This window comes from Mesocricetus auratus, unplaced genomic scaffold, assembly GCF_017639785.1.
Source record: "Mesocricetus auratus isolate SY011 unplaced genomic scaffold, BCM_Maur_2.0 Super-Scaffold_100004, whole genome shotgun sequence".
In the NCBI taxonomy this organism is placed as follows: Eukaryota; Metazoa; Chordata; class Mammalia; order Rodentia; family Cricetidae; genus Mesocricetus; species Mesocricetus auratus.
The window spans coordinates 110,517,882-110,589,718 of record NW_024429189.1 but is presented as its reverse complement, the minus strand read 5'-3'; the positions used below and the strand labels follow the sequence as shown (position 1 = coordinate 110,589,718).

Below are 71,837 nucleotides of genomic sequence, written 5' to 3'. Positions count from 1 at the left end.
AACCCTGTCTCGAAAAACCAAAAAAAGAAAAAAGAAAAAAAAGAAATGTAAATCCTGTTTTTTGTTTTGTTTTGTTCTGGAACTCATTCTGTAAACCAGGCTGGCCTCAAACTCAGAGATCTGCCTACTTCTGCCTCCAAGTGCTGGGCCTTTTGCTATGTTTTGGTTTTGTTTTGTTTTGGTTTTGGTTTTACGAGACAGAGTTTCTCTGTATTGTTTTGGAGGCTGTCGGTCCAGCCTAGCCTCGAACTCACAGAGGCCATAGGCCAGACACATTGTGGCCTATGGGCTGAAGATGGATGCTCCAACGTTACAGTGGAACTTCGGGTAACTGTCCAGGCAGTAAGATGTCTCTGTCAATCCTAGTGTTTATATATTATCCTTCTGTGGTCTTTGATGGAGTTGAAGATAGATAGTTATAATTATAGTTTTCCTTAGTTATGATAAAAGATAAGCTACATATAGAACTTTGGACTCACAAGGATGGGATAGATGATATTTTCTTTAAATCTTGCTGAATGTTGATAGACAAAATGTTGTAACTCTGTTCTTACTTGATAACTGTTCTGTTATATATAATTTGACTATGCTAAAGTTAAGAACTTTCTTTTTGTTTAAACAGAAAAGAGGAGATGTTGGGGAAGTCCTGTTATTTGTCAATAAAGCACTGTCTGGCCAATAGGGAATCTAGATAGGAGGGACTAGGAGTCCAGAAGGACTCTGGGTAGGAGAAACACAGGAGAGTCAACATGTAACGCCATGGGGTAGGAAGCCCAGAACTATTCTCTGGTAAGAAACATACTTAGATTAACAATTATGGGGTAATTACTTAAGTCAGAGCTAGCCAGTAAGAAACAAGCAAGGCCAACAGCTTCATAATTAATATAGCCTCCAGTGTGTTTATTTGGGACTGATGCGGCTCTAGAACCAGGCTGGCGGGAAGGCTCTTCTCAAGGAAAAAGTTTCTCTTTACAGACTTTCTTTTTTTCTTTCTTTTTTTTTTCTGAGACAGGGTTTCTCTGTGGCTTTGGAGACTGTCCTGGAACTAGCTCTTGTAGACCAGGCTGGCCTCGAACTCACAGAGATCCGCCTGCCTCTGCCTCCTGAGTGCTGGGATTAAAGGCGTGCACCACCAATGCCCAGCATCATCATTGGTTTTCTATTTGGAGTAACTAGATGTTTGCCATGCCTTCAAGGAATAGTGTCAAACGACAACCATAAACTTTTGATCCTTCTTAGTCTTGAGATTATATAGTTCATAGCTGTGTGCTCCCTGTTCCAATCTTATAATCTTTTTTTCCATCTTCCTTTTTTTAAATTTAAGTTAGAAACAAGCTTGTTTCACCTGTCAATCCCAGCTCACTTTCCCTCCCCTCCTCCCCTGCCCTCCCCACCAGACCCCCAGTCTCCCACCCAATCTCCACTCTGATCCCCAGGGAGGGTGAGGCCCTCCGTGGTGGATCTCCAGAGTCTGTCATTTCATCCAGGGCAGGGCCTAGGCCTTCCCACAAGAGATTGTGGGATGGGCACTCAAAGTCTATTTGTACGCCAGGGATAAATACTACCCAAGGCCCCAGAGATTGCTGAGGCCTCCTCACTGACACCTCATTCAGGGGGGTCTGGATCAGTCCCATGCTGGCCTCTCAGCCATCAGTCTGGGGTCCAAGAGCTCCCCCTTGTCAGGTCTGCTGTCTCTGTGGGTTTCACCAGCACGGTCTTGACCCCTTGGCTCATCACTCCATCCTCTCTCTCACTGGGTTCCAGGAGTTCATTTCATGTTTTGCTGTGGGTGTTTCCCTCTGCTTCGAAAAGCCACTGGATGAAGGTTCTAGGATGGCACAAAAGGTAGTCCTCAGTCTCGTTAACAGGGAGGGGCAATTAGCTATTGCTTAGTTTGCCAGCTGGTGTCATCCTTGTAGATGTCCGGAAATCCCACTAGTGTTAGCTCTCTCCTCAAACCTATAATGACTCCCTCTACTATAGTATCTCTCATGCTGGTCTCCTCTATTCTTCCCCCGACTCAACCTTACTGCTCCCCCATATCTTCCTTTCCTCTCTTCTTCTCTCCCTCTCTTTTTCCCAGCTCCCTCTCCCCTTCCCTCATGTTCCCAATCTGCTCATGAGATCTTGGTTCATTCCCCTTCTCTGGAGTATCTTGCATATCTCTCTTGGGAAGCTCCCTGTTTCCCAGACTCACTGGCAATGGGAATGCAGGGTGGCACTCCCCTGATCCATGTCTAGAATCCATATATGAGTGAGTACATATCATGTTTGTCTTTTTGTGACTGGGTTACCTCACTCAGGATGGTTTCTTCTAGTGCCATCCATTTGCCTGCAAATTTCCAGATTCCATTGTTTTTTTTTTTCGTTGAATAGTACTCCATTGTGTAAATGTACCACATTTTCTCTATCCACTCTTCAGTTGAGGGTCATCTAGGTTGCTTTCAGGTTCTGGCTACTACAAATAATGCTGCTATGAACATAGCAGAACAGACATCCTTGTTGTATAAATGTGCATCTTTTGGGAATATGCCTAAGACTGGAATTGCTGGGTCTTGTGGTAGATCAGTCCATTTTCCTGAGGAATCTCCATACTGATTTCCAAAGTGGCTGTACGAGTAGGTACTCTGACCAACAGTGGAGGAGCGTTCCCCTTTCTCCATATCCTCTCTAGCATAAGATGTCATTGGTGTTTTTGATTATAGTCATTCTGACAGGAGTAAGATGATATCTTAGAGTTGTTTTTATTTGCATTTCCCTAATGGCTAAGGATGTTGAGCACTTTCTTAAGTGTCTTTCAGTCATTTTAGACACCTCTATTGAGAATTCTCTCTTTAGTTCTGTACCCCACTTTTTAATTGGATCCTTTGGTGTTTTGGAGACTTGCTTCTTGAGTTCTTTGTAAATTTTGGAGATCAGCCTATGTCAGATATAGGGTTAGTGAATATCTTTTCCCATTCTGTGGACTGCCTTTGTCTTGTTAACTGTGTCCTTTGCCTTACAGAAGATTCTCAGTTTCAGGAGGTCCCATTTACTAATTGTCGATCTCATTGTCTGTGCTACTGGTGTTATTATGTACAGGAAGCAGTCTCTTGTACCAATTCGTTTAAGGGTACCTCCCACTTTCTCTTCTAACAGCTTCAGTGTGGCTGGATTTATGTTGAGGGCTTTGATCTGTTTGGACTTAGGTTTTGTGCATGGTGATAGACATGGATCTATCTGTAGTCTTCTACATGCCAATATCCAGTTATATCAGCACCATTTGTTGATGATACTTTTTTCCATTGTATGATTTTAGCTTCTTTGTCAAAAATCAGGTGTTCATAGGTGTGTGGGTTAATGTCAGGGTGTTCAATTTGATTCCATTGGTCTATCTGTCTATTTTTGTGCCAATACCAAGCTGTTTTTCAGGACTATAGTTCTATAATAGAGGTTGAAGTCAGGGATGGTGATGCCTCCGGACGTTGCTTTGCTGTACAGGGTTGTCTTGGCTATCCTGGGTCTTTTGTTTTTCCATATAAAGTTGAGAATTGTTCTTTCAATGTCTGTGAAGAATTGTGCTGGAATTTTGATGGGGATTGTATTGAGTCTGTAGATTGCTTTTGGCAGGATTGTCATTTTTACTACATTGATCCTACCTATCCAAGTGCATGGGAGATCTTTCCATTTTCTGGTGTTTTCTTTAATTTCTTTCTTTAATGACTCAAAGTTCTTGCTATACAGGTCTTTCACTTGTCTGGTTAGTGTTACCCCCAAGGTATTTTATGCTGTTTGTGGCTATTGTAAAAGGCAATATTTCTCTGCTTTCTTTCTCAGCAATTTATCGTCTCTATATAGTAGGGCTACTGATTTTCTTCAGTTGATCTTATATACAGCCACTTTGCTGAAGGTGTTTATCAGCTGTAAGAGTTCCCTAGTAGAGTTTTTTGGGTCACTTATGTAAACTATCATATCGTCTACAAATAGTGAAAGTTTGATCTCTTCCTTTCCAATTTATATACCCTTGATCTCCTTTTGTTGTCTTATTGCTCTAACTAGAACTTCGAGTACAATATTGAAGAGGTATGGGGAGAGGGGACAGCCTTGTCTTGTTCCTAATTTTAGAGGAATCATGTTGGGTTTCTGTCCATTTAGTTTGATGTTGGCTGTTGGTTTGCTGTATAAAGCTTTTATTATGTTAAGGTAACTTCCTGTTATCCCGGATCTCTCCAAGACCTTTATCATGAAGGGGTGTTGGATTTCGCCAAAGCCTTTTTCAGCATCTAGTGAGATGATCATGTGATTTTTGTTTCTCAGCTTGTTTATATGGTGGATTACTTTGATGGAATTTTGTATGTTGAACCATCCCTGCATTCCTGGAATGAAGCCTACTTGATCATAGGGGATGAGTTTTCTGATGTGTTCTTGGATCCAATTTGCCAGTATTTTATTGAGTATTTTTGCATCAATGTTCATGAGGAATACTGGTCTGAAGTTCTCTTTCTTAGGTGTGTCTTTGTGTGGCTTGGGTATCAAGATTATTGAAGTATCAAAGAAAGAGTTTGGCAATGACCCTTCTGTTTCTACTGCATGGAAAACTTTGAGGAGAACTGGTATAAGCTGTTCTTTGAATTTCTGGTAGAATTCTGCACTGAGGCCATCTGACCCTGGGCTTTTTTTGGTTGGGAGACTTTTGGTGACTGATTCTATTTCCTTAGGGGTTACGGGTCTATTTAAATTGCTTATCTGTTCTTGATTTAATTTTGGCAAGTGATAGCTATCCAGAAAATTGTTAATTCCAGTTGGGTCATAACTTCTATTAGTTCCTTTGCTTCTTTGTTAAGTTTCTGTCTATTGGTGAGTGGGGTGTTGAAGTCTCCTACCATAAGTGTGTGGGGCTTTATATATGATTTGAGTTTTAGAATGTGTCTTTTATGAATGTGGATGCCTTTGTATGTGGGGCACAGATGTTCAGAATTGAAACTTCATCTTGGTGGATTTCTCTTGTGATGAGTATGAAGTGCCCTCCTTCATCTCTTTTGGTTGATTTTATTTTAAAATCTAATTTGTGAGACATTAGGATTGCTACCCCCACTTGTTTCTTGGGTCCATTTGATTGGAAAATTTTTTTCCCAACCCTTAACTCTGAGGTAATGTGTATCTTTGAGGCTGAGGTATATTTCTTGTATGCAGCAGAAGGATGGGCTCTGTCTTCAAATCCATTCTGTTAACCTATGTCTTTTTATGGGTGAATTAAGACCATTAATATTGAGGGATATTAATTACCATTGATTGCTCATTCTTGTTTGTTTTGGAATAGTTGATGGTGGTGGAATTATATGTAGATTTCCACGTCTTTTTTCTTTTGGCAGTTGGTAAGGTAGTATTATCTATTGCCTATGTTTTTCTGGTTGTAGTTAACTTCCTTGGGTTGGACTTTTCCTTCCAGAACTTTCTGTAGGGCGGGGTTACTGGATACGTATTGTTTAAATCCGGTTTTGTCATGGAATACCTTGTTTTCTCCATCTATAGTGATTGAAAGCTTTGCTGGGTAGAGCAGTCTGGGCTGGCATATGTGATCTCTTGGTGTTGGTAGAATATCTATGCAGGACCTTCTTTCTGGCTTTCAGAGTTTCCATGGAGAAGTCAGGTGTGATTCTGATAGATTTGCCTTTGTATGTTACTTGGCCTTTTTCCTTTGCTGCTGTTAATATTCTTTCTTTATTCTGTATGTTCAGGGTTTTTACTATTATGTGGCGAGGGGACTTCCTTTTATGGTCCACTCTATTTGGTGTTATATAGACTTCTTGTACTTTCATTGGCATGTCTTTCTTTAGGTTGGGAGAGTTTTCTTCTATGATTTTGTTGAATATGTTTTCTGCCCCTTTGAGGTGGTTTTCTTCACATTCTTTTATATCTATTATTCTTAGGTTTGGTCTTTTCATGGTATCCCATATTTCCTGGATATTTTGTGTTAGGGATTTGTTGGAGTTAACATTTTCTGTGGTTGCCGGGCATTGGTGGCGCACGCCTTTAATCCCAGCACTCGGGAGGCAGAGGCAGGCGGATCTCTGTGAGTTCGAGACCAGCCTGGACTACCAAGCGAGTTCCAGGACAGCCTCCAAAGCCACAGAGAAACCCTGTCTTGAAAAACCAAAAAAAAAAAAAAAAAAAAAAGATTTTCTGTGGTTGATGAATCTATTTCCCCTAGTGTATCTTCAACGCCTGAGATTCTCTCTTCCATCTCTTGTATTCTGTTGGTTATGCTTGCACCTGTAGTACCTGGCTGTTTGCCCACCTTTTCTATTTCCAGCATTCCTTCAGACTGTGTTTTTTTTAATTGTCTCTATTTTAGCATTCAACCCTCTCACTGTTTGAATTGTTTCTTGCAATTTTTGCTGTGTCTTTTCCTCTCTTTCTTGCATTTGTTGGATTTTTTTAGTTTGTCTTTTCTTCCATTTCTTGCATTTTTTTCGGTTTTTCGAGACAGGGTTTCTCTGTGACTTTGGAGGCTGTCCTGGAACTCGCTTGGTAGTCCAGGCTGGTCTCGAACTTACAGAGATCCACCTGCCTCTGCCTCCCCAGTGCTGGGATTAAAGGCATGCTCCACCAACGCCCGGCCATTTCTTGCATTTTTTGGCTTGTTTTTTTCTTCCATTTCTTTAAGGGATCTTCTCATATCCTCTTTGAGGGCCTCTATCATTTTCATGAGGTTGTTTTTAAGGTCTTTCTCATCTGCTTCATCTGCAATGAGCTGTTTAGGTCTTGCGGGTCTAGAGTCTCTAGCCCCTGGTGGTGCCATATTGTTTTTTCTGTTGCTGGGTGTGCTTTTATATTGTCTCTTTCTCATCATTTCTTCCTATGGGTGCAGAAAGACTCTCTTCTTCTCCTGGTGGGTATATAACCACGGTTCCTTTCCAGTGGGTGGGAGCAGATCCAATACCCTGGTGGCTTTCCTCTTGCATGGATGGAGGCTGTCCTAGTATCAGGGCCTTAGCAATCTCTGGGTAGGCTGGACCCTTGCCTGTCCTGTGGGTGGAGAATGAGACTTGGTAGCTGGCAGTCTCTGAATGGGCTGAATCCCGTCAGGCTGGGATCTGCCATGCACAGTCCTCAGGTCTCCCCAATCTTGTAATCTTATAATGCCCCCTTTAACACTTACTTATTCATTCATTTATGTAGGGAGAGAGCAGTCTGCAAGAAGTCAGTTCTCTCCTTCTACCATATTAGGTCATTGTGCTTAGCATAAGGTGGCTTTACTTTCTAAGCCAGAATAACTTTTTAAGTTGTTGCTATGTGGAGATGCTTCTGATAAATCCATATAAGGGTGCTGAAGAGATGGCTCAATAGTTGAGTACACAGTAATTGCTCTTGGAGAGGACCCAGGTTCAATTTCCAGCACTTGGTGGTCTATAGATATGCATAGCCCCAGTTCAGTTCTAGGGGATCTAACAGGTATGCACATACATGCAGGCAAAGCATCCATCCACATAAAGTATAAATAAATAAATGAACAAATAAATAAATAGATTTTTTTAAAAATCCATATAAAAGAGAAACTACACATGCAAGAGATTAAACCTCATGGTGATTGAGTAATCATGGGAAAGATGACAAGTTAAAATGGAGGCAATTAACATTTATTGGTTCCTGGCTATGTTCCCAGAAAATTCTAGCTGAGTGAGTATAAACTCAGGAGAGATGCAGCCCTCACAAGGAGATCAAGCTGGTAGGAAAATGCACCTGCAGGCTCTGTAAGTATCACCATTGTGGAGAACAATATGGATGTCCCATGAAAGCCTAACTAGCTCAATCCCATGATCCAGTTGTCCCACTTCAGGCACATGGCCAAAGGACATGCCATCAGCACATTGCAGAGACACCTGCAGCCCCATGTGCCCTGCAGCACTATTCATAGTAGCCAAGATAAAGAATCAGTATAGCCACTGACGCATGAATGGTTAAAGAAAATATGTGCACAAAAGAATGGCACCCATGCATAAAAAGAATGACATCACATCATTGTAGCAGAATGGATGGAATTGAAGGCCAATGCGCTATAAAATAATCCAGACACAGATAGAGAAATACTATGTTCTCTCTCACATGAAAAAATTATTTTTTATTTTTAAATTTTCAAATGTTCAAAACTAGTGTTGACTAAAAGTTGCGGATGGGGGCAGCTTAGATGGATATTGGGTAATGGGTACCCAAACAGCAAGGTAGAGTAAGAGGGAAAGAAGAAGTTCAAGTGACTATGGCTTATGGTATGTATTATATGTATTATGTTGTATATTTGATGGGAAACTAGAAGGGACTGCTGTGCAACAGTCTTTGTACTGTAAATATGTATTACTCTTATTGGTTAATAAAGAGCTGACTGGCTTATAGCTGGACAGGAAGAAATTGGGTGGGGAGCCAGACTAGGAGGCCACTGGGAAGAAAGAGGGCGGAGTCTAAGGAGGAGTCGCAAGGAGATGTCAGGACTCACGGGGAAGCAGCACGGGTAGTACAGAGTAAAGGAAATAAAGCAACATGGCAGCATGTAAATTAATAGAAATGGGTTAATTTAAGTTGTAAGAGCTGGTTAGTCACAAGTCTAAGCCATCAACTGAGCATTTATAATTAATAAGTCTCTGTGTGGTTATTTGGGAGCTGGCTGGTAGGACAGAAAAGTCAGACTGCAAGGGAGTTTTTCAGAGGCTACAAGTGAAAAGAATTGAGCTAGAGATGCTAATTATCCTCCTGTGATCAACTTTCCTTGCTGTCTAAATTTTTAAGATTGTTTTAAAGAAAGAGTTGAGCCTTAAGGGCTTTTTAAGAGAATCATGGGATGATCCCTAAAGGGTTTTTGTTTGGACACATTGGCAAGGAGGCGATCAGCTGGCGTCATTAATGACCCCACACTAGAAACTTCCATACCAGGTCCCAATGTAATTTCTAAGAGAACAGAATCTGACATACCACAGACAGAAAGAAGGGTGAGCATATCCCCATGAATATGCCATCATGAATATTCATAAAAACTTTGAACTCCACCCATAGAATTTTATTGGCAGCTACTCACCCCCTTTAGAGCAGCCTGCTTTACCTTTGTCTGCAGTTTAGAAGGGTCAGTTCTAGAAACTCCTACACCTATGTTCTCAGGTGAGTCTTACTTTCTTTCTGATGTCCTCTATATTAACTATTACTTTTTAATCTGTTAAACTTGTCTCTCAGGGTTTCAGCAAGATGGCTCAGTGGGTAAGACCCACATAGTGGAAGAGGAAAAGCAACTCCTGAGAGTTATCCTCTGCCATCTACACTTGTGCCATCACAGATCTCTCTCTCTCTCTCTCTCTCTCACACACACACACACACACACACACACACACACACACACACAAACACAATTTTTTTTAGAGATTTTTTTTTGGTTTTTTGAGACAGGGTTTCTCTGTGTTGTTTTGGAGGCTGTCCTGGAACTCACTCTGTAGACCAGGCTGGCCTCGAACTCACAGAGATCTGCCTGCCTCTGCCTCCCAAGTGCTGGGATTAAAGGCATGCGCCACCAATGCCCAGCCCTTTTTTAGAGATTTTAAGATTTCTTTACTATATATACAGTGTTTTGCCTGCCTGCATATATACCTGTGTGCCAGAGAAGGCACCAGATCTCATTAAGATGGTTGTGAGCCACCATGTGGTTGTTGGGAATTGTACTCAGGACCTTTGGAAGAGCAGCCAGTGCTCTTAACCACTGAGCCATCTCTCCAACCCCACAAATGTAATTTTTTAAAAAGTCTTTTCACCGGGCATTGGTGGCACACACCTTTAATCCCAGCACTCAGGAGGTAGAGGCAGGCGGATCACTGTGAGTTCGAGACCAGCCTGGTCTACCGAGTGAGTTCCAGGATAGCCTCCAAAGCCACAGGGAAACCCTGTCTAGAAAAACAAAAAAAAATGCAAGAAATGGAAGAAAACAAACCAAAAAATGCAAGAAATGGAAGAAAAGACAAACTAAAAAAATCTTTTCACTGGTTGTGCCTGTATTTAATCCTCTGGAGGCAGAGGCAGGAGGATCTCTGTGAGTTCAAGGCCAGCCTGGTCTATATATTGAATTCCAGGCCAGCCAAGGCTACATTGATGTTGTTGAATAAACTTGGGAAGTGGAGGAAATGGCTTCTTCAGTAAAGGGCTTGCTATGCCAGGCAGCAACTGCAAGAGCTGGGCAGTGTCAGGCCCTCCTGGAGCCTTTAGGAGTACAGCAGTCCTGGGCCATGCTTGATTTCTGTTTAGTGAGTTCTGTTCCAGACTTCGGGCCTCCAGGCCTTAGCACCAGGAGTCTGTACTGTGTGCACTGTGTAAGCTGTAGTAAGGAGGTTCACATATCTACATTAAAAAGTAAAGCCAAGGTTTCTCCTTATGCAGCCACTCAGCCTTGTTATTACCATTATCATATAAGACACTCGACCTGCCAAATACCCAGAAATGCTCTTGCTCCAGTTGTATTAGGGAGCTCTGAGCGATGTTCATTTGTTTGAGACAGTCTCTCTGTGTACATCTGGCTAGCCCAGAACTCAAAGAGATTTACAATCTTGAGGTGGTGCCTGTGAGATAGCTCAGTGGGTACTAGCATTAAAGTCTGACAACCCAAGTTCAGTTCCCCCAACCTGGGACCCTTGTGAAGGTTGAAGGAGAGAACCGACTCCCAAAGTTGTCCTCTGATTGTCACAGGTGTGCTTGTGCACACATCATCCACACACAATAAAATGAAAGAAAAGAGAGAACACTGTCTGCAGCCTCACTCCTCTGCCATGGACCAGCAGTGGTGGCCTCCTGAGACTCGCAGGATGAAGAGAACATCGGCCCTGTACCAGACCTGTGCACCAGAATGACTGCTAACAAGATGACTATTAATGTCTGGCAAACACGAATCAAGTTCAAGTTGACCACAGACTCTCTGCTCTGCCCCCCACCCTTTGCTTCCAATATACATTCTAGGGCAGTGGCTCTCAACCTGCGGTTTGCAACCCCAGAGGGTCCAACAACCCTTTCATGGGTGTTGCCTGAGACCACCAGAAAACACAGACATTCACATTACAATTCATAACAGTAGCAAAATGTCACCTATGAAGTGGCAATGGAAATAATTTTATGGCTGGGGTCACCACAACATGAGAACTGTATTAAAGGGTGGCAGCAATAGGAAGGCTGAGAACCACTGTCCTAGGGACTCACCTGATCCTCCCTGACCTGACTTTCTGTAAGGATATGTATTACTTGCCACAAGGTAAGTGGCTGAGGGCACCCATGAAGATGCTTCATCCACTTTGACGTGGCACGGGGTGAAATGTAGTTTCTCAACAGAACCCCTGTGTCTCACACTGGAAATGCCACAGCTGAAGGTGGGCACTCAAGGAACTTTGTCGTCAGCCTTTCCCGGGCAGGTTTTGTATGGCAATCACTGCCTTCCACGATGCATTTACAGAGTCTCGGTGAATGAACACCCAGGCCAGACTCTCAGAACAGCATATCATGGTGGGTTAAGGAACACCTCCCTTAGGATACTGTGACTTTCCTGAGAACAAATCTCCATAGCAGATCCTTGGGAGTTGACTTGAGACCAAGTAGGCAAGGAGTTAGTTTGGAGGTACCCAGGGAACCTACAGCTACATCTTGGTAGCTGTGCCTCCTCATGGTGAGGATACCATTAAATATTCTTGAAGCTGCATTAGGTCCTCCCACTCCATCAGAAGCTAAGGCCCAGGGCACCATCCCAGTTGCAAACATGCACACTAAAGGAGGGCCTACAACCTCAAGACATTGGCTTTGTCATAAGGTGATTTTCATTGTGGTTTTTACCTCCACCACCCCTTGAAGGCCTTTTTAAAAAAAGGAGAGTTGGAGTTTATTGGTGTGTGTGTGTGTGTGTGTGTGTGTGTGTGTGTGTGTATGCAGGTATGCTAGCCAGTATAAATACATGTGGAGGTCAGAGGTAAACCATATATGTATGTATGTATATGTATATGTGTTTGTATTATACATATATATGCTCTCTCTACATATGTTCTAAAATGTTTCTTCTATACTCTCCACAACATATATGTATATATAATATATATGTTCTCTCTATATGTTCTGAAATATGCTTCTTCTCTGCTTTCCACCACATATCACATGTATATATTTGAGGGTATGTTTGAGACAGGGTCTTATGAAGCCTGGGCTATCCTGGAACTTGTATGTTGTGGACTATTAGTTTAAGATGTGTCACATTCATTTATGCTGTGGAATATGTGTTTAATGATACAAAGATGTGCTGCATTCTTTTATGCTATATTTGTTTAACTCTGTGAAGCTGTTACTTTGCCTGTCTAAAACACTTGATTGGTCTAATAAAGAGCTGAACCACAATAGCTAGGCAGGAGAAAGGATAGGCAGGACTACCAGGCAGAAAAAATAAATAGGAATCGAAATCTAGGCTTAAGAGAAGAAGAAAGGGGAGGGGTTAGAAAGCAGGAGAGAAGGACACCAGAGGTCAGCCACACAGCCAGCCATGGATTAAAAAGAAAAGAAAGATACATAGAATAAAAAAGGTAAAAAGCCCAGAGGCAAAAACATAGTTAAAGAGAAATGGGATAATCTAAGCTAGAAAAACTGGCTAGAAAGGAGTCAAACTAAAGCCAGGCATTCATAAGTAAGAATAAGTCCTCATGTATTTATTTGGGAGATGGGTAGCAGGCTGTCAAAGAATTTTTTTTAAATTACAATCATACAGCTGAAGATGACTCTGACTTTCTGATCTTTCTATCTCTCAAGTGATGAATTATAGGCATGTGCCACCACACCCGGCTTTAAACCTTGTTTTTTGAGACAGACTCTCTCACATTGTGAATCTGGTGCTTGCTGTTTAGGCTAAACTGGGGCAAGGAAGCCTAGACTACCCCACCCCACCCCACTCCCACCCCACCCCACCCCTATGCTGGGTTACAGACATGAGCCACTCTGCCCATCTTTTACATGGGTACTGAGGATCTCTACTCAATAAGTCATCCTCCAGCCATCCCACCTTCAATATAAGTAGTAACAAACTATTCTGAATTCTACCCTTTTAGTTCAGTACATCTTGTAGGTGGTTCCAAATAAGCACATTAAGAATTGGGCCTTTTGGGGGCTGGAGAGATGGCTCAGAGGTTAAGAGCACTGGCTGCTCTCCCAGAGGTCCTGAGTTCAATTCCCAGCAACCATATGGTGGCTCACAACCATCTGTAATGAGATCTAGTGCCCTCTTCTGGCATACATATTAATAAATAAATAAATAAAATCTTAAAAAAAAAAAGAATTGGGCCTTTTGGGACTGGGGAGATAATCCATGAAAAAGAGCCAGGTTGGTGCTGTGCCTTTATAATCCCAGCACCGGAGAGGCAGAAGACAAGCACATCCCTGGGGCTCAATGGCCTAATTGGCAAGCTCCAGGACCATAAGAGACTGTTTCTAAATGTGAGCACACACACACACACACACACACACACACACACACACACACACACACACACACACGAAAGAAGGGAAAGAGAAAAAGTTGGAGTTCCCCTTTCCTCCTTTGTTTTTCCTTACACCAAACTCAGTGATTTCCAGTTCTTTGGTCTAGTCTCAAGAATGACAATAACAAGGTGCTGAGCAAAAAGCCCAGTAAAGTCAAAGCTGTGAAGACCAGGCTTAGGTTTACATAATAACTGGATCTTATTTTCTTGTCTCTGGCATCTTCTAGAGTGATCTCCAACAGCAGCCATGGTAGAAAGTACTAGATGAGATGGCAGGCTCACCAGAGTTTGGCCCTGAGGACAGCGCTTATTCACGTCAAACAAGGCTATTTGTGCCTTGCCTCGCAGAGGGAGGCAGCCAGCCTCTCTGTGTGTGGCCTTAGATTCCCACAGGGCCTGTCTGCTCTCCTCTCACTTGTTCCCATCCGAGAGATCACAAGTTCAAGCTCACCCCACCTCCCCCAACAAGAGCCAAAAAAGGCTGGGCCCACAAGTGTCTCTCAGAGCCATGAGGGAAGCCAGGGATGCCCTCGGGATTCAAGGGAAGAGGCAGACATTTGAACATGACCCAATCACAGAGGCAATTTTCCCCCTGGTAAGGCCAGGTTACGTTAAAGGTACAACATATCTTTTCTAGGGGATTATTTGGAGAACTCAGGGCAGGAACCAGCTGGCTTATTCTGAAGGGACCTGTAGCAAACATTTTAGCCCCTGTGAACCATATGATCTGTGTGGTAACAGCCCAGCCTGTGTCACAAAAGATCAGGCAGTGCATACACCAATAAAATACCATTCACAAAAAGGATTGCCATTTTGACAGATGTCCGAAGACCTCTACTCTGGGCACAGTGGCTAAAAAGGAAGCTAGGCCTACTCTCAGCTACTGAGGTGTAAAATAACCCGTATCTTCATTTGATAAACATCTCCATGGTACTGAGGCAGGAGAAAACTGGAGATGGATGCCTCAGAGATGAACTAGGAAATGGGACAGCCACAGCCTGCAGGCCTTAGTCTACCTGAGTTTCATTTAGCCATGGGAGCACGCTCAGAAAAGGCCAAGTTATAGGAACTTGGGAGGGGTGGGTACTATATTAATAACCCATTAAAGGTCACTGCAAACCCTCCTTCCTTCTTCTGTCCCTTCTTGCCTGGCCACAGGTGAGGAACACACCTTTTACACTCCTTTGTGTCTCTCCCTTAATAAATATCTCCTTTCCGGTAATTCATTGCAAAGAGGCACAGGAACTGGGAAATCTGGCGACTGCCCTCTAGACTCAGATCTGCACCTATCCAACTGTAGTCCAGCTGTTCATAAGAGCCTTGTCTCAACGACCCTAGAAGCCTGCACAATTATGTTCTGTGACCGTAACTGTAAAAAAGTGGTTGGGGACCCTGACTAGGGTCCCACAGTGGTAAATGCAAGCTGGATCTGAAGGTGGGTGACAGATGCTCTTTCCCACTCCCTCTGCTCTCTGTGGAGGAACAGGCACTGTGCACCATGATCTGCCTCAGGCTGGAGGCAGCAGCGAGGTTCACAGAGGTAAAGAGGACTCCTTCCCACCTCAAGCAGCAGCAGCAGCCTGTGGAGAGGAGCTGATGCAAATGGGCAGCACACCAGGCTGGGGACTCAAGAGCTGGGGACACAAATCACCTGTGGGGAGAGAGGCCAAAAAGTGGCGATCTTGGAGAGGCACAGGGCCTGACCTGTATCTAAACATCTGATGTACCCAGGCAAGAAGTCAGCAAGCAGACACAAACACCAGAAACGCTTCAAGGAACCAGGGACACAGGTTTGGGACTGGCAGGTGTGGAGCAGAGCAGGTGGGGCAGAAGCCACAGCTCCCTGGGGACTCCTCTAGGAGGCTGTCCGGCCCTTACATCTGTGGCCCAACCCATCTCCTCGGAATTCTATGGGGGGGGGGGTTGGGTTTGGACAATGGCATAATGAGCCACCCTGTAGGGCAGCCCAGTTTCCAGGACAGAATTCAGACCTTTCCCATAAAGCAGTTTAGGCTGGTCTGAGGTGCTTGACAAAAGGTCTGTTTAGACATGGATCCACAAAAGAGCCATCCATCCAGAGTGGCCCACCAAAAGGGAGAGAAAGACTTGTTATCAGCCTAGACACAGGCCTGCAGAACCCATTCCCCACCTTACCTTTAGCCCTGCGAGGGGAGGCCTGACTGTCAGCTCCTTCGAGTAGGGTCCTCTTGGGATCCCAGCACCTTGCATAGGGAGGTTTGCAGGTCAGTGGTAGCATGTGGGAAGTGAGACGTGGAAACTGATCAGCCTGTGCTCTGGTGCCAAGTGGCATCTTTAAGTGGTTCTGCACATTCTCCCTGAAGGAAGGAAGCTCTGAGCCAGCTCACTTCCAGCTCAGGTCCCAGGTTGTCACATTTCTGACGAGAAAGCCAGTCTCCTTTAGTTATAGAATCTCAATCCAAGAGATGCCTCCTATTGGTCCTATTTCCTGCCTCTAAACCAGTCAAAACCAGGCAGAGAAGATGAAGAGCTATCCTCAACCCCTCCTACCTACTGGCCAACAGCTCATCCATGTACCCAAGCACTTGTTCTGCTACCCATCCACCTGCAACCCTGTGTTCCAGCACCCATCCAGGTCCTGGCCACAGAGCTCACTTCGTCCCACTCCCCCAAGCCACTCACCTTTGCAATCCACCACCTATCTGTGTGGCCACAAACCATCCGCATGCCACCTTCCACCTCTCCGCACACCTCCCCTTCAAGGACCCAGTGCTCTTTGAAGATAGTTTTCTTTCTGAGGCCCACTCATGTGCTACCATTTTCTGAGTCCAGATCATGGAAGGTTGCTATGGTCAGGAAGCCAGCACATGCCCAGACAGAAGGGAGAAGGGGCTGACTGCTTATGCCTTACTGTCTGGTCTTCTGCATTCCAACCTACCTACCATTTTTGGCTCAGTTCTTCCTTCTTTTGACTTACAAAAACAGGTCAAGTAGATGACAAAAGGTTTGACAAACCTTTTTTTTTTTAAAGACAAGAGCCTAACTATGAACGTTTATTTTTAAAAATTATTTTAGTCCCTCTATTACATAGCCCCAACTGTCCTGGAACTCACTATGTTTACCAGGCTGACCTTGAGCTCACAAGATCAGCCTGTTTCTGTCTCCTGAGTGCTGGAATTAAAGACATATGCCACTCACAAAGCTGTCAGAGCATCTTGAATCCATGTTTTATGTAGTGTGACTTTTCAGCTCCTTCTAAGAGGTGAGGTCAAGTCTCCAAGCCAATGAATTTGGGCTGCTCTGTGACTTGCTTTGACTACAAAATGTGGCAAAATGATAGACCAATCCTGGGGTGACCTCTGTAAGCTACCTCCTCCACCTTTGTCATTCTCTTTTCTCCATGTGTCTCCCACTCTCAAGCTTTATGTTACCTCCCTCCATGTAAATCAGCCTGTTGGAGGAGAGACTGCGTGGATCAAAACCCACAGTCATCCTAGTGCACAACCAGCCGGCTTCCAGAAGCTGAAATGCCTCGCTAACCATCCATCGGCTGAAACCAGGACTGGCTTGACCTGAATTACTTACAAATGATAAACAAATAGTAAGTGGTTTTTCTCACCCACTAAGTTTTTCGGAGGGTTTTCTATAGAACTACTATGGTAATAGGTAAGTGATGACATGAGGTTACACAAGTTTTATGTCCCACAGAGCTATGGACAGAGTTAAATGAGATGCTCTATGTAAAAGTGCGTGGCTGAATGCTTAACACAAGGCAACATTCCATGAGTGTCTATTATTTTTGGTGTGAGATGTTGTATACCATGTGGAGATCAAAACTATGACTTGGCTCCACCTGAGCATCCAGTCAGCTGCTTATGAAACATATGTTGCCCACCTACAGAAACCTAGTCCCCGCATAGAAGTTCTAACAAACACTTTTTAAAGTTTTATCACCAGTGGGCACTCATAAAGTAGCTAAGAAGAGATATGTAGGGTTTGGCAGACATATGGTTATGTTCGAGTCACCTACCAAATATGGGGAATCTGCCACAGAGAGCACACTTTATCTTTTGAAGAGAAACCTGGTGGGTCTAGCTTCCTGAAGGATGCCCCAGCTCACCTCTAGAAAATACTGGGCTTTCCTGCAGCTGAACCTAGCGTGGGAGCAGTTGCCTCTGAAGACCACCTTTCTACCCACAGCAAACCAGCTTGGAGCTTAATGGATCCTGAAGTGTTTGTTGTGTGTCTTGGCTCTCACTGAAATATTAATTTCAGTTTTTGCCTAGCAGCCTATAATACCAGCACTGGGGAGGGTGAGGAAAGAGGAACTTGACTCTAAGGCCAGCCTATGTATATCAAGACCCTGCCCCAAAACTACCCACCAACCAACTAACCAACCAACCAAACAGACAAGCAACCAACCAACCAAAACAAATTTTATTTTATGTATATTGGTGTTTTGCCTACATGTATGTCTATCCACCACCATGTGTGTCTTGGATCCACAAGACTAGAAGAGGGAGTTGGAGCCCTTGGAACTGGAGTTGTAGATGGTTGTGAAGCAGCACGTAGGTGCTAGAAATCAAACGTGTGTGTGTGTGTGTGTGTGTGTGTGTGTGTGTGTGTGTGTGTGTGTGTGTGCGCGCGCAAACTGGACCAAAGGAAAGGAAATTAAGTGTCTCACTTCTGGGGCTAGAAAGATGTGGCTCAGTAGTCAGGATTACACACTGTTCTTGAAGATCGAGTTCAGTACTCTGTACCAACATGGCAGCTCATAACTGCCTGCTACTCTAGCTCCAGGGTTAATCCTGGAGCATCTCTGACCCTCTCGGGCACCTGCACTTACAGGTGTATTAACCAACAACCCCCTCCACACACACACAAATATATAAAAATAAAATAAAAATTGTTTAAAAATACTCAGAAAACAATACTAAGGATTGCTATGCACACACACACACACATACATACATACATACATATATGAGAGAGAGAGAGAGAGAGAGAGAGAGAGAGAGAGAGAGAGAGAGAGAGAGAGAGAGAGAGAGAGAGAGAGAGAGTCACTTGATACCTACAATCCTTTTGCAGATAAGGAAATTTAGATTAAGTTACTTGCCCAAGTCACATTGCTAATGAGCTACAAAGTTCTGAGGCCTGGGGACACACTGCCTCTAGGTTTCTCCAGGCGTGATAACAACTGATGATAGCCTTTCCCCTCCTCCTTGGTTTTTGAGACAGGTTTCTTTTTGTAGCCATGACTGTCCTGGAACTTGCTCTGTAGACCAGGCTGGCCTCAAACTCAAGAGACCCCCCTGTCTCTGCCTCCCCAGTGCTGGTATTAAGGGTGTGTGGCGTCACACCTGGCCGGGGATGGCCAGTTTAAAAGCCACCTTGAGATATGGTTCTGCTATTTACTGACTAAAGGCTATTGCCTAATTCAGCTGTCTTCTCCAGCTTCATGGCTCTCACTTCCCCTCCTCATCTTCTCCAGCCCCAAGGAATCATTGACCTGCCTTTCTCAAACATCACCTGGCCACATGGTCCTCTATAACTCTCACAAGGGTGTACACTTTTGGAGCAACCAAAGTCAGTGAGTGTGGCTTTTTTCTTAGACAGGGTCTCATTATGCAGCCCCAGCTGGCCTGGAACTCTATTTGTAGATCAAGATGGCCTCTAACTCAGAGGTCTGCCTGCTTCTGCCTCCAAATGTTGGGCCTTAAGGCTTCTTGGAGTACCACACCAGGAGTCTGTTTTTCTTAATTACGTTCATTTATGTTGGGGTGTGTACTTGAATATGTAGCACACACATGGAGGTCAGTGGACACATGTAGGAGTTGGTTCAAATCTGCTTACATCATGTGGAACCTAGGAACCAATCAGATCCACAGGCTTGCCATCAAGGCATTTGTCCTCTGACACATCTTGCTATCAACAAAAGGGCAGGGAAGAAAGGACAGAGACTGAAGATGAGAAAGGAATTGTGGTCTCTCTGAGCAAGTAAGTGACCACAGCTGAGGGCCGTGGGGCTGAGTGAAAACTATCTCAGAGATGCGATGACATAGCGCAGGACTCAGGCCCAAATATCCAGGCCAGGCTTTTATAATCATACCGCACCTCTGTGATGTCCATGGCCTCACACTTAGGAGAGGAAACAAGCTCTGTGAGATGCAAAGGGGGGTTAGAACTGCATCTTCCCAGCCTCTAACACTGGTAGATTTCAGGTATGACGGGTACCTTAATTTATAAATGTTGGCAATTAGAAACTACCCTCTGACTTCTGACCTAAGAACTCCACTTCTCAGAAATCTATCCAAAAGTAAAAGGCCCAAATCCATGGTGGAAAAAAAAGCACAAATATGTTAATTATAATGCTATTTATGAAGACACAGTTAAGATAGAAAGTGTTGGCCGGGCGGTGGTGGCGCACGCCTTTAATCCCAGCACTCGGGAGGCAGAGGCAGGCGGATCTCTATGAGTTCGAGGCCGGGCTGGACCGATAGCCTCTGAAACAATACAGAGAAACCCTGTCTCGTAAAAACCCAAAAAAAAAAAAAAAAAAAAAAGATAGAAAGTGTTAGGAAAATAGGACATGAAAACTATAGGTGTACTATGAAGCTTTTAGAAAAAAGTCAACTATAAAGTGACTCGAGAGTAAAATTAGTTTTTTACTTTAAAATTTTCTCTATTGTATATGTAATATGTACATATTTTATATATATATATTTTTTTAAAGAAATACAAGCACTCAGCATCAGACTGAAGGCAGATAACAGGAAGCAATTAGAGGATGGCATAGCAACTTAGAGAGCTGGCCAAGGGGGAATGGGGGAATGGCTAGTATCCTAGAACATTTAGGACAAAATACCAGACTGGGTAACTGATGCTACAGACATTTGGAAGAGCTTTATGTTTGAGATGGTTTGTCTGGTGAGGACTTACTCTGCTTCAAAGACAGAGCCAGTGGGCGTGTCCTCTCGTCGTGGAAGGGCAAACTTTTTGCTTGTCTTTTGAGACAGGGTCTTGGCCCAGGCTCCCCTTGGATTGCCGGCACACACCACCGTGCTCTGCTGTGTCCTCCAGATCTCAATTGTCTCTGAAAAACTCTTAGTACCATCATATAATTTGATCTTTGCAAGGAGCAGAGATATTAAGACATGGCTTGGCGTGAGAGGAGAGACCAGGGTCAAGGGATATTTGGGAAGTTGAATGATAGGACTTGGGCCTGAATGGCCAGGACTAGGGCAAGAGTAAGCTAAGCCCTGTCTGGAGTTCTCAGTGTGGCCCAATACATCCCAGCTACCTGAGCTGAAAAGCACAGCATGGGAGCCTTGCTGATCTCTACCTCATCTATCCTCTGGCTCTTTCCCTTTGACAGCCACAGGCTGTGTGCTACAGTGAAGTGCTCTCTCTAGAGCCAGCACAACAGTCACACACACCTCTGTAAACGCAATGTTCCTGAGGCTGTGACCAAAGCTGCCAGAGGCCTAGTTGACTTTCATGGTTCAAGCTGATTTTCATGGTCCACTCCACCTGATACTCTAGGCAGCATGACAGATCTTAGCAGGCGGCTCCTTCTTTGCCTGGCTCCTGACCCTGTGGGCAGTCAAGGCTAGAAGCAGCTCATGGGCCCCACTACTCATGTGACTCCTAGGTGAGCTGCCAGATCACTTTGCCCAGGCTGAAGAAACTGTCAGCTGAAGTAACAAAACACAGGCACAGGCCTCCCTCCAGCTTCTCTTCAGCTCACAGAAACCAAACTTCTTCAGGTTTTACTCACTTTTGCAGAGGTCCTCTTAGCACAGGGAAAGTGAAGGGGGTGGGCACTATGAGACAATCTGTGATATATGCAAATATCCTAGGCATAAAGAAGAGTCAACAGAGCAAGAGGCAAAGTTTAGCAGCTCGCTTGGCCCAGTGCCTGCTACAGCACTTCCTTCCTACCCAGCCAAGGCATGTGGAGTTCTGCTCAAGCAAGCAGTTTTGAGCACAACCCTCCACCTCCAACCCTAGGTGCAGACAGAGCAAGCAAGACTGCTGCTTTCTGACATGTGTCTCCTAAGCTTTGAACTGAGTTCTCTGATTTCTGGAATTTGGGTTTACGGTGCTGAGGATGAAACCCCAACCCTTGCACATCCTTGCCAAGTGCTCTTCCACTGAGCTACATGCGCCCAGCTGTTTTAGATTGTCTTCCTGTACCTGTTGCTACAAAGCGCTCATTTTACTGTGGAATATTCCTTTACTCTGTGTGCATATATGTCATTGTGATTGCGTTCGTAAAGGAGCTATCTGGCCTATAGCTAGGCAGGATAAGGTTAGGCAGGAGAACGAGATTAAGAGGCCACTGGCAAGAAGAAGGGCGGAGTCGAAAGTTATGAGATGTGGAGAGGAGCAAGATGAAGTTCCTATACTGAAAAAAGGTGCCACCATGTGGCATAGTGTAAATAAGAAATACAGGCTAATTTAAAATGTAAGAGGTAGTTAGTAGGAAGCCTTACCTTTCGGGCAAGCACTTATAATTAATAAGTCTCTGTGTGGTTATTTGGGAACTGGCTGGTGGGACAGAAAAGTCTGCCTACATTTTACAGGCAAGGCAGCTGAAGTACAGTATTTACTCTAACTATTGCCAGCCAAAGCCACAAGACAAATTGAGGAAGCAAAGATTGTAAATGACATGTATTTCTGTCTTATTTTAATAAGAATATGTTTGCGCACACACACACACATCGACACACATACATATATTAAGCAGATATTTGTGTTCTTCCCTTTATTAACACTTAATGTAACACTGAGATAGCATTACTGGCTAAATGTTGTAAATCTATATTATAATTTAAAAAACTAAGCATTCCTCAAAGGACTTTGCCACCTAATATGTTTGCAGTTGTATGTGGGATAGTTGTACAATGTTAGGCAGAATTATGGTCTGATTATTGTTTTCATTTGGAAATTAAGCATGATATAAGGAAATGTGTATATGAGTCAAGGTACCAAAACAAGAAATAGACCTGTGACAGCTAATCTCACCTTGACTGACTCAACTTGACTACTCCTGGGGGTAACTACCAGGCACTCCTGTGAGGGATTTTCTTAATCCGATTATTTGAAGAAGGCAGACCCACCCTAAACCTGGAGCACATTTTATGGTAGCAGCCCTCATCAAAGGACATGGAAAGGGAAGTTTTGCTTTTTGCCTGCTTGTCCTCACCTTTGCTGGAAAGCTCTTCTACCCTGTTGCTGTGGCTAGTATTAAATTCAACTTCTTCAGGATTCCAATAGAGACTGGTAGCACTCCAGGAATCGTCCAGGTCTCCAGCACTAGACAGGGACTCAAAGTCATCCAGTCTTCTGAACTGGACAACTACTAGATTCTCAGCCTTTCCATCAAGAGACAGACATTGTTAGAGTACACAGATGACATCTTTCTTAAATATATATATATCATATATATATGTATATCATAATTGACAAGTGTGTCTTATTTTGTTCTATACATATACATCACACACACACACACACACACACACACAATCAGTTCTTTTCCTTTTGAGAACCCTGACTAATAAAGATTGAGAGTAAGCATCAATATGAGATAATAAAAAGATACCTGTAATTGTAAGAAATACCTACCTAAATAAGTGGTGGTGGTGTAACCACACGAGACCTGGCATTTACTCTCAACATTCATAAACATAAAATTTTTAAAAAATCATTAAAATATGTAAAATAGGGGAAGATAAAGCTGTACTGTATAAAAGAGAAAGGTGGAGTCCTTAAAAACAGATATAAATTAAAGTAAGCATAGCCTTCCTCAGCACCAGGAAACTGGAGACAGTCCCCCACCTCCACCCACCCCCTCAGCCACACTGCCACACTGGTGCTTGACAATCACCTAAGAAAGCTGCAAGCTGATTCCCATGTTTGGGAAATATGACTTCTCAATTCTACTGCATGGGGCTTACGGTGGTTTGAATGCATGCATGGCCCCCACAGGCTCATATGTTTGAGTCCTTCGGCCCCTGTTGGTTGAACTGTTTGGGAAGGATTAGGAGGTGTGGGCTTATTGGAGAAAGTGTGCTACCATGAATAGGCTTTGCGAGATGTCAAAAGCCTACACCATCCCCATTAGCCTTCTCTTTGCTTCATGCTTGTGTCTCAAGATGTGAGCTCTCAGCTACTATTCCAGCGCCATAGGTGCCCACATGCCTGCTGCCATGCTCCTTTACCATAATGGCCATAGATTCTAAACCTCTGGAACCGCAAGTCCCAAATTAATTTCCCTAAATTGCTTTGGTCATGGTGTCACATCAGAGCAATAGAAAAGTAACTAAGATAGGGCTTGGGAGGAAGGGAGAAGAGACTAGGAAGATGCTAGAGGTTGCTAAGTTCTCAAAGAAACAGTCTCAACTGTTGCTCCAGGTGACAGAGAAACACTGCCCTCAACTCAGAGATTTGAGAAGCAGGCAGAACCCATGGGATGAGGGTCTAAAAAGTGTTCCATGTATAAAGTTTTAAACCTGCATGCCAGTGTCCTATGAAGTATGCAGCTCTCTGGATTCTCAACCCAACCCAAAGCCCACCAAGGAAAAAAGCAGCCACTGCTCCTAATTAAAGACAAGCCGAGTGCAAATGACCAGGCTGAAGCCCTGGCTGTGAGTTGTTACATGGTGAGGTTTTTATTTGAGAATATCTGATGTTTTTGGAAATGCACTTATAGGGTCCAAAGATACCTGTGGTCATCTCAAACATTTGCAACATAGGAAGCAGCTTCATGCTGCTGACAGGACATCCATTTCTGCCTGCACCATTCCACGCCTCCACTCCTGTGGTGCAACTGTTTTGGGCATGAGAAGGGCCAGGGATGGCATCTAATGTATCAAGCCTGGCTGTTCCTCTCAAGCTATTTTCCCAGGACACACCAAGAATGAATTCCTTATACCAGGTCAGTGTCCCAGGAGGAGATGCTAACAGGTAGATCAGGGAAAGCAGCATGGAGATAAACATTGAATTTATTCTTCCTGACTGGGACCTAAGTCAGCAAGAGATTCAATGACGGCACACAGCAGGCCAGGAACAGGGTCAGAATCATTCCTGACACCTTATAAGCTCTCATCCCAGGACAGCAGAAGGCCATGCGGGCTCTTCGAACCTTTAACACCTTTCCCATTTCTTGAGCTCTAACACAGGACAACAGGCCCTTTCTCAAATGCTCCGGTTTAGCAGCTCCCTCGTGCTCACTCATTACTGTGTGGAAAGTGGATGGCAGAGTCACTTGGTTTGGTTAACGGTGGAGTCCAGGATGCTGCTGGAAGGCCACTCCAGGAAGGGCTAGACGGTTTTGGGATGGAAGAGCTGCCTGCTTGTACCACTGCACATGGCTTCACTCACCCAGCTGGGTCATGTGGCGGCTACTACCCACAGGAGACCAGGGCCCACTGAGGATGACTGCCCGCACAGCCCGAGGGCCCATTCTCTGACAGCACCCACTGTTCTCTGGGAAGAACAGGTTCCCCTCAGCGTCGGAGCCTCAGGAAGAAGGCATGTTTACACTCTGTACTCTCCAGTGGGTAGTACTTATCATAAAAATCCAGAACATACTCCTCAGTCTTGAAGCCAAACTTCTGATACAGCAGCATGGCCGGGTTGCTTGCTGAGACGTGAAGAGTCACATCCTTGCCCATGCACGTCTGTCAAAGAGTGGAGAGTACAAGGTGAAGCCACAGGGACAGAGAATGAACAAACACAATCTTCAGAAGGAAGCAAGTGGGGTTTTGGGGGCTGGGGCTGAGGCAGGGCAACATCTAGCAACCATTGGAAGCCCAGAGCACTGGAGCATGTAGCAGCAGCTGGAAATCTAGGAGCACTCTGCCACTGAGCTGTTGTGTCCCCAAGACTAAAGGGATTCATGTGCTGAGGGCAGGCGGAGTGGGGGGGGGGGGGGGGGGGAAGCGGGCGGAGGATAGGTGTGTCTCTACCCTGAAGCAAAGGCCATAGAGTATATTTTGTTACATTGTATTACATTTATTTATAATATTTATTTTATTTTACTATATGCCTGAATGGATGTCTATGTACCACATGAATGCAGGAGTCTTCAAAGGGCAAAAGAGGTGTTAATCCTATGGAACTGAAGTTACAGATGGTTGTGAGCTGCCATGTGGGTGCTGGGAACCAAACCTAGGTCTTCTGCAAAAGCAGTAAGTGCTCTTAACAGCCGAGTCATCTCTCCAGTCCTGTTTATTATTTCAGCTACATTTTACTTATTTAGTGTTGTGTGTCAGGGATGGTATGTGTGTAGGCCCACGCATGCCAAGTGCACAACATAGATGTAGGTCTCAGGGATGACATGCAGGCCATCGGGCTCAGGGGTAAGTGCTTTTACTTTGCTGAATCATCTTCTATATTACTGTATTTATAATTCAGTTTAAATATCAGATATATCAGTAAGTACCAACAATACAACAGTCTTAAAGAACTACAGAACGAGAAATTCTAGTCTCCATTCTTCACAACCTGTAATAACACTTCCTTTCCTAGAAATGCTAGAAAACATACTAAATCATAAGCGTAACTTCTAAATACTAAAATCTTAGTTATAAAGCCTGAAGACCTTGTACATCTAAGTCCTTAGATTCCTTTAAATCTAACATAATTAACTTTCCAGAACTGAGGTTTCTGTATTTAGGGGGGAAAAGTGGAGAAGGTTCTATGAACATAAAGGCATGTTTTTAGATTCTTTCATCAGCCGCACAGAATGTTGTACTCCAGACCACACAGGTATGAACTGTTTAATGAGAAAGGTATCAAAATGCTGGTGACAATCCTTAAAATTGATGAGTTCAGGCTGCCAAGGACACAGTACAAGGTAACCAAAGTTTCCTTCTTTTTCTACTTAACTTTACACTGTGTCTTCAAACACATCAGACAAGAGAACATAACTAGTATCCCAAGGACAGCAGCATGCTGTGAGCACACAGAGCAATTCTATGGGGTGATGGCAATGGTTCTAGATAGCCCATATAGACATCTCACCATGGCCATCACCAGATACTATGGACTGAGCCCATGTTTGGGCCTTCTCTTACAGGCTGACAAAGTGCCCACACGTACTGATGCTGAGCAAACAGTTAACAAGGACTCGTCCCATGCCAGGTCTCACACTAAGCACCAAGGATGCCTTCTGAGCTATCAGTCCACCCTACTCCAGCCCCTGCTAGTAACAAAGGAGCCAGAAAACTGCGTAGGCACTCTTCTGCAAGAGAAAGGTGAATATATGGAGATGCATCCTGGAAGGAGCATAAACCATAGAAAGGATGTAGAAAAGTAACTAGGCCTGTTTCAACTTAATCAGCTGAAGACAGCATGTGTGAACATTATGCAATGTCTTACAGTTGCTGCCTTAGAAGTGATTTCTAGAAAGATGCTTTTCAAGATTCCTCCCCATATCTAGGAATTATTAAGTGAATTTCATTAACAATTGGAAAGACAAGCTTGGTTAAACATTTCCACTTTTATCATTTCCATCCTCTCTTGAGGCAAGAAGTTCTCAAGTTCTAGACCAGTTATGCTAAACAGGGAAAACTTATCTCAAAATAAAACAAAGAATTTTGACCAAATTAATATTGCATAATCCTTGCTATTGTTTTCAAGACAGGGTTTCTCTGTGTAGATCAGGCTGGACTCCAGAGGTCTCCTTGCATCTGCCTCCTGAGTGCTGGCAGTAAAGGCATATGGCACTACCACCCAGCTTTCATAGTCTTCTATACCAAATAGTTTCTAAATAGGGTTTACCAGAATTCTTGAGAAAAAGATAGGTTCTTACTTCATGGTGTTGTACCTCAGAAGCTTAAGATTCAAAGAGAAAGTAAGTTGCTACACCTATTAGCTCATGCAATAAAAATGTTTGCTTTATGAGAAAAAAAAAATCACTGTTGGGCCAGGAGTGGTAGCACACATCTTAATACCAGCACATGGGAGGCAGAGGCAGGTAGATCTCTGTGAGTTCAAGGCTAGCGATGCTACATAGGATTCTGCCTCAAAACAAACAAAAAAAAATCCTTGCTGGGTGTAGTAACTCAGGTCTATAATTTGAGCACTCAGAGAACTGCCATGAGTTTAAAACTAACCTGGGTGACTGTGGTAGTTTGACTAAGAATGGCCCCCATAGGTTCATAGACTTGAATGCTTAGTCACCAATGAATAATACTATTTGAAGGTATTAGGAGATGTGGCCTTGTTGGAGTGGTTGTAACCTTGTTGAAGGAAGTGTGTCACTATGGGTGGGCTTTGAGATTTCCAAAGCCCAAGCCAGGCCCAGTGGTTCTCTATTCATGCCTGATACATCAGACCAGCAATAAACTCTCGGCTACCATGTCTGCCTGCAAGCCATCATACTTCCACCATGAGGATAATGGACTAAAGTTCTCAAACTGTAAGCACACCCCAATTTTTATAAGAGTTGCTATGATCATGGTGTCTCTTCACAGCAACAGAAAACTGACTACAGTGACACAGTAAATCCCATGCCAATATCTTGCATATCATATCAATATCTTGCCTAAAAAGCAAAACAAAATAGTATTTTGCTTGTGGGAGAAAAAATTCATTGCATTCATTCATTCAGAGTTTACTACTTACTGATTCAATTGTGACAAAAGGGTTATAAATAGGTAATATACCCTCAAAGTCACTGGAGACTTACTCTAAGAGCAGAACAGCATCAATACAGACAGCACATATGCTTTACAGTTTCACATGTGGTACTTTGTTGTTTCATTTGTAATACATGTTCACCTAGGGGCTTCTCTGAAGCTAAGAATAGAGTCTTATTTTAGGGGCTGGAAGTTTACTCCAGGAGCTTCCATAGTCTCAAGATTGATGACAACGCCTTCCTTTTGCTTGGACTATGCTGGACAAGCCAGCTCAGCCTCATGCTTCCTCCAAGTCTTTCAGGGAAGCCCTGAGAGATAAATCACCTAATTTAGATAATCATGAGCAGAGAAAACTTGCCTGAATCAAATGATAGATCATGAATGTGGCAATCCCCGCTCTTCTCCATTCAGGATGGACAAGCAGAAATGAAATGTAAGCTTCGTTGTACTTCACGTCTGGAACCATGAAGCCAAAGGCAACAATGACTTTCTTATAAAGGACTACAACACTAAAGTCTGGATACTGCAGACACTCAGACAGGTCAATGCCTAAAAAAAAAAAAAAGAACCAGCCAGACACTCAGACCATGTGCCTTTTGGAACTAACAATAACTTCAGCCTGTACTTATTGTTATACCTGCATGCTAAAAAAATTTCCCCAAATTGAAGGCAAAGACATTACCATAGATACCACACATTCAGACCAGAAAAATGCATTTTAGAAAATATCAAAATTAACATAGTCTTTTCTAAGTACATATGCTAAAAGCAGAGAGACAGGACAGGTTGGGTAGCAGAGAGCACTCCAGGTTCAGAATGGATGGACACACCTGGCTTTGACTCAGCCTCATCTACCATGTGTTTGGTTTGGCACATTTAAAAATATCTCATTTCTTGCAATGTGTTAAGCCGAGGTACACTGAGCCCTGACAGAGCAGGGGTAAAGGTCCCTGAAAGTGCCAATATCATTTTCCCTTTTTTTTTCTTCCAATTTTGTTTATTGTTATTGTTGTTCTTGTTGTGAGTGTATGTATGAGTACTAGTACATATGTGCCATAGTAGGTATGTGTGGGGTGGGGTGGGGCGGGTCCAAGGACAAAACGGTAGTAAATCTGTTCTCTCCTCCCACTGTAGGACCTGAGGATGGAATTCAGGATGCAGGTTTACATACCAAGCACTTTTACCTGCTGTGCCATCTCATGAGCCTGCTAATATTATTTTCTTTATCCCACTCATATATCACTGAAAGCTTTCTATGAAAGCTTTCACAATAAAATAAAAATTGTAAAGGTGATGTGTACAATGTGTGACAAATACCTAACATCAGGCAAAAGCAGCTGAGAACCCAGAATGTGACTTTTAGGTCCAGTACCACCCCAGAAGACATGGAACCACAGTCAGATCACAAGCAGGGCAGGGCTGTAACCCTGATGAAACCTGTGACATTTCCAAGACAGATGTGTCTTGTAGGTTTCAGAGCAGGCCCACAGAGAGTATGCTTATATTTAGCAATGGTATTGCTGATTGATGACCTAGGTCTTGGCTAATGAAATGACAAATCACCTTGGTTTACTCTGACTCCTGAAGTCAGGGGGCATTTGGCTTCTTAAAAACACCTTTTGGGTGTCCTAACTTTCTAAGAAATAGGTAAACAACAAAACCTAAAGAACTATTAGGCAAAAAAACAAAAGTGTCCACATGCCCAGCTATGAGTCTGTGTACCTTGGAGAGACATTACCTGGTATCTAAACATAGGCAGAAGCAAAACAGGATGGATCTTTTATTCTGGAAGCAGAGACAAACAGGACAGAAAAACAAACAAAAACACTGTTGATTACTTTAATTGCTGGCTTTTTGATCTTAGGAAAGCAAGAGGCATTTATGCTCTAATATTTCTATGTTAGTAAAGACAGACTAAATAGAATCAAGAATAAAGAGCTTAGGGTCACATGGCAGACACTATTTAAAAACACACCCAGGTGATATAGAGAGAAAAACCAATCTGCCTGGTGTGGGAGTAGAAACATACCAGGCCAGAAAAACTCCTGACACATGGAGTTGATCGTCGGGATGTGATTTGGTCGGACATAGCAGTAATCGAGAGGTGCATCAGGCTCAGGTGTCCAGTGAGGGTCACTCCTGTGCAGGTGGGAACGAATCTGTGACAGGAGCTGTAGTTTGGGTGGCTTTGTCTCATAATCACGCCTCCAGCACCACAGAAAAATAAACAAATTCAAGTCAAGAAAAGCACTCATTACTGCTAGTTACCTGACTTACAGCTACTTTGAACTGCTTATAATATCATACTAAGTCATACTAATTTATATGCTAGCTAGCCAGGATGCAATTTAATGCTTTCTAAATTCATTCTGAACACAGAACAAGGCAGAGGCCTCTGGTACCCACCAGGGACTACATGAGGTGAAGTGAGAAACAGAAACAGCACTTAGATATGCTCAGAAGTGCCTGACACAGGGATGCTTCACTAGCATGAGCAGAGGCCAAAAGAGGGACTATCCACTCTACTTGCAGCAGGCCTATAAATGGCCTTTCCACAGGTTTGCCTAGGAACTGAATTGTAGGTGAGGGAGATCAGGGTAATGGTAGAGCTGTAGAGTAAGTATGGCCTCTCCAGGAATCGGCTTCCATTCACTGCCCAGACATTATTCATTAGAAGCTGTCCAACAAGAAGAAAATCTGGGACTAGGAAGATGGCTGAGAAGGTGAAGAGCTAGCTATGGAAGCATGGCGACTTGAATCCCCCACAGCCGTGTGGGGTGTGACAGTGCATGCCAGTGCCAGGGGAGCAGACACAGATAAAACCCTGGCGCTTACAAGCCAGCTGGCCTAGGCTAAAACAGTCAACTCTAGATTGACTGAGAGACTCTGTCTCAAAAAATAAAGTGTAGCACAGGTCTTTAATCTCAGCACTCAAGGGGCAGAGGCAGCAGTCCTCTGTGAGGTCATGCAAGCCTGGCTGACATAATGAGTTCCAGGACAGCCAAGGATATACAGGGAGACCCGCCTCAAGATTAATTAATTGAATTTGTTTTAAAAAGGCTCAGGGTAATAATGAAAGATACCCAAAGTCAATCACAGCTCTTCACAGATGAGCGCACCTGCATGCATGTGCATGCACACAAGAATACACACAGATGCACATATGTCCACACACACAGATGCATACATGTACACACACAGATGCACACACAAACATGTACACACACACACACACATGCACACACAAAAGGATGGAAAACAAACTGTTCCAGTGCTCAGTTCAGATACTGGCTCAACTAAGAATGCTTTCCTTTCTTACTTTTCAGTTCACAGACTATTAAAGATACATAATTTTGATATAGTAAACAAGAGCCAGGTGTAGTACCTGGTGTTTTTAACTCCAGCACAACAGAGGCAAAGGCAGGCGGATCTCTGTAAATTAAAGGCCAGCCAGGTCTACATAGTGAGTTTCAGAGCACCAGGGCAATGTAGAGAGACCCTGACTCAAAAAATAAAAACAAGGACAAAAAATGATGATGGTAATGATGACGAAAACTTAGAAATCAAAGTTAACTCAGTCTGCTTTTCATACCTCTTTCTAAGGACCATCCTGCCTGCCCTTGCCTGAACCTGCTCTGTGTCAGGACATACTTACACCTGCTGACTGGGTACAGAAGTCACCAGCATCACCCCTCCTGACAGCCATCACTCATGGATACCTGATATATGGCTTCAAGATCCGAGAAGTATAAGGGCTGACAATACTTTGGTCCACAGCCAGATCTTCTGATCCCACCAAACGATACAAAAACCTGGTGGTCTGGTGCCGGAATCCTTTCCTGGTTGGTAAGGCAGTCTGTGGGAAAGAAACAGTTTATATAAAAGCAAAACCACTCAAAAATGGCTATCTTCCATGTCTAATGATCTTTCTGTGTGTCAGGAGTAGATCTTTTTGCACTATCTATTTGGAAAGCCAACTTCTGACATAAACTCCACAGGTCTTTGCCTAAAGCTAACATGGGTGGGCTATTTAGTGCTTATTGTATAACCACAGTTTTATCTTAAGAGCCATCAAAATCAACGAACTATTTTTTTTCTGTGTCCCATTTTCACTAAGTAAATATGGCAAACACAGGAGTTATATTGCTTACCAGCCCTAAAACCTGTCACCACAGTAAGGAGGCCCAGCAAGACTAGGCAAAGGCATGGCCTTAGTTAGTTAGGGATTGGGGCAGAACTGGTTGGTTTACATACTTGCTCTGCACTGGCCACACTGATGGTAAACTGTTCATCAGTGAGGGTTGCTAACCTGGCGCCCTAGGTCATGTAGCAACAGAACACTGCAATTAGGGCTGTAACAGCAAAGAGCTCCAACAAAGATTAAAAGACCTTTACAAAGGGGTGCCAAGAAGAACCTTAGAAACCAAGATGTCTTTTAGAGTCAGTTTGCTTTTAGCTTATAAAATAACTTGTTGAAAGAACAAGGTTTCTTCCTTTGTAATTTGCTTTCAGATTTTTCCAGCCTGGACACCAAACTCCCCAAAAGCCAACTTTGAAATTCTTCCAAGGTTTCAAGTGAATTTCAAAGTAATCTTCAAAGTTGTGGCATGCAGTCTCCAAGCTAGCAACTCCCACCCTTGCAGGTATAATGGCTCCTCCTATCAGAAGGCAGAGTTTACTCCTGAACCCAGCCTTTTGTAAAGAACTTTGACTTATCAGAGGGGCAGAAGTAACACCTGGAACTTCAAGCCCAAATCTTAAGACAACTGGCAGCTTCTTCTACCTTGTTGTGTGGGCTGCCAGATGGCTCCAACTAGGTCCTGGAGCCAGATCCTGGAAGAAGGGCAGTGTCCCAGTCACTCCAGTCCCAATCAGCTCCCCAGCGATGCAGCCACAGACACGACCCAAGTGACCCACCCTTCAGCTTACAGGAAAAAAAAAAAAAACCATTCAGCAGAGTCCAGTCAGGCACAGAAGTACAAGAAATATTTAGTAGTTAGTACAGCAAGTCATTAAGTTTGGGGTAGCTTTCAATGTGGTGTCAGGTCATTTGTAGACCCATCAGTCTACAAAATCTCTCCCTTTTAACAGTGTCAAGGTGAGCCCAGTGGATGTTCCTCCCACCTCTGAAGCTTCTACTCCTCTCCAAAACACCCTCCACCAAGCCTGGACCACTACTGCCTCCTATTGGCCCACTCTTGCCCTACACCAAACAGTCTCCACATACAGTCTAAAAATAAACTAACAGGGCATAGTGGTGCTCGCCTTTAATCCTAGCACTTGGGAGGCAGAGACAGGAAGATCTCTGCGAGTTCAAGGACAGCCTGGTCTACAAAGTGAGATCCAGGCCAGCCAGGGTTACACCGTGAAACCCTACTTAAAAAGCAAATATCAACTCACTACCCACCTGCTGCCCCCACTTCACAATTCCTATATGAATTCACACTGTATGCTTAGAATATATTTCAAGGTCCTCACCTGTGCCTTTTGGGGAACCTGCAAGACCCAACCCTGTTACACTATACTTCATCTCCCGGGACTATACTTCTGTGTCATGATGTTGCCATGACATCTACCAGTTTTTCTGTTGCCTTGGGGCCTATGGCCTTTTCTCTTCCTCCTGGCATTTCCTTATTAGTCAGCACTTCTTGCAAGGTTACCTCCACTGAGAAGTCGGTCTTTTTGTTTGTTTTTGTTTTTCGAGACAGGGTTTCTCTGTATTCTTTTGGAGGCTGTCCTGGAACTCGCTCTGTAGACCAGCCTGGCCTCGATCTCAGAGAGATTCCCCTGCCTCAGCCTCCCGAGTGCTGAGATTAAAGATGTGCACCACCACCACCCAGCCCAAGAGGCCAGTCTTAATTGCCAGAAACATAGTGGTCCTACGCATGCATGCATGCATGCATGCATGCACACACGCACTCTGAGTCAAGAGATCTGGGCCCAGTAAGCTAACACTGTCATTTCACTGTTTGAGGATATCAGCTCGAGAGGGTAGAAACCTACTTAGCACTAATTTGCTGTGGTATCCCCAGCTAGAATACTGCCTGGCACACATCACACAAAGTGATAGGGGAAAATTGTTTCAAAGTCAAGTAAGGTGTGATTAGCCTATTAAATATGCTTCTTTAGGTGTGTTGGGTCCCTTCCCAAACCAGCATGGGAAAGGCCAGAGAGATCAACACAGGCTGAGGAAAAGCCCAGGAAGGAAGAGGGGACTAGGACTAATAACAAAGTGAAAACAGAGCAGGGCTCTGCACCAGATGGCCCAGAAAGGCCTGGTTACACTCCTCTCAGTGGCTACTCGGGGAGGTTAACTGCCAACGAAATTTGCCAGGAAACTGTTTGCTGGAATCTTCCTGAGCCAGAGAAGAGGAACCACAGTAGTCAGAACTAAGCAGTCCACATCCCAGGAAGAACAGCAGAGGGATAAAACAGCAGCAGGTATTCCTGAAAGGTGAGATTGCCTGAGTTTGCAAAAAAGAAAGAATGGAAGGTGACAGCCCAGTGCCTCTTACTAAACACTAAGAGGGCATGGCTAGACGCCGCCTCTAGTCCCCCCTTGAAGAGGCAGAGCAAACTCCAGAAGCACACTCAGTTCAGGGGCAGAGACTCCAGAGAAAGACATTTAACAGTTGTAGTTGTTAGGTTCCATGCTCTAAGGGGTAAGCGTGCAAGAACAGATGGTAGTTTAAACAGAGCTGGACATCCTAAGAAAGAACTCAATGCTTAGAGACATCCTTAGAAATTAAGGATGTCTTTGACAGTGGACTAATCAATAACCTGCAGAGCTTAAAGGAGACTCTGTAAGCTTGAGCATCTGTCAATAAGACCTTCCTGAACCAAAAAGCAGAGAAAAGAAAAAAAAAAAAGACTAAAAATGAATTGAACAGAAAACCCAAGAATTGTGGGAAACTATAAAAGGTATGACAAGGAGAACGCAGGAGGAAAAGGGAACAGAAGACATGTGAAGCAGTTACAACTCTAATTAATGTCAGACACCAAACCACAGATGGAGGAAGCTCAGATGATACCAGGCTAGATAAATATCACACAGGTACACTATTGTGGAATGCCATCCTCTAGGCATGCGATGCCAGTGCCCTCTAGACCTATCAGCAGCTGTGATTACCTGAAGGAGACCTGAACAAGACTGGGCTCTTCACCTGTTCACGTACAGTGGGGAAATGATCTCTACACTCCCCTAAGGATTTACAGATAGTAAATGGTTAATACAAGGTGCTCATGAGGTCATTCTTCTTCTCAAGATTTATAAACAGTTAATAGATTTCCCCCTTCCAATGGTGTAGCTGCCCATCAGCTGCCCATGTTCCCATAAGTAATACTCCACATTTCTGCAAGCAGCTGTATTGTTTAGTGTTAACTGTCATCTAGACTCAATCTAGGTCACAGTGGTTCTCGCCTTTTATAATGCTGCGACCCTTTAATACAGTTCCTCATGACTCTGACCATAAAATTATTTTTGTTGCCACTTTATAACTGTAATTTTGCTACTGTTATGAATCAGAATGTAAATCTCTGTTTTAGGTGACCCATGTGAAAGGGTCTTTAGACTCCTCTAGGGTCTCAAACCACAGGTTGAGAACTGCTGATCTAGACACAAAGCACCTCAGAGATTGACCTCTAGGAATACATGCTGAGGGTTATCTAGATGGGAAGACCTGCCCACAGTGGGTGGGGCCATCACCTGGTTGGGATAATAGGAAAAAAGAATGAGCAGCAGACTTATTCTCTTTGTTCCTTGTAACACGTTCCATCTGATCAGTTCTCCCTGCTCTAACCTCCTAATACAAATACACACTGTACTTGGAACCATGAGTCAAAAGATAATCATTTTCTCATAGCAATAGGTAAAGAAACTGAGACAGTAACCCTAATTAAACTCACTGTCTTTACCACCAGACTTGAGTGAACTGTTATTTTGGTCTATTGTTGGTGGTCTATGTAGGACAAAGAGATGTTTGTTTCTCCCTAGAAAACGCTTACACAACAACTGCTAACCTGAGTAGAATTTTCAGGTAAGATAACAGACAGAAAAAACAGTGGAAATGCACTGAAGCTCAGAAACAAAGTCTGAAAGCTTCCAGAAGGGGGCATTTTTAAAAGGAGGCCACGAAGATAAAAGAAGATTAAGAATGGTGTTCTCACAGTAAGGTATGGTGGCTCACATCTTCCATTCCAACACCTGGAAGGCAGAGGCAGGCAGATCTCCGAGTTCCAGGTCAGCCAAAACAAAAGAAGACGGGGCTTTCATGACCAACACTGTGACACACGATGATAATGAAGTTACAACTTCAAAAATGTCAAAGGAAAAAACAAAACTACAACTTTGTAAGCTATCATTTAAATGCAAGAGTGAAATAAAGATATTCTAGACATACTGATTTCCAAGATGTCTCTCAAAAAGATCATATTTAGAGATGGTGAAATGGCTCATTAGGTACAGGCACTTCCACCAAGCCAGAAACCTGAGTTCAAACCTAAAAGCCCACATGGTAAAAGAGAACCAACCAACTACAGCAAGCTGATCTCTGACCTCCACATATGTGATATGGCATGCACAGGCACACAATAAACAAATGTTAAAAGAGTCCATGTTATAGAGAACTGCTGGAGAAATAACTCAAGTAAGAAATTAATATAAGGAAAAATAAAAATCAGTCTGCTATCATTTAAATAAGCAACCCAAGAGGAGAGAGGAGAACAAGAAAAGGTACTTTGAGGGAGGGGCAATCAGCATAACATTTAACATGATGGAAAAACTTGTCTTTTTTGTTTTGTTTTTTTAGACGGCTTTCCCTGAATGTAGCTCTGGCTGTTCTGGAACTCCCTTTGTAGACCAAACTGACTTTGGATTCACAGAGATCTGCCTGCCTCTGCCTCCCAAATGCTGAGATTGAAGGTGTGAGATACCTACCACTGCCTGGCCAGAAAAACACATCTTAAGTCAGGACCTCAAAGAGCACAGTCTTAGTAATATGACTCACTGGGCCACAGCTGGAGTCATTCACTACTATGGCACCTTCCATCACAGTTACAACCCAGGCTGTGTGCCTGAAGAGCCTGCAGTACTTACTCTCAGGACTTTTACACAGAAGGTATGCCAATTCAAAGCAATAGGAAGTCCTAAAGGACAGAACAGAGGAAACAGACGGCAGAAAATAGGAAGAGCTCCAGAAAGGAGATAACCAAATGGAAAGGGCCTCACACCAAGCTCCAAGCACACCATGATGCTGGCATGTCACTGACAATCAGACATATGACAGATTTCCAAGGCAGTCAAAAGAAGACAAGAGAAAAATGTCAGAGACTCTAAACAAGCAATTCACAGAGAAACAAATAGGAAGCACAAAATGTTCACCCTCCCCTATAATCAAAGAGATGTAAATATGACACGAGATTACACTTATAGCCATTGGAATAGTAAAGTTAAGGCAGATGAGCATCAAGTGCTAGATCACTGCTGCTGGTGGGGAGGCCTAGTTGTCTTAAGAGGAATTAGATGTTGTCAGAGCACTTGGAATTCACCCTGTGAGTAACGCTGACTCCCTAGTTCTTCATGTTTAGCCCTAAGTACACAGATATTTATACACCCACAGCTCCAACTCGTTAGGGTCTAGGATAGATACTACATGTCCTCAACAAATCTGTCAATCAAAACCATAAAACAGACCACATACAGCTATCCTCAAGAGAGAGACAAGAAATGTCTAGGCTACTCCTCGGATGCCGGGTGAGAAAGAAACGCAGATATAAGAAGGGGCATTAAATGATGAGAAATTTTGGAACAGGAAGCCCAGCAAGTTTTGCATTGCTTTCTTCTCCCCAAATTACTCATGATATCAAATGACACAGTTAACAGTACCCACTTCCGGGTGCTGCCTATCCCCCTTCTACTCCACATCACCTGGTACCGGTCAAGGATCCTGAAGTCCTGGCAGGTGGTCCGGTATGTAGCTTGTCCAGCGGGAAGCCGGGAAGCTCCTCCATCTTTGGCTCCATAAATCCCATCGACTAACAGAAGTGCAGCATTCACAACCTCATCCAAGTCAAAAAGCGGTAAACCCCGATCCCTCTTAGCTTGCCTGATGATCAGTTTCCGCTTTAGCCTCCGGGCTTCCGGAGTCATGGCCACAGCACTGGGGCACGCCTCCAGCCTCTTGAGCAGCAGCTTCTCCTCATAAATGCTCACAGGGGTATACCTGGGCCCCTTGGGCTTCACATCCTTCTCTAGGGGTGGCTTCCTTTTTTCTCGAGCCCTAGTGTGCAAAGAAGTGTTTGAATCTGTGTCTTCGCTGTCTCCATCCATCCTGTCTGGCTTCTCCTCATCACTGTCCACCTCCTGTTTTATCTGTTCGGGAGCTCTGACCTTCTTTCTGCTCCCAACCAGCCCAGAAGCTGCTGACCCAGATGGGGGTGGGATGTACTCCATGCCTGGGTCTATAACTCCGTCTCCTTCCAGCTCATCATCATCTGTGCAAAGTAGAAAGTACTGTTGTCAAGCCACAGGGAAGCAAGGCACAAGGCTCTATAGTGATATATTATTTATAATTTATTAAAGCTTGCCTCAGGATTCAGAAAAGCAAAGTCAGCCACAAGCCATAGAAGCCAGGCACACACCTTTAATCCCAGCAGCCAGAAGTGGAGGTGGTGGTACACACCTTTAATCCTAGAACTCAGGATTAAGAGTAGAACAATCTATGTGAGTCCAAGGCCACCCAGATCTACACAAGAGTGAACCAGTCTAAAAGAGAATTATAGCTCACACCTTTAATCCCAGCAATAAGGAAATATATAAGACAGTAACAAAGTCTAAGTGAGACATTCATTCTCCAGCCACACTGTGGAGAGGCAGCAGCTTGAGATTTGGTGAAGAGCTCATGCGTGGATAAGCCCTTTCAGCCTGAGCTAGAGATGAGAGCTAGTGGCCAGCTGCTTTGCTTTTCTGATCTTCAGCTTGGAAGTCTGAACCCAAATATCAGTCTCTGAGTCTTTTATTTATTCGTGTTACAAGGCTCATTCACCCCCAGGGTGTAAAACACAAGAAAGTCGTACCATGAAACAAGGCTTGGGGTGGCATCACATCTGGGATGAGGTCTGCTTCAGAAAGCAAGCTAGGCGTGGCCGAATGCGAGGCTGGTGTCCCCGGGGCAGAGAAATCCAGAGAGGGGGAAGGAGATGGGCTTGTGAGAGGAGTTCTGTCTGAGGAGCTAAGGGATGAAAAGTCAATTACTTCCCCTTTCTCCAGAACCATATCTGGCCTCCGAGCTCGGCTTATGAACTTGACAGGAGTAGAAGAGGTGCTCCTGTCAAGGAGGCCAGCTGCTTCCTTCTGTGCTCTTCTGATGTCTTTTGCTTCCTGTGTTCGGGAACGCTTCTCTTTCAATTCCATGGCAGATTCCACAGGGTTCCGGCTTGCCCGTTTTCTGAGTCCCTCGACTGTGATGATGGGATCCAGCATTGGTTTTGAGGCTGCCAGAAAAGAATAAACATCTAATTTCTATGTTAAGTGTTCTTTTTAAAAATGTATTTCTGTGTACATGTATGTGTTTCTGGACATTTATGTACAGGTGAAAGAAAGCGCCAGATTCCCTGGAGCTGGATCTGGGTGGTTGTGAACCACCTGGTTGTGGGTACTAGGAACTCAACTCTGGCCTTCTGCAAAAGTCTCAAGTGCTCCTAATGGCAGAACCATTTCTCTATCCCTTAACTTTTTTTTTTTAATGTTAACTATTTCTTTCATAATTTACTATTGGCACCATGCTCAATACACAGAAATGTTCAATGAATACCCCAACCAAAACCTTGCCTCACTTTCAAAAAACAGTTTTGGCTGGGTGTGATAGTGCATGCTTGTTATCTCAGTAGTAGAAGGATGAGAATCTCAAGTTCAAAGCCAGCCAGAGATAAATATTGAGTTAACACCAGCCTATATAGCAAGAACTTTCTTAAACAAAAGCTACAATGCAAATTTAAACAAATTAACACCATCAATTCTATCTTTCATATACTGGGATTGGTAAAGTTTTGTAATGGTCACCAAGAATATTGTTTGCCTTCCTGACTTTTTTGTAGAACATAAATTTTTACATTTGGAGGGTATTTTGGCATTACCACTGACATTTTTACCTACATATACCCTTTGATCTACCAACATTATTTTCAGTAATTTATCATACTATGTACTTATACAAAAATTTGAAAAATTTTAGCACTGTTTAAAATACTAACATAAGAGGGGAAAAGATGAGTTCAGGGGTTCATGTATATTTATAGTACATAGAATGTAAAGGCAGGAGTGTCAGAATTCAAGGTCAGCCTAGGCTATATGAGATTGCCACAGGGGTTGGGCTATATTTGAGTTTCTAGCAGCAGACTTTGCCTCAAAGAGCCCAGGCATCTGCTGAGGCTGACCACCGGAGTTCCATCCTGAGGTAACTCCCACAAGTCACCTTCTGACCTCCACGGGTGTATTTGGCACGCCTCCTCCTATATACAAATTTATTTTAAAAATAAAAATTAAGTCGGGCGTTGGTGGTGCACGCCTTTAATCCCAACGCTCAGGAGGCAGAGGCAGGCGGATCTCTGTGAGTTCGAGGCCAGACTGGTCTACAGAGCAAGTTCCAGGACAGCCTCCAAAACAATACAGAGAAACCCTGTCTCCAAAAACCAAAAAAAAAAAAAAAATAATAATAATAATAATAATAGTAATAAGCAAACAAACAAATAAATAAACATATAAACAAATAAATATAAGAATTAAACATAAAAGCTCAGGCATGGTGGCACAACTGTAATCCCAGAATTGAAGAGGTGGAGGCAGGAGTATCATGAGCTCAAGACCAGCCTTGGCTATCTGAAACCTTGTTTCAAACCAACCAAACACACAATAACAACAAAGGAAGAAACAGCCAAAATGTCCATGACAGGTGTGCTTGCTAGTTTTTTTTGGTTTTTTGGGGGGTTTTTTTGGTTTTACGAGACAGGGTTTCTCTGTATTGTTTTGGAGGCTGTCGGACCAGTCCAGCTATGCTTGCTAGTTTTATGTCAACTTGACACAGCTAATGTCAATGGAGAGGAGGGAGGATCAATAGGATCAGGCTATAGGACAGCCTGTAGGACATTTTCTTAATTAGTAATTGACTTGGGAAGGCCTTGCCCATTGTGGGTGGTGCCACTCCTAGGCAGGTGGTCTTGGGTTCTATAAGCAAGCAGGCTGAGCAAGCCATGGAGAACAATCAGAAAGCAGCAGCCCTTCTTGAGTTCCTGTCGTGACTTCCTTTGATGATGACAATGCTTCGAAAGCATACACTAAATTAACCTTTTCCTCTGCAAGTTGTTTTGGCCATAGTGCTTCATCACAGCGATAGTAACCCTAAGATAATAGGAAAGTGTTTTGGTGTTACCATAATATGGTCATATAATGTAGTCAATGAAATTAAAAACAAAAACAGGGTACATCTATATGCACTACAAATGAAAGATGTCCAAGCATTTTAAGGGGAAATGTGAGAGTTAATATTACAATATATTTCTGCTTTGTATTGATTTTATTTTGAGACAGTCTTGCTGTAGCTCAGAACGGCCTAGAAATCATAATCACTATGGCTCAAGTCTCTAGTGCTGGATTAAAATTGTGTTCCATTATATCTAGCTATGCTGTGTGGTGTGTGTGTGTGTGTGTGAGAGAGAGAGAGAGAGAGAGAGAGAGAGAGAGAGAGAGAGAGAGAGAGAGAGAGAGAGAGAGAAAGAATATAGAGGCTATACTTTCTTCAATGCTATATGACATCCCCATCCCCTGTTGTGGACTATTAGTTTAAGATGTGTTACATTCGTTTATGCTGTGGAGTATTTGTTTAATGATGCAAAAATGTGTTGCATTCTTTTATGTTGCATTTGTTTAACTCTGTAAAACTGTGTTACTTTGCCTGTCTAAAACACCTGCTTGGTCTACTAAAGAGCTAAAAGGCCAGTAGCTAGGCAGGAGAGAGAAATAGGCAGGGTTGCCAGGCAGAAAGAATGAATAGGAGGAGAAATCTAGGCTTGAGAGAAGAAGAGGAACAAGGAACAAGAAAAGGAGAAGGAGGAGAGGAGAATGCTAGGAGCCAGCCATGGAGCAAGAAGGAAAAAAAGATATCTAGAATAAAGAAATGTTTAAAAGCCCAGAGGCAAAATGTAGTTAAGGAGAAATGGAATAATCTAAGTTAGAAAAGTTGGCTAAAAATAAGCCAAGCTAAGGTCTGGTATTTATAAGTAAAAATAAGTCTCAGTGTATTTATTTGGGAGCTGGTCCCCAAAGAGTTTTAAAAAAAAAAGAAGAAAAAACTACAATTCTGTGTGTGTGTGTGTGTGTGTGTGTGTGTGTGTGTGTGTGTGTGTGCGTGTGTGTGTCTGTCTGTCTGTCTGTCTTTTGGAACTCATTGGATAGTCCTGGCTGTCCTGGAACTTATTATGTAGAACAAGCTGCCTCTACCAAGAGTACTAGAATTAAAGGCATGCACCAATTATATATTTTTTTAATTTATAAGCTTTAAAAAGGTTTTCAGCTGGGTGGTGGTGGCATACCCCTTTAGTCCCAGTACTCAGGAGACAGAAACAGATGGATCTCTGTGAGTTTCAAGCCAGCCTGGTTTACAGAGTGAGTTCCAGGACAGCTAGGGCTGTTATACAGAGAAAAGTCTGTCTCAGCAAAACAAAACAAGAAAGAAATATTATCTCTAGAGACACATAAGACACATACTGGAATATCTATGGATAAAAGGCTGACACTTGAGATCTGGCTAAAGAAGTCAAGGGTACAGACGGGAGAAGGGTGAGAAGAGCCCCAGAGAACTGGATGAAGAGCAACACTGGGAATGGTTCTGCTGAAGGAAGGAGAGTCCAGGCTCTAGTCACCTTCAGGTGAGTTTAAATCTCCATAACAAAAAGCTAAAAAGTAATCAGATTGAAGACAATCTTCTGTTTGGTGTAGTCGTTCAAGCTTGCAATCCCAAAGCTTGGGAGGCAGGGGAAGGAGGGTTGTTCAAAGTTAGAGGCCAACATCTGCTACAGAGTGAGTTTCAGGGTGGCTTTGGCTAAAGAACCATGTGAAGATGGGCAAACAGAATGAGGGGACTGGAGAGTCACCAAGGAAATGATAAAACTTGATTAGTTAATGAACTAGTAAAGTAGTTATGGAAATGATAAAATGTTTTTTAGTGTTTACATACAGTAACACTCCCCCCCACACATCTACCCACCTCTGTTAGTATTCAGGCATCTGTACTGGTCTGCCCTTGGTGTTCTGACAGGATTTGTCCTCAGCTGCAGTCACTAAGAGCAGCACCACCTATGCACATTCACTATGTTGCCTTTTAAAAGGGCCCTGCCCACCTCCCTTCTTTCTCTGTTTTTCTCTCTTTCTCTGCCTGTCTCTCTGTCTACACTCTACCTCTTCTGCTCCTGTCTCCAGAGGCTGGTCTTCCCCTGCCCTCCCCACTCTTCCCATTCCCCTGCCCCTAGTTTAAAAAAAAACCTCCACGTGAGGTCTGTCACATGGTGTCTTTTTCTTGAACACAGCTTTTCTATAAATTACAACAACCCCAGTGACTGAAACTGTCCAGCCTCACAGCTCCAGATGCAGCTGGAAGGCTGGGTAAGTCTCCAGCCTGAGTGCTGGCAGTTCTCACACTTTACCTTTCACTTTCAAAGTGGAGGCAGACAGCTTCTCTCCCTCTGGTCTCATTGTTGGGGGCCTGTTATGAACAAGTTTCCACCATCCAGGCTCTCCAAATTCCTGAGCGCCTGAACGGAAGTACACAGGACTTCCCACACTGAGGCAACCTGCTACCGTGCTCCACCAGGTTGAAGTCTTCTTCCTAAAACACAGATAATTTAAAAGCTACTGACACTCCAATTTGATTGTAGCACAGCAAATACATTCTATTTAAACTCTCACTGATGCCAGGATGTCAAGTAGAGAGAGCACTGCAGCCCAGAGAAGGGTCTGGGGTCTGCCTGGTGTCAAGTCCATGCTCTGTCACCTTCCAGCTGCCTTAGTTTCCTCATCTGTGAAACCAGGATAACAGAGGATCCTTATAGGGTGGCTAAGGATCAAATGAAGTAATTCAGACACAAGAACACTTATCACAGCCAGGCATGGGGGCACACTCCTTTAATCTCAGCACTCAGGAGGCAGAGGTAGGCTCTCTCTGTGAGTTCAAACCCAGCTGGGTCTACAAAGCAAGTTCTAGGAGAGACCCTGTCTCAAAAAACCAACTACTTAATAATGGGGGGGGGGGTGATCAAGAAAGCAACCAGCTTTCTTGACTGAGTCTGGGCACAGGTAACATATTTAATCATTAGCCCTAGTGAATAGCTGCTTCACCCGGAGAACACATCTCTGATTCAGAGTGCCCTGACATACTAGAGTGACTCAAGCATGCTTCACAGACAGCAAATATAGCAAAGTAAAGAAACATGCGGAAGGCCAACTACTCATTCACTGAAAATTACTTTAAAGGCCACGATTTCCACTTTGCAACATAAATCAATTACTCAAAAACTTTCACTAAAGGGGAACAATCTAACAGTCAGAAAACAAAAGGAACAAACATATACTAAAAAACGAAGGAAAAACCTTCAACACTTGGCTTAGGTGAGTCCCCCAGTCCATGGGCAAAGGCTTCTTTGGGCTCCAAGCATCTCTCTTACATGCCCTATCACCCAAGAGCTAAGACCATGGGAGAAACTGTCTCTCCTGCTTTCTCATGCCCACCCATCCATCCCTATCAAGAAGGTTTTTTAATGTAGCTATTGGGATCCAAAAAATAACAAGAAAAAGTGTGGTATCATGCCTCCCAAAAAAGCTAACATTCCTCAAGCTCAACCAAACCAGAAATTCTTTTAAGGGTTTTTGTTTGTTTGTTTTTGGTTTGGTTTGTTTTTTTTTTTGGCGGTAGTGGTGGTTTTGTTTTTTGTTTTTGTTTTTTGAGACAGGGTTTCTTAGTGTAACAGGTCTGGCTGTCCTGGAACTCTCTTTGTAGGCCAGGCTGGCCTGGAACTCATAGAGATCCGCCTGCCTTTGCCTGCTGAGTGCTGGGATAAAAGGCATGTACCACACTGCCTGTTAGGATTTCTTTCTGAGTGGCTCACCCACTCCTCTTGAGTTGAACATTTGACTAGTTAGTCTTTTTAAGAAGTTGAAAAAAATCCTGCTTCTTCCACCTTTTCTTAGTTATTCCGGTGTTTCACCTATCTACTCCTCTCTAAACCAAAAAAAATTTTTTTGGTTTTTGGAGACAGGGTTTCTCTGTAGCTTTGGAAGCTGTCCTGGAACTAGCTCTTGTAGACCAGGCTGGTCTCAAACTCACAAAGATCCTCCTGCCTCTGTTTCACGAGTGCTGGGGTTAAAGGTGTGCGCCACCACACCCGGCTTAAACCGAATTTTTATTGTGGTGAAATAAGCAGACTATGCTCATCATCACCATTTTTAAGTGCAGAGTTCAGTGGCCATTAAGTACATTCATATTCTACAACCATTACCATCACCCACCTTTGTTTTATTGTACAAAACAAATTCTATACTCATTAAACAAATAACTCTCAAAGTCTACCCTGCTCCCCTATTGACAACAAACATCATTCTACTTCCTGGATCTATGTAAATTACCTAGTGTAAGTGGAATCATACAGTATACTTATGAGTGAGTTCATTTAGCGTAGTGCTCTCAAGATTTGTGCATGTTGTAACACATGGCAGAATCTTCTTCCTAAGACTAAATATGTATTCTATTATATGTACATACTATGCTTATAAATTCATGTGTGGATAGTCTGGTATTGCTTCCTCGTTTTAGGTATTTTGAGGACCAGAGCAGAGCTCTATGCACGATAATCCTACTTAGTTTCAAACACATGATCCTCCTGCCTCATGTTCCTAAATGGGGATTACAGATATGTGCCACCATGCCCATTTATTTTCTGATGGCTACCCTATAGGATAAGGTGGTGCCTCATAGCAGTTTTATTTGCATCTTCCTAGTGATTAGTGACTTTGAGCATCTTTTTATGTGCTTATTCATCACTTTTGTAACTTTGTTACCCACATTTGCAGTGAGGGGAAATGCAGTGACACTGGTTGCTGTCTCTGGACACTGCTGTGTTGAGAAGCAGCAAACAGTGACCAGAACACAAACACACAGTATTTACAGAAGGTTCTTTATAGTCTTATAGTCTATTTGCAAGCAGACACAAAATCAGATGAATACAGCTTCCTGTCTCAGGCTGGAGGTAGGTGATATGTAATCAGTTACCCTCTGTAGTGCTAGAACTAAAACTGACCACCGAATTCTCTAGAAGATACAAGCCTTTATTAAGTCCAGATCTCAAACATAGTTTCCTTAAACTAGTTCTACAAGTAAGATTGTAATAGGTGGGAACAGTATTGGCCCAGGATCATCTTCAAGTAGTTGAGGTTTTGTTTTGTTAAATTTGTTTACTTTATTTTTTTATGGGCATGATTGTTTGCCTCCATTTGTATTTGTACAATGTGTGCCAGGTGCTTGTGACATTCAGAAAAGGTCTTCAGAGTCCCTGGGACTGGAGTTACAGATAAGCGGGAGCTGCCATGTGGCTACAGGGAATCAATCTGGGTATCTTGTAAGAGCAACAAGTGTTCTTGACCACTGAGCTAACTCTCCAGAGGATGCTGTTTGTTCTTGGTTTTCTTTTTAAGAGAGGGTTTTTCTATGTGGCCTTGGCTGGTCTGGAACTTATAGACCAGGTTAGCTTTGAACTTACAGGTATCTTCCTAACTCTGCCTCTAGAGTGTTAGAATTAAAGTGTCATGCCACCATACTCGGTTTTCAGATTTTTTTAAAATGTAACTGTTATGACTATGTTCTTTCATATTCATATTTATGTACAACTAAGGAAAATAAGATGCTAGTTACCTATTAAACTACAACAAAACAAAACTATCAAACAAAATAAGATGTTATTTTATTGGGGCTACAGAGATGGATCAGTAGTTAAGAGCACTTACTGTTCTTGCAGAGGTTCAATTTCTAACACCCGTATCAGGTGACTCACAACTATCTGCAACTCCAGTTCCAGAGGATCCAACACCCTCCAATCTGTAGGTACCTGCAGGCATGTATTATACCTAAATTCATTCTCTCTCTCTCTCTCTCTCTCTCTCTCTCTCTCTCTCTCTCTCTCTCTCTCTCTCTCTCACATCACACAAACAGACACACGTACACAGTATCCTCTATAAGCATTCAAGACTAGAACTGTAAAAGCAGATTAAACAAAATTATATACAATGGCAACTAATCTATAAGAGCCAGACGTGGTACACACTTACAATTCCAGCACTTGAAATGCTGAGGTAGGAATATTTCCGAGTCCAATGACAGCCTAGGCTACACAGAGACAACTTGGTGGGTCAGGGCTACACAGTAAAATATAGCCTCAAAAACACTGCCTGATGTGGAGTAGGAGTACACTTTTAATCTGGGCACTCAGGAGGCAGAGGCAGGCAGGTCTCTATGAGTTCGAGGTGGGTCTACTCTATATATTGAGTTCTAAGACAGCCAGGGCTACATAGTGAGACCCTATTTCAAAAACAAAGAACAAAAAGCAGACAAAAACAAGACAAAAAAACCTTAATCTGAATTAAGTTCTCGTGTGTACATAAAAAATTTAAGTTATTCTTAAATAAACGTTCATATATTTAAACTACTAAGACACTAAAGGCATGAAATAAAAACATGAGTGAGAAGTCTAGCCAAATTTAAAAGTTCATTACATAGAGTACTATTCCCTTAGCTTCTGTGACAAATGAGGAGATACCATATTTAAAATTTTAAAGAGTGGGTCTGGGCCGGGCGTTGGTGGCACACGCCTTTAATCCCAGCACTCGGGAGGCAGAGGCAGGAGGATCTCTGTGAGTTCGAGGCCGGGCTGGACCGATAGCCTCTGAAACAGTACAGAGAAACCTTGTCTCATAAAAACCAAAAAAAAAAAAAAAAAAGAGTGGGTCTGGGATATAACTCATCAGGTAGAGTATTTACTTTGCATGCCAGAAGATCTGAGTTTTACACCCATCCCTGCATAGCAGCGTAAGCCTGTACTCTCAACACTCTAGAAGAGGCAGGAAGATCAGAAATCTTCAACTACATAGTGAGATTAAGGCCAGCCTGGGCTACATGGAACCTTATCTCAAATATTTAAAAAAGGGGGCTGGTGAGATGGCTCATCGAGTAAGAGCACTGGATATTCTTACAGAGGACACAGGTTCAATTCCCAGTACCCACATGCAGCTCACAAATACCTGTAACTCCAGTTTCAGGGGATTCAACACCCTCAGACATGCATGTAGCAAAACACCAATGCACATAAAATAAAAATAAATCATTAAAAAATAAAATAAAAAGGACTGTCCTGCAGAGAACAGAATTAAAATAACTCAAAAAAGTTTAACTTAAAGGTGCTTACAGGTGGCTTCTGTTGTGGACAGTGACCCTACTCAGAGAGACACCTGGGCACTTACTTGGTAACCACCTGAGAACCTTTGATATTTAAAGCAGTTCCCAAGTGAGTGACAGCACTGTTGCTGGACACTCAGGAAATGGAGTCACAGTGACTTCTAATTCTATTCCTACTCTCTGGGTAGATTACAGAAAGCATACTGCTGTATACTCTCACTATACTTGTGGTCTTTCTGACCAAAATACAGAATGCCAGGCTTGTCCTTATAGCATGGAATGCAGCTACAATGTCATACTGTTGGGTTATCATTAGTGGACTGACGTTCAGAGTTATATTCTATTTATGGTCAAATCATACAGTGTTCCACTTACAGTGTAATGTTCTTTTAAAAATAAGTATGTTTTTGCTTGTTTGTTTGCTTTTGTTTTTTCAAGACAGGGTTTCTCTGTAGCTTTGGAGTATGTCCTGGAAGTCACTGAGATCTTCCAACTCTGCCTCCCAAGTGCTGGGATTAAAGGCATACGCCATGACCACCCAGAAATAAGCATGTTTTTACAAATAACTTTAAGTAGGTAGATTAAGTATATAATTCAAGTGACACTCCAGTATAACCCCATACTATTGGTTTAATGGTTAACTACACAGAAACTGCTGGGTAGTGAGAACTTCTCACTGGTGTGTCAGAAACAAAAAAGCCATGGCCGGTTCCTCTCAGAACATGTTCTGGAACATGGCGAACAGCTCCTATTTAAATAAGTAATAATCTTAAAAACAGACAATTTACATTCACTGTCTTCCAGACGATAACTCACTAAACAGAAAGCACTTAGAGATAATGAAAACATACCAAGACCTAATTTTACCATTTTCCCTAATTCTGGTCCCTTATAAATAAAAATAGTGCATATTAAATTCCTAACATGTGTTGGGACACTAAATTAAAACATCAGATTTCCTTTTGTTATGAGTGTTAATTCTTTTCCAGGAGCATTAAAGAATTCAAGAACTCAAATAGCCCCTTTTGTAAATGTCTGGTCTGTTCTACTCTCACAGCAGCTTTCAGGCCTATAGGAAACCTGAGCAAAGCTAACTTCTCAGTACTACAGGGAAAAGGCTACCAGAGCTCAGAATTCAGTCCAGTGTTGCTCTGCTGCAGTGATCAAGAGCCAGTGTCATCTCTATGATGACCTAATTTGCAGTTTATGCATCTTAAGTAGGACCTCAGAGAGCAACCAGGAACCAGGGTTCCAAATTCACCTATGCAGCAACACTCACCCCTAATACTCAGAGCTCTTTAGGTCAACATGGCCTTCAGTATGTGGTCTCCACTGGGCAGGTCTAAGTCTAATGTTCATCCCTAACCCCATTAAAGCAATGCAGCCAGCAAGAAGGCTTAGAAGCAAAATTTAAACCACAATTACAGCAAGAGCACTTAATGAATGAGCCACATGTGTGTTAACGTGGCAAACTTTGTTTAGCACTGTAGGCAATAAGTGTGGATGCACCTCTGGAGTTAACAAGAGAAAAAACTGTAAGACTCGATTAATTTAGAGTAACCTGCAGGTATTAATCGCCTCTTCTGTTTCTCTTCTGATCCTATGTCCCCCATTTTAAAAGGACATCTCAGTCCTGTTTCCTCAAGTTAGCTACTCAAACTCATTTTAAAAAACCTAAGAAGACAGTCAGGCAGTAGTGTCACATGCCTTTAATCCCAGCACTAATGGAGGCAGCGACAGAAGCAGGTGAATCTCTTGAGTTCAAGTCCAGCCTGGTCTACAGAGTCAGTTCCAGGACAGCCAGAGTTATACAGAAAAACCCTGTCTCGAAAAACCAAAACCAAAACCAAACACTAAGAATCTCTGCAAAAGCAACATGTTCAATAAACCTACCTTCTCCTCTAGTGCAGAATAAGAAAACAATGTAAGCCCACATTTTCTGGTATACAGTTCTTCTTTGAGCTACACTGTTAAATCCAATCAGGGTTACATTAGGTTGTCAGTTTGTGTATACCTTGCTTACATCTTTCTTCTAGTATAAGATATTTTAAAATCATGTTACCTGTTTCCTAGTAAAAATGTCCAATGTTTCTCAATAAAAGCACAGATGTCTTCTTTCCACCGGAAATAACCTTGACGTCCACTTCCTTCCAGAGATAAGTTGTACATTGCCAACATGACCACCTGAAACACAAACGGAAGACGGGCTGGGAGGGTAGCCTGAGGAGAGACCCATGGGGGAAAGCTGTTCTGTTTTAGATTCCAAGTAGGAATGATGGAATGGAGGAAACACACGAAGGGCTGATGAGTGGCTGGACTGACCAGGGGGCACTGTCTCAAGCTCCCTGCTAGTCACAGCAGCTCTAAACAGGGGTTACCGCTGGCTGCAGCAGACCTCTAGGAGCTGACTCCATACAGCATGTTCTGATTGATGATGCTAGCCTTTATTCAATGTCTTAAAAATCACTTCTAAATGCATACTTTTCTAAGCATTTTACAGGGCAAAGACAAGACTCAAAAATTCACATCTGGGGCTGGAGAGATGGCTCAGAGGTTAAGAACAATAGTTGCTCTTCTAGAGGTCCTGAGTTCAATTCCCAGCAACCACATGGTGGCTCACAACCATCTGTAGTGAGATCTAGTGCCCTCTTCTGGCCTGCAGGCATACATGGAGTGCTGTATACATAATAAATAAATAAAATCTTTAAAAAAATTCACATCTGGGCAATATTGCAAGCATCTACTCAATGACACAGCCATTTGGAGCTGTAGATTCCTTTTTTTTTTCCTTTGAGACAGGATTTCTCTGTGTAGCTTTGGAACCCATCCTGGCACTCGCTCTGTAGACCAGGCTGGCTGGCTTCGAACTCACAGATATCTGCCTACCTCTGCCTCCCGATGTGCTGTGATTAAAGGTGTGAGCCCCCACACCCGGCCGATACCTTTTTTCAAATGGAGTAAACACTAAACAAGGGGCGGGAACTAAAAGGCTTGGCTGCCCATCCCATTCACAGAGGGCTCCAAGAACTCTGAAGCTCAGTGTACCAACTGCTATCTAGTCCAATCCTGTTATCTTTACAATGATTCCTGGCCTACTATGAGAAGTGCGGTCCAGAAATACAAAAACACATGCCATTATAGAAGACTTCAGTAGCACAGAAGAGAGGAAAATAAGAGTAAAAAGCATCTGAAATCTACTATCAGGAAATAAACACTGGGGGCTGCAGGCTGGCTCAGCAGTCAAGAGCCCATGCTGCTTCTCTTCCAGAGCTCAGTTCTCAGCACCCACACCAACCGCTTACAACCGCCTTCAACTCCAGCTGCAGGGGATCCACCAACAGTCCTCTGACTTCCATGAACACCTGCACATGTGTGCACACACACATAAAATAAAATCTTAATTCCTTTAAAGTTTCTATATAAAAAAGAAGCATGTACTTTGCTATGAGCAGTTAGGTACCTATTACTGTACTACTTAGGAGACTGGGATAGGGTTGTGAACTTAAGGACAGCCTAGATACATATAGGAAGATCCTGTCTAAAAAAAAACAAAAGCAAATAAGAACAAAGGAAAAATAAAAAGCCAGTTTTTAACATTTCAGTGGCTATGCTTTCAGACAATTCCTAGCATCTATATTTATGCAGATATTTTATATATGCAATTTTATAGAAATGGATAAAACTATAAAAGCAACTGAAAATCATGATCTCTTCCTACAATAAAAACCGTAGGAGCGCTGGACGTTGGTGGCGCACGCCTTTAATCCCAGCACTCGGGAGGCAGAGGCAGGCGGATCTCTGTGAGTTCGAGACCAGCCTGGACTACCAAGCGAGTTCCAAAGTTTTGGACAGCCTCCAAAGCAACAGAGAATCCCTGTCTCGAAAAACCAAAAAAAAAAAAAAAAAAAAAAAAAAAAAAAAACATAGGAGCTAGAGAAATGGCTGCTTTTCCAGAAGACCCAAATTCACTTCCCAGCATCTATGTCAGGTGGCTCACAATTGCCTGTAACTCCAGCTTCAGGGGACCCAACACCCTTTTCTGGCTTCTGCAGGCACTTGCACACATGTGCACAGACACATAAAATCGAATAAATCTAATATAACATGCTAACTTAAACTGAGCCTAAGAAACTGAGTAGAGAACAGAGTCTAAAAAAGAATTCTTAAAGGAGATCTGATGAACTGCAGTTAAAGCTACCCCCAGGTGTGTTAACATTAAGCCCTCAACGATTCTAAGAGAACGTCCACATCCATACCATGCATAGGGCCCTGGCATTATGCCACCAAGTTTCAACTTCCGTACATTAGCATGTGACAGCATACTGAACCCCCCAAACAGACTGTTCAGGTGTTTCCTACTTCTTTTTACATTAGGTCAGCTTCAGCCAATAGTTAAAACTCATGGAGAGTCACCTAATGGACGTGAAGTTTCAGTCTGAGGAGATCAAGTTTTGGAGATGGTTACACTTGAACAATGAAAAACAGTACATCTTATATTCTATATCTCTTATACAGAAAGAGAAAATTATCATTCAACATACACTTTAGTTATGGAATAAGCTTTGCCATTCTCAGACTCTTACTCATAAAATGTATTCACTGCCAATCTCAAGCACAGATGCCTGCTCGTTATTATTTCCAGTATGTTTAACATATTTCATGAATTACAAGTTATTTACTTGAAAACAGCTTTTCTGTTACCAGTATTCGTTGGACACACTAAATCCTAATCTGAAAGGATCTATTGTTCCTCCTCTTCCAGATCATGATCTAAAAACTGAAAAGCCAGATCAGTTTTCTACTCGCAACACCAGACCAAATTCACCGTAAGGAATCTGGTCTTCTGGACAGTATCTCCAGGGCCCATAAGGCTGTCTGAACTGGAGACACGGCGGACACTCGGGAGCTGCCTGCTGAAGGAGGCCCCGGACAAGAATGTGCAAATGTCTCTGGCCCCCATGTGTTTCGAAGTTTCTCCAAGTTTCTCCTCGGTACTGCATGCAAGTCAAGAGTCACCGAGAAGAGAAGACACAGAGGGGCATGGAGGGAAGAAAGGGGTCTTCAATCCAGAGGGCGACCTTTACTGGAGGGATTTTGTAATGCAAAGAAAATGCTATGTGTTGCAAGCATCTTCCTTACTTCTGCAGTAAATCAAAGTTTGAGGTTTAAAAAGCTGAAAACACAGATTATAATGCTCAAAGTATCTGGACCCCTACTGAAGTCACTGAGGACTAGCTGGTTCTCTTTCAGGTTTCCGGTAAGACAAGCTTTTCCAGTTGCTGCCAGAAACATTGGTAGTTTATGAGAATGTATGCCTAAGTCTTATGCATATCTAAGATACATAATTCATCACTTCTTCCTTCCAGGGTATTATCTAGCCAATGTATCTAGAAGTGAAAAAGTCTTCCCAATCGGTACTAAAATAATGGGGGTCAATAATCCATATTCTGAGGATTAGAAGACTAAGTTTTTGCCGGGTGGTATAGGCTCACGCCTTTAATCCTAGCACCTGGGAGGCAGAGACAGGCGAATCTCTGAGACCAGCCTGGTCTACAAGAGCTAGTTCCAGGACAGCCTCCAAAGCCACAGAGAAACCCTAATGCCCTCCCCAAGACAAAGTTTTCTTTCAAAAACATTACATTTCTAACATGTTAGAAAACTAACATTCTTGAAAATGACCCCTTATATTTGCTTTCCTCCATTTTACAGCTTTTATGAGATGCTGCTTGCAGGCTAAATACAAGTCCATGTATTTGTACTTCTCTTTGTAGTAACACTCCTAGCCTACATATAATATGCCATCTACAGGAGGGTAAAGTGTAATTGTGACCCCTCATGAAACTATATGCTCAATTCAAACTTCCTTCATTTTCTACCTATGCATTTTTGGCAAGTCAAAGCAGCTTCCTAAGGTAAGAGACAGGTTTCCTGGGGTGACCTAATAAAGCACTGGCAATGAGGACAGCTGTTCAGATTGTTATGGCTACTACAGTCTACAAGAAACACCCCAAGTAGCCAACACAGCACATCTAAAATCTTCCCCCAAACGTTTGTTTTCTTCAAGGCAAAGAGTGCTAGGGCAATTATCACATTTATCTGCCTGTGGAATGTCAGTGGCCCCTAAGGCCTAGGGGTGGAGGCTTCAGTTGGCTCATCTACCACAGTACTCTCCAGACCTCAAATAGTACCTGGTTTATTGTAGGCATTCAGTATGTGTCAAATAAATAAAAATAAACTAAAAAGCAAGACACCCAGGGGGGTCTGGAACACAGTCCACAGGGATAGCACTGAATGTAAGCAAGGTCGTGCGAGTTTGACCCCAGCATCACAAACATCAACAAAACCAGGGATTCCTGTAGTTCTTTATTTTTAACTTGTTACCTTACTATATATATATAAAATAAAACCAAACCATATAGCCTGAAGATCAGTAAAAAGTTACTATCTAGAGTGCTGGTACTTGAGACTGCTAAAAAAGTATCCATCAATAAAGACTTGTTTCCAAATGCAGAAAGGCTAAATCAATTGGTTACTTTGTCTTTGTTATCAATTCAAATTGTTTCTGCCAAATCTATTTCCAGTGTAGCCACCTCTGGTTTTATTATGCCAGAAATGACTGCCAGAAAATGTGGGCCTGGTTTTCAGTCGACTGTAAGCTTAGTATGACACAAACGAAATTGATTCAGATTCTCAAGAATTCACTACATCAGCATCGAGGTTTTGTTTTTTAAAGCACGAAGTGTTCTTTCCACACACTGTACCCCTTTTCATTGTGAAGCGTGAAGCACCCCACCCCCAGACCACTCTGAAGTTCCTCTCTCTGGATAATCGTTCCAATTTCTTGGGCAGCTAACCTGCTGCGTCTGAGAAGAGCTTGGTACTCACTTGCTGCCATGTCAGCTTCAGCCGCTCGCACTGCTCCTTGCCATCTGCTGAGCAATCGGAACAAGTAAACCTGAAAAAGTTATCGCCCTTAAGGTAACTGAGCTGTTCCCTTAGCTGACCTACGAGAAAAAACAAAAGTCACATCATGGATTTATCTCATGCAGTGGCAACCCAACGGCTCAGTTAATTGTCCAGATTTCCAAGTTTCCCATGGTGGGCTTTTTCATTTTCTGCAATCAACCCAGGACAGTAGCAGAGGAGAGGAAAAAGGTGTTTCTCCTTCTAAAGTCAGGCGCATGCCCCTCCTAGAACCCGTGGCTCCTTAGCTTTTAAGGAGAAAGTTCCTGGAAAAGCAGGTAAGATTGCTCTAACTGGATTTCCCAGCAGCCGCATTCCTGACTTCTCTAGGCAGGTCTCTTCAAACATTCTTTCAGGGAATACCTGAGCTTGTAGTACCAGCCAGGCACCAGGCTAGGAGCTAGATATGCAATGTCTAAGGCAGACATGACATGACCGGCGCCTGCTCTCGTGGGCTCATAAATCTGGAGGCAGCAGAGAACACAGGTAAACACAACTGCACTGGTTCTGGATTCTCATGGAGCATCAGAACCACCAGGCGGCTGGGCTTTATATCCCTACTACAGCCATGTCTGCCCCAGATGAAGTGCTTCTGTTTCTGAGCCCAGGTCTAGGCTCTACATTAAAGCTCCTAGGTGACACTGAGGCTTTGTGTACCAAGAAAACTTCCAGAGTAGACTATATATGCATCACAGGACAGTGTAAGGGCATAGGAGGAAAAAGGGATGTCCAACCCCACTGGGGAGCGAAAAGGGATCTACCGGGCCTAGGGGAAGGCTGCATGCGGATCAGGAGTGCAGGGAAGCAGTCCAGGTGCATATTCCAGAGAAAACAAAAAGGTACAAAGTCCTGGGAGCCAAGCGTTATTTAGAAAGAATGAAATGTTCACCTACCTCCCTGAAAAAAGTTAGCAGAGCCCAATCATGAAAGTCACCTTAAAATTTACCCTGGGAGGACAATAGGAAAGCCAGAAATATGGGGAGGAACCCAGTTTTACTAGATAGCTGAGAATCAAAAACTAGCTAAATAGTCAATTCTAGGTTTGTTTTCTATGAACTGTAGTAAATTATTAACCTATTTACAGAAGCTATTAATTAGAACAATTGGATCCATTTTTAACAAGAAAATGACCAACTTAACTAAGTGTATCATATCTCTATTTCACCAACTATGAACTTTAACAGTGTTCCTCCAGTACACATGCCTTGTCTCTTGCCTACTAGAAAATACTGTGTGGGTACAAATCATGATGGCTGACAAAGCATGCTATGAAGCAGGCAGCCAAATACCTCAAGATCTGTGCATTGTGATTCCTTCCAGCAGATAAAGGAGGCCCACACTAGAAAATAAGCCTAGTCCAAAGGCAGGAAGCAAACACTGTTGCACTGCCAATTCTAACCTCCCATCAGAAGACAATAGCAGTTTTCCACAAATGTCAAACATAACACAGTAAGTTCTATGAACTTGAACCTTTAATTCTATACTGGCAACAACAGAATGTGTCCCCCAACCCACAGCATAATCTTTTTAGAAAAATACGGCCGATTCCTTAAGTGACATAGGAGTCCTAGTTTTTCTTAGGCTACCACCCAGAATGTTAATTTAACAATGGGATAGTGGTTAATAAATTTAGTACAACGGTGGTTTTGTGAGGCCGGAGAGATGGCTTGGCAGTTGAGAACACTTACAACCGTTGCAGAGGCTACGTGTTCAGTTCTCAGCACCCACACAGTGGCTCACAACCATGTCAGAGCTCCTCTCCTCTAACCTCTGCAAGCACTGCAGAGACATGGTGTTCATACACTCAGGCACACACATACATATAAAACAAATGAATGTTTAAAAAACTAAAAACAAAATAATGTGGTTTTGACAAATTTACATTTGGTCAACTAGACTAATAATAATAAATATAATAATTATCTTTTTTTTTTCAAGTCTATTTTATTAGTGTTTTTCACAGACTGGAAGACAAACCATCACACAGGGACCGACCAATCAAAGGAATTGAGAAGCTCCTTACTGGCTGGGATCCATTTCTGGCACTTGTCACAGAAGTAAGACAGCTGCTCCTCCATCCACGATACATCTCCTTCATCGCTGTTGAGGGAGTCCCCACTCTGGTCGTGAGATAAGTCCACTGATGCCTGATCCTCTGATTCAACAATTAGGAGAGTCTCTCCCTCCACCTCCCCTTCCTCCAGCCCTTCGGAGGTGGATGTTCTGGTGGCTTCATCATCATGCCGGCTGAGCAGACCACCCAGGTGGATGTTACTCTCCATCATTCCCTGCTCACAAGCACACCTAAGCTGACAGGCTGCTGCAGAATCCCCCAGACAACTTCACAAGAGTATCTGCCCACGACTACTTTATCCAGACAGAACAGACTCTTAAAAGAATGATTTAAGACAGGATTCACTGTCCTTTATTTAATAAAGTTTAAGTGGACAGTGACGGGGGGGAGGGGAAGGACAGCTTTCACTAACTATTCTCTATCAACACACACACACATATATACACATAAACCCAGCACTGCCCCATCAATTTTTCATAGTCAAGTATTTTGAGATCCTCTTTCCAACATCTTCTCTCTTTCTGCTTCAAGTTGCTTAGTCAAAATAATCTGTTCTCCCAAAAGACGAATGTTTTCTTTTTTCTGATTCTGCCTCTCAATGTCTCTGATCACTCCATCACGAAGCCTCTAAAAAACATAAGAAGCAGATTTTAGTTACTCTCTGAACAGGTGGCTCCCATCCTGTGCCTCCAAATCTAAATAACAGTGCCACTAAAATACACTCAGAATGTTCCGATTCCAAATACCCAATTACTATTTTAACTTCTGTACATTGTAAATAAAGAAACCACCAAGTAAATCTGGTAATGTGTTATGTTAATACTGAAGTGAATTCTTACCACATTTTAAGAAATTCCTGAACACAGAAAACTTGTGGGAATTAATAATAAAACAGGCACTCTTTTGGATTTTATAAATGTAATTGCTTTTAAAATGTGATGAGTTGGTACAGCAAAACTGTGAACTACCTTCCTATAATCAGTGACCTGAGACAGACAACAAACATCAAGAGAAAACACAGACAGGAAGAATGTGAGAAAATAAAGGACTTCTATCATGAAAAGGCAGAAACATAAAATTTCCAATCAATTTGATTAGAAATAAAAAAGGGGGACTATTATTAGTGAAAAAGTAAGTTCTTCAACGATCATTACTTTGATAAACTCTAAAAAACAGAATCTCAGAATGTGAACCTAGGCCTAACATGAAATTTAAAATATTTACTTGGTTACTATTACGAATGTTTTATAGTTTGTAGCTCACAAGAGTACATTTTTAACAGAAGCTTCATAAGATTATTATTTTCACTTTAAAAACTTTAATTCTGAGCCAGGTGGTGGTAGCTCACACCTTTAATCTCAGCACTTGAGAGGTAGAGATAGATGGATCTCTGTGAGCTCAAGATCAGCCTAGTGTACAAGAGTTAGTTCCAGGACAGGCTCCAAAGCTACTCAGAGAAACCCTGTCTCAGGCCAGGTGTTGGTGGCACATGCCTTTAATCCCAGCACTTGGGAGGCAGAGGCAGGCGGATCTCTGTGAGTTCAAGACCAGCCTGGTCTACCACGTGAGTTCCAGGACAGGCTCCAAAACAATATAGAGAAACCCTGTCTCAAAAAAAAAAAAAAAAAAAAAAAAAAGAAAAGAAAAGAAAAAGAAAAAGAAACCCTGTCTCAAAAAGCAAAACAAAAACCACTTAATTCTATTTTATGTGTATGGGTGTTCTGTCTACAAGTTATGCTGGTACAGTGACTGTAGAAGCCAGAAGAGGGTGTTCAATACTCTGGAACTGGAGTTACAAATGGTTATAAGCTATGGCATGGGTGCTGGCAATCAAACCCAGTTCCTCTGTAAGAGAAGCAAGTGCTCATAACCACTGAGCCAACTCTCCATTCCCTATAACTATTTTTTTCTTTTTTCTTTTTTCTTTTTTTGTTTTTTTGTTTTTTTTGTTTTACAAGACAGGGTTTCTCTGTATTATTTTGGAGGCTGTCGGTCCAGCCCAACCTCGAACTCACAGAGATCCACCTGCCTCTGCCTCCCGAGTGCTGAGATTAAAGGCGTACACCACCACCACCCGGCAACTTTTTTTTCTCTAAGTATCTTTCTATGTAATCCTTACTGTCCTGGAACTCCTTATGTAGACCAGGCTGACCTCAAACTCACAGAGATCTGCCTGCTTCTGCTTCTGCCTGCCACCTATCTCTACTTTCAAAGACTTTGCCTAAGAAAGAATTGGAATCAACCTAGTTGTCCACCAACAGATGAATGGATAACAAAAATCTGGTGTGCATGTGCAAACACACACACACACACAGAATACTACTCAGCTCTAAAGAAAAATAAAGTTTAAGAACTGCAGTAAGATGGATAGAATTAAATGTATAATATTGAGCAAGGTCACACAATCTCAGAAAGAAATCTGTGTTCTCTCTCATATGCAGAATCTAGCCAATGATATTTATATATATACAAACAAATGCACATGTGGGTATAGTATAACGTGAAGGAAGAAGAACAAGAAAGGCTAATACATAAGGGTTATACACAGGATGGTATAGGAAGAACTGGATGGTAGTGGACATGAGTTATAAAATAAGCTAACTGTTTTTCTAGTACTAATTCTGTCATGGATTTTGGGGGTTTGGTGGTAAGTGCATAAAATATATTCAATATTGAAAGTATAAAATTTAATGTGAAGCTTCACAGCTTCTGTTCTGAATGCCTATTCTAACTGTACAGAAGGGCTAGAGAGATGGTTTAGATGTTAAATGCACTTAGCTTTTGCAAATGACCTGAATTCGATTCTCATGGCAGCTCACAAGTGTCTGTAACTCCAGTCCAAGGGATGTGATGCCCTCTTCTGACCTCCATGGGCACCAGACATTTGTGTATGTTAATAAATATATGTAAACGTTCATAAATATAAAATAATAAAATAAATTATTAAAGAAAAATTTAAAACTAACTATAGAAGTTTATTGAGTCATACAGATTTTGAGTCTCATTACTTTGGTATGTGATTTTTTTTATTTGCAAGATGTTTTAATTTTCGCTGTTATTTTTACAATACAGTTTATCAAAAAAAAAAAAAAAAGACTAACCTAGCACTTGCTGAGCCTCTCCCAGATCTACAGTTTCATTTGTTACACCAAGGGAGTTGGGAAATATAAGAGTCAAGGCTAAGGTCCAGCATAGTGGTACACACCTTTAGTTGCAGCACTTAGGAGGTAGTATCAGGAAGATCTCTCTGAATTCCAGGCCAGACAAAAAACTACGCAGGGAGACTTTGTCTCAAAATAAAATAAAACCTTTAAAAAACTGCCTAGATGGCAACTTAACTGAAATTCATTTTTGTTTTGTTTGAGATGGCAACTTAACAGAAATTCAATTTTTGTTTTATTTGAGATGAGTTCTTGTAATGTAGCCAAAGATGGCCATGACATAGTCAAGACCCTTCTGCTTTAGCCTCCCAAGTACTGGCTCAACCTTCTTAGATCCCCAGATCTTCTTGTTACAGTGTTCCTGATACCAGGATATGCCTCAAAATTCTTTCAATATTAATCACCCAGCTCTATCCCTTCTTTTGTAGGACATTAGCATGTGCTAAGACCTTCATCTCTACCCACAGTCCTCCAACTTTCACTTGCTACCCTAACCTAAGATGTCTTGTCTAGGTTAGCTTTATGTCAACTTGACCCAAGCAAGAGTCATTTGGGAAGAGGGAACCTCAATCTAAAAGATTCCCACACCAGACTGGACTGTGAGCAAGCCTATGGTGCATTTTCTTGATTAGTGGTTAATGTGACGGGGCCCAATCTATTATGGGTGCTGCCACCCTAGGCAAGTGGTTCTGGGTGTGTAAGAAAACAAACTCACAAGCCAAGATCAAGTTAGTAAATAGTACCTCTCCACAGCCTCTCTGTCAGTTCCTCTCCCAGGTTCCTGTGCCCTGACTTTCCTCAGTGATCAACTGTGATACAGAACTGTAAGCAGAAATAAACTTTTTCCTCCCCAGGTTGATTTTATCACAGAAACAGAAACCCAAAGACAGAAATTGGTACCAGAAGTGGGGTGTTGCTGTGCTAGACCTGATGTATTTGGGAGAGGGGGTTGTAAATACTGTTGAGTGCTCAGAGTTCAGTAGGTTGTTCTTTGGGATCTTGGAAGAGTGTTGAGAGAAATGCAAATGGTAGAGGCCAGCTTATGAAGCTGAAACTAAAGAGAGAAGTTTTGAGAGTCCTTTACAGATTATATGAGGGCTGTTTGTATAATATTTTGAATTGAGAATATATGGCTCTGGTCAGCTGGGGTTTAAGAACCAGCTGTGATTAGGAAGAGACCAGCACCACTGAAGTAAGACCTATACTGGGACAATTTACAAGGGCTGGCTGGAGCTGAGAACAGACCAACATCAGTGAGGTGAAATCTTCTGAGAAGTATTTCCTCAGGGTCAGCACACAGAAGCTGTGGTCCAGAGGGAGGCAAGATTGTCTACCTTGTGCTAGCAGCCAAACTTTGAGAGTCCTTTACAGATTATATGTAAGTCTCCCAGGTTTAGTTGAAGTTCAAGTCCCAAGGATCATGGGGAGAAGTTAATGCTTGCACATTTCAGGGTCAGAGTCCCTAAAGAGAGTCATGAAGAGCTTATTGGTAGCTATACAGCCTAGTTGCAGTGCAGACCCCAATATTTTGGAGATACCAATATCATGGGATGACCACTAAGAACAGCAACTTCTATGGAACAGAACCAGCCTGAGCAGATGGCAGAGCTGGAAAAATACCACAGCTAAGGCTCCCGCAGAGCCCAAAAGGATGGTGAATGGGTACTAGATGTCAAGTATTGAACTTTCTACACTAATGTTTTTGGTTTTGCTTTGTTTAGAATGTAACTGTGCCCTGGTTCTTCCTTACTGGAGTAAGAAAGTATTTAATTTACATTTGATTTTACAGGAGTCCACAATTAAGAGACTTTGGATATTTTAGAAAGGGTTGAACTCTGAAGAAGACATTTGACATTTTAAAGAGTCTGAACATGGGCCAGAAATGGTGGTACATGACTTTAATCTCAACACTCAGCAGGCAGAGACAGACAAATCTAGTGAGTTAGCAACCATCCTCGCCTACAAAATGAGTTCCTGGACAACTAAGACAGTTTGGAACAGTGGTTCTCAACTTGTGGGTGACCCTTTTGGGTGGAACAACCCTTTCATAGGAGTCATTTAAGGCCATCAAAAACCACAAATATTTACACTGAGATTCATAGCAAGACTACAGTTATGAAGTAGCAAGGAACATAACAAAGAGTCACATCATTAGGAAGGTTGAGAAGCACTGATTTAGAGAAACCCTGTCTCACAAAAGAGAAAGAACCTGAACTTTTAAAGACAGAGACTTTTAAAGTTAGGAATATGTTTTATATTGTGATACTGATATTAATATGAGATCTTAAGGAACAAAGAGGAAAAGATCACAACTTAATAAGTGATATGTTGTATCAAGCTGATGAGGGATCAATTGTACTTGTTAGTTTTTACCAACTTGACACAAACCTAGACATGTCTGAAGAGAACATTTCTTAATTTTACTCTCTCTCTCTCTCTCTCTCTCTCTCTCTCTCTCTCTCTCTCTCTCTCTCTCTCTCTCTCTGTGTGTGTGTGTGTGTGTGTGTGTGTAGCAGAGGCCAGAAGAGAGTGAATCCCTTGGAACTGGAATGAGACAGTTGTGAGTCACCTGACATAGATGCTTATGGGCCCTTAGGAAGAACAACAGTGCTCCTCACTGCTGAGCCATCTCTCCAACACCTGAAAGAGGGAACCTTGAGAGAATGCCTCCTAAGACAGGCCTAGAGGTAACTCTGTGGGGTATTGTCTTGATAAATGATTGATACATTGTGGGTGGTGCCACTCCTGAACAGGTGGTCCTGAATGTACAAGGAGGCAAAACTGAGCAAGCCAGTGAGCAACGTTCTTCATGGTTTCTGCTTCAGTTCCTACTTCCAGGTTCCTGCCTCAGCTTCTTTCGATGACGGACTACGATATGAAACTGTAAGCTGAAAGAAACCCTTTCCTCCCTAAGTTGCTTTTGGTCATGGTGTTTTATCACAGCAGTAGAAACCCCAAGACAGCTCTTTACTAACCTAATACTAACGTCTAGAGCTGTGATTCCTGTAGAATCACTAACATCCTCAACTTACCATAGGACTACACCCAGAAAAACTCATAATAAACTGAAAACAACAAAGTCAAAAGGGATACTGAGTCTAACCTAACGTATGGAATGTCAGAACTCAGCAACACTATACCACAGAACACCACCATCCTACAGCTCCCGAGGGTCTGTGGCTTGTCCTGCTGTCCAGCATCTTGAAAGAATCCTGTCATTCATCCACAGCCCAGGAAAATAACAGAATTCAATATGCAAAGAAAGTTTCACTAAATACAAACCATGTTGCTTTCCTATCATCATAGTCAAAACCAACTCTTGAACGGTTTATAAGTTAGGGCCCATATGTACTTGGCTTCTACTAAGTTGCTTCGAGGGTTAAAGACAATGTATGTAAAGTGAAAAACACCATGCCTGGTGTAGACAGAAAACAAGTCATTATTTCATTTATTGCTGCCTTGAGGTTTTCAACACATCCACCATACCAATCCTGCCTTCCTCGATGTTAGACCGTCAGTTGCTAATGAAGATCTACAGAGAGGTATTTGGTCAGTCTTTATCACTAACTTCACAAAATGCCTAAATCTTTCTGTTCTCCCACACTTCCATTCTCAACCCTGTTTCATTAAAGACCTTGGCGTAGCTTTGGAACATAGCTGAGTCTCCGTGCCTCAAGGAATCTGGTTGCATGTAAAAATTTCTCTGGAACACGGCTTGAGACAAAGCTCTAATTCCAACCCATCTTCAAAACACACCAGGACGACACAGACATCCTGTCCTAGCCTACAAGTTTAATCAGAACAACCATCTTTTCCTTTTCCTCCTCGTTAAGAAGGAAGTTTCTTGCTTCTACTCCAAAAGATATCCCCATGGAACTATTCTTAACGCCAAATCTCTGATCTCTCTCCTCTAAATCCCACCCAGCTCGTCAAAATGCTTATGCCATTTCAAGATTCCTCTCCGATTTCTAGATTGTTAATTCCAAAGTCAATGAGGCTGTTTACTCTTGATGCTTTCAATGCATTACATCTGCCTTTGGTAAAATCCGGTTCAAGTGAAATACCTGTCAGGCCAAATACAAATACTGGCCTGCGGAGTGTAGTTCCGTTGTGAAAAAGAACAGACTCTAGAGAGGCCATTATTAACTATGCGTTCTCAAAGTGCCTAGCGTACTAACCGTTGCAAACTTGAATGAGAGCATAAGAACTGACGTGATCAATAAGCCAGATAGTCCCCGAAATAAAAGCTTCAAAAGAAAACGTCGAGGGCGCTATCTTCTACCGTTTCCAGAACCTGCTTTCCATAGCAGACTGCTCACTTAACGCCGGAATTACAAAAATCTCAAGTTACATTGACCAAAGGCACTTGGGGTGTGCTAGGTGTGAGCTGCGTTATCTCGGGATTTAACAATTACTGGGTATTGCTTTGTGGGGTGTGGCGCCCCCCCGGGCCTCGTGCTCGCCCTACCACTGCTCTCTACCTCAGGGATACACCCCCGCCCCAGGTGTCCGCCCTAGCCCTAGGCCTCGTGGCTGAGGAGAGGAGTCAGAAACCCGAAAGCGCCCTTGAAGCCGGGCCGGCCCGCCATGCGCGCGGGGACCGCTGCGGGCTCCGCGCTCCGGAAGACGCGGTCACGTGACACCGACCTGCCGGTCCTGCCGCTGCTTCAGATGCACGCCGGCCACCGTGGCCGCCGTCAGCAGCACCGAGAGGCCCAGCACCGCCTTCGAACTCCTCGACATTCCCGCTCCCGGCCGCGGACTCGCTCCCGCGCCCGCCGCCGCCGCCGCCGCCACGGCCCAGGCTCGACCCCTCGAGCGCAGAGCTGTCGCAAGGTCGCTGTCGTCGTCAGGCTCGAGCAATCGAGCGCCGAGCGTAGACCCTGCCCAACTTGACTCCGCGGCTTCTGCTGGGGCCCTGGAGCAGTGGGGTTCACCAACTGGGGACGCCTGCACTAGGAAGTCGTTGTGCTGGGCAGCTTTGGAGACGCGAGGTTCGGCTTGGGGAGGACCTTGAGGAGTATGAGCAGAGAACAGTTTAACCCTATGGGGCGACTGGATCAGACCCTGAATTTCTTAGGATCTAAAAGCTGGGTGGTTGGTTTTTGACAACGTCTTGCTTGGCAGCTCAGACTGGCCTCAGCCTCCGCTACATCGTGTCGCCTATTCACATCTCAACTTTGGGGAGTGCGCTGGGTCAGGCAAGCATACGGAATGTGTAGCCCGTTTGTCTTTGATTCCCATAGCCTGCCGGATATGTCATACTAACTAGGAAAATTAGAGACTAGAGTAGTTCACAAGAAGCTAAGGATGGTGTCATTTGTACTTACCCCTAAAATTAAAGAGGCTTGATTTCCCAGAACTTTAAACAAGCTGCCAATGAAGAGCAGTGGATCACTAAATCACTCTGACCCACAAAAATGGTGTTGATAGGGCTAATTCAGCTTTCCCCAGGGCTTCTCCAACATTCACCTCGGTTCAAAATGCACACCTGTAATCCCAACAAATCGGGAGACTGAGGCAGGCGGATCTGTAGCCAGGCCAGCCTGGTCTACAGAGCGAGTACCAGGACAGCCAGGGCTTGTTACACAGAGAAACCCACTCTTGAAAAGCAAAACAAACAATAAGCATTTCTCTTCCATTCTCTGTTAAGTGAACCTAAGTGGCATGAAAAAATACCACTGTAATAAAAAAATTAAAATTAAATAAATAAAAAATTATGCCACAATATTTCTTGTTGTAACCCCAGATTTTTCATCCAGTAAATCAGTGAGCTCAATACCTGTGAATGGTCTCGAAATTACAACAAAAAGTTGGATGGTCTTTCATTTTATTGTGACTAGGTTTTCAATTTATCTTCTTGAAATGTATTCTAGGTTGGTTGTTTTTTCCTTTTTTCTTTTTCTTTTGATTTGGTTTGGGTTTTTTTGGGGGGGGCGTTTTCGAAACATGATTTCTCTGTGGCTTTGGAGGCTGTCCTGAAACTAGCTCTTGTAGACCAGACTGGTCTCCAACTCATAGAGATTCGCCTGCCTCTGCCTCCCCAGTGCTGGGATTAAAGGCGTGCGCCACCACCGCCCGGCAACAGCAAGTGCTCTTAACCTCAGAGCCATCTCTCCAGCCCCCAGTATGAAAGATTTTAAAAAACAGAATATAGTGGGGTGTTTTTTGTTTGTTTGTTTGGTTCGTTTTTTTCAAGACACGGTTTCTTTGTATTATTTTGGAAGCTGTCCTGAACTTGATCTGTAGACCAGGCTGGCCTCGAAATCACAGAGATCCACCTGCCTCTGCCTCCCAAGTGCTGGGATTAAAGGTGTGTGCCACCAATGCCTGGCCAGAATACAGTGTTACACAGAGAAAACCTACTAAATAAATTTTCTTGTTTTCTCTCTTTTATGCCAAGACCTTTCAGAGAAAGCTTGTTGATGAACATGTTTTACTGTCTTTAGTTAACTCCTATGTTTTAAGCTCATCTGAAATGCTAGGAGGGTGTGTGATAGGGCTAAACAATGCAGATATTCTTCCAGATTGTATTCTAGCTGAATATAGGTTTAACTAGAATTTGATCTCCTTGATGGAGAATCCTGTAGAAAGTTACCCAGATCTATACTAGGAACCTGAGGTCACAGTGCCCCAGTTAACTTATCTTGGCTTCTGTTAAGTGGCTTGCTTATGCAAAACCGCCCTCTGAAAGTGCAATATGAGATACCAGGAAGTGTTTTTGCTTTCAAAACCCCTTACCCTAAACACTGAGTGATGCATTTGGGTCCTAAATACCTGAATGCAATCTCAGCCAGCTGGACTAAAAACTCTCAGTTGCCTATAAATTGTGGCTCAGGGGTCATTCTGGCGGACTCCCTGTAGCAGGCTTATCCTAGGGACCACATCCCTCAGAGAAGGGAAAGCTACAGATAACAGCAAGCTTTCTTTTCACCCAACTTTGGCCAACAAGAAATAAATTGGAAGAGATTACTCAAACATCATCAGGGCTCTCTACTGTGGAGTGACAGGACTTAAAAATTCTAAGTACTGAGAACCAAGGGCAAAATTATAGTTTAAGGATAAGAAAAGATAGCCTTTTCAACAAATGGTGCTGAGAAAAAAACTGGGTATCCAATGTAGGTATCTCACCTGCCTAGCATCCTGGCCCAGCAACAGAGTACACTGTAATATGTCAGTTGGTCCCTTATGGTTATAAGGCTCTCCAGCAGCTGTGACTTACTGCACTGACTAGCATCATGAAAAAGGAATGCAGGAAAACATTAAAATTCAAATTGGAACTGGGTGTTTAGCTCAATGCTAGGCTACAAGGCAGTCACTTCCCCCTACTGAGCAGATGTCACAGTATCACAAAGTCCAAAAAATGGTAAATGGAAACTTTTTTTTTGGTTTTGATTTTTTGAGACAGGGTTTCTCTGTGGCTTTGGAGGCTGTCCTGGAACTAGCTCTTGTGGACCAGGCTGGTCTTGAACTCACAGAGACCCACCTGCCTCTGCTTCTCGAGTGCTGGGATTAAATAGTGGAAACATCTTAAGTCAGGTACCTTCTGTACATGATTTGACAGAGTTATTTCAGATTCAGCAACCACCCACAGCATTAGTTGATAACAGGAAAGAGTTGTTAGGCCCTTTAAATATACTTAAAAGTTATCTACCACTGCTTAAATGAGCATTGACAACAGTTGACCATACAATATTCTGTGTTGGCAAACACATGGAGCAGCTGGAATGTTCTATACACCTGGATCCCCATAATACAGCAAATGCTCCATGATTCCCACAGCCAGCAGAGCTGCATGTGTATGTCCCTAAAAGACAAGGTAAGGCAAAGCAGGCATTGTGAGAATGTCTTTAATCCCATCACTCAGGAGGCAGAGGAAGAAAAATCTGAGTGTGAAGCCAGTCTGCTCAACATAGTGAGCTCTAGGACAGTCAGTACTACTGGCCCTGTCTCAAAATAAATGAATAAATAAATGTAAACAAATAAAAAAAAAGATAGGTAAGGGATGGATAGATGGATCAGTGCTTAAGAATAATGCCTGCAGGGCTGGAGAGATGGTACAGTGGCTAAGTTATGGTGCATATACTTGTTCATGCAGAAGACCCAGGTTCAATTCCCAACACTACCCATGGTGGCTCACAACCATACATAATTCCAGTTCCAGGGGAGTCAACGTCTTCTGGCCTCCAGGGCACTGCATTCATGTGGCGCACAGCGAGATGCGTGCACATAAAACACACACACACAAAATAATAAATTTAAATTAATTTTTTTAAAAATGACAATGCCTGCTCTTCCAGAGAGCCCATGTTCAATTCCCAGCATCCATGTGTTCACTCACAATCATTTGTAACTGGTTCTAGAGAATCCAATGCACTCTTCAGGCATCAAGGTAAACATATAGTTCACAAACATACATGCAGGCAAAATACCTATACATATAAAATAATAATTAAAAAATTTTTAAAGATAGAAAATGCACACCAAACACAAAAATAAGTGTTAAATTATTTAATAATGCAAAATAAATGTTAAATGTATACCACCCAAACATCTATCAGCAGGAAAAGGACAGAGAAGCTGTGGGATTGTCATATAGGCAAATACTAAACAGCCTTAAGAAATAATGAATTCACCAGACAGTGGTGGCGCTTGCCTGTAAACCCTGTACTTGGGAGGCAGAGGCAGGTTGATTTCTGTGAGTTCAAGACCAGCCTGGTCTACAAAGTGAGTTCCAGGACAACTGAGGCAACACAGAGAAACTCTGTCTCAGAGAAGAAACAATGAATTCCTCTTATACAAAGAGATTCATGGAAGAACTTACAGACCTAATGCAGAGTGCAAGAATCCAGACACACCCGGGTGTTGGCAGCAAATGCCTTTAATCACAGCACTTGGGAGGCAGAGGCAGGTGTATCTCTGTGAGTTCGAGGCCAGCCTAGTCTACAGATCAAGTTTCAGGACAGGCTCCAGAGCAATACAGAGAAACCCTGTCTTGAAAAACAACAAAACAAAACAAACAAACAAACAAAACTCCAAACCAATACACAAAAGACTGTATTTTCATAAATTCCTCTCCAGAAGGGACTACGACAGGGACCTTGTTAGGACCAGGAGAGAATCTATCTTCTAGGAAAATCTGTGTCTCTTTCACAAAGCTCCAGTCATCCAAGCAGCTACATGGTCTCTGCTTATTTTAGGTGGCTTGGCTGGTCTGAGCATCTTCTTTGTAGCTCAGTTTGACTGAAAGTATCTATCTCTCTCCAGGTTTCACTGCTTACATGTGCTTGGGGAGGAGTGTCTAGTGAATCTGCTCAGCATCAGGGACATCCTGTGACTATTAAGTTGTTTACTTCCTGAGTTTAAGGAGCTTTCTTGCAGGATGGAATAGTTCACCTCCCCAACACCCTCTTGTTTTACCTCCCCTTTAATATTATGTGTCTTAACAGATGCCCCTAAAAAACTGAAAGTTTTAATGTCAGAGGAAATTGTTTACCCCCACAGCTATTTTAATATTGCTTCTTTTCCTCTCATAGTACCTTTCTAGTTTCATGACCTTCAAATTCACACATATAAATACACTTGTAAAAAACTAAAATCTGCTGGGCAGTGGTGGCACAGGACTTTAGTCCCAGCACTCAGGAGGCAGAGGCTGGCGGATCTCTGTGAGTTTGAGGCCAGCCTGGTCTACAGAGCAAGTTCCAGGACTGGCTCCAAAGCTACAGGGAAACCCTGTCTCAAAGAACTAAACAAAAAGAAGGACTGCTTCATGAATATGCATGTCATCCCTGCATGAGGGTGGGGGGATATGAGAATCTTGTCTGCACTATTTCGCACATGTACTGCTGCTGAAGTGAGCACTTCAATGCTTTTTAGTACGTCCTTGCTTCTGGCGCTAAGGAGCACCAGGCCCGTGTGCTTCCTGCCCTAGTCCTACCAGTCAGCCATTTCTCCAAGGATCTGAGTAGGGCATTGCAAACCAAGAGCTGAGCCTAGGAATGCTTGGTGCTTCTGGAGGACTGTCTTTGTAAACAGGCCCAGCAAGAAACCCCGAAACAAAGGCACTATGTAGAGAGAAAAGCAGTTCGTAAGGGCAAAGCCGCCAGGCTGCCTCAGACAGTGAAGGGCAGTAACAGCTGCAGAGGCTTGTTGGGGTTTATATGAGGAGATGATGCCGGGAGGCAGCTGGGAGTTGGAACAGCTGGGGATCAGGGCATGGGACCCTGCCAGACAGAGGAGGTGCTGAGGGTGGCAGTTAGAAGTGTTCAGCCAGCCATGAAGGGCTTCCAAGAAACGTTTTAGGTTTCTGATTCCTAGTCAAACCCAGCCCAGGTGGGACATGCGCTGTCACCCTAAAACATTGCCATCAGCAACGCCATTTTGGGACCCACTTTGTGACCAACGGTCTCATTTAGGCCTTTTTAATCTAAGAGAGGGAACCAATGTACACACTAACCTGTGTGTGCACAAGTGTCTCTTCCATGATACCTCCATGCCGCCATCCGAACTTATAGACAGTAAAGCAAAAGCTGTTCTCATGTCCCCAGCTCTAGGTAGCCCCTTACCGCTTTCCTGTAAACTCTGGCTCCAGCAGTGAATGTCTTAAACACTTTTTTAAATTATTACTTTAATAAGATGCCATGATCAAGGCAATTTAGGCAGTTTATAAAGAAAGAGTTTATTTATTATGGGGGGGCTTTCTTACAATTTCAGAGAGTTAGAGTTCATGATTACTGTGGTAGGGAGCATGGCAGTAGGCAGACAGTCATGGTGCTGACAATTTACATCTTGAGGGAGAAAGAGAAAACAAACTGGGAATAGCATGGGCTATGATCTTCCTGCTTCTGTGTCCTGAGTGCTGAGATTCCAAGCATGTGTACCACACGCAGCCTTTATTATTATTGTTGTTATTTATTTTAGTTTTTGAGATATAATAATCTTCTCTCTGTAGAAGGGCAAAGGCAAGGGCTGACGAGATGAGTCGGTGGGCAAGAACACTTGCTACTAAGACTGCTGTCCTG

General features: G+C 43.1%; 2 protein-coding genes across 5 annotated transcripts; both read right to left on the bottom strand.

The window, feature by feature from the left end:
* Positions 1-24,132: 24,132 nt before the first annotated feature.
* Kat14 (lysine acetyltransferase 14) lies at positions 24,133-57,866 on the bottom strand. 4 transcript variants are annotated; one of them, XM_040746407.1, is made up of 10 exons: positions 57,605-57,866; positions 55,504-55,622; positions 50,681-50,802; positions 43,826-44,007; positions 39,206-39,622; positions 38,058-38,623; positions 31,852-31,988; positions 30,162-30,337; positions 28,491-28,681; positions 24,133-25,168 (listed from the first exon to the last, which is right to left on the bottom strand). In XM_040746407.1, the coding sequence occupies exons 1-10, from the start codon at positions 57,864-57,866 to the stop codon at positions 24,995-24,997; spliced, it is 2,346 nt and encodes a 781-aa protein (XP_040602341.1). In that variant the 3' UTR covers positions 24,133-24,994. The 4 variants fall into 4 exon arrangements, with proteins under 4 accessions (XP_040602341.1, XP_040602342.1, XP_040602344.1 ...); XM_040746408.1 differs by having other exon boundaries at positions 28,491-28,588; XM_040746410.1 differs by lacking the exon at positions 24,133-25,168 and adding an exon at positions 29,871-29,917 and having other exon boundaries at positions 28,491-28,588.
* A 114-nt stretch (positions 57,867-57,980) lies between these two features.
* On the bottom strand, positions 57,981-65,628 carry LOC101842414 (protein PET117 homolog, mitochondrial). The gene is made up of 2 exons (XM_005068709.4): positions 65,464-65,628; positions 57,981-58,282 (listed from the first exon to the last, which is right to left on the bottom strand). Exons 1-2 carry the CDS (start codon positions 65,557-65,559, stop codon positions 58,136-58,138), a joined length of 243 nt encoding a protein of 80 aa, XP_005068766.1. The 5' UTR covers positions 65,560-65,628; the 3' UTR covers positions 57,981-58,135.
* Between the last annotated feature and the right edge of the window lie 6,209 nt (positions 65,629-71,837).

Bases quoted from the DNA above. Each gene is read 5' to 3' on its own strand.
- Kat14 (XM_040746407.1), bottom strand. From the start codon at position 57,866: ATGATGGAGAGTAACATCCACCTGGGTGGTCTGCTCAGCCGGCATGAT. The intron at 30,338-31,851 runs GTATCCATGAGT...GTGGTGCTGGAG, and splicing joins ATCTTGAAGCCATATATCAG to GCGTGATTATGAGACAAAGC. The intron at 25,169-28,490 runs GCAAGTTTTCTC...ACTCTTTGACAG, and splicing joins TGATCTATCATTTGATTCAG to ACGTGCATGGGCAAGGATGT.
- LOC101842414 (XM_005068709.4), bottom strand. From the start codon at position 65,559: ATGTCGAGGAGTTCGAAGGCGGTGCTGGGCCTCTCGGTGCTGCTGACG. The intron at 58,283-65,463 runs GTCGGTGTCACG...TATGTTTTTTAG, and splicing joins AGCAGCGGCAGGACCGGCAG to AGGCTTCGTGATGGAGTGAT.